The sequence below is a fragment of the Rhea pennata genome, chromosome 1, assembly GCF_028389875.1.
Source record: "Rhea pennata isolate bPtePen1 chromosome 1, bPtePen1.pri, whole genome shotgun sequence".
Classification (NCBI taxonomy): Eukaryota; Metazoa; Chordata; class Aves; order Rheiformes; family Rheidae; genus Rhea; species Rhea pennata.
The window spans coordinates 76,324,443-76,385,390 of NC_084663.1; the positions used below are offsets into that span (position 1 = coordinate 76,324,443).

General features: G+C 38.2%; 2 protein-coding genes and 1 long non-coding RNA gene across 4 annotated transcripts; 2 read left to right on the top strand and 1 right to left on the bottom strand.

Moving 5' to 3' along the window:
• Positions 1 to 18,926: 18,926 nt before the first annotated feature.
• LOC134149320 (1-acylglycerol-3-phosphate O-acyltransferase Pnpla3-like) lies at positions 18,927 to 39,836 on the top strand. Its single transcript, XM_062592331.1, has 9 exons — positions 18,927 to 19,301; positions 24,304 to 24,536; positions 25,410 to 25,475; positions 29,572 to 29,781; positions 30,921 to 30,981; positions 33,102 to 33,314; positions 34,348 to 34,480; positions 35,718 to 35,834; positions 39,112 to 39,836. Exons 1-9 carry the CDS (start codon positions 19,115 to 19,117, stop codon positions 39,401 to 39,403), a joined length of 1,512 nt encoding a protein of 503 aa, XP_062448315.1. The 5' UTR covers positions 18,927 to 19,114; the 3' UTR covers positions 39,404 to 39,836.
• On the bottom strand, positions 35,915 to 42,159 carry LOC134149327 (uncharacterized). The gene is made up of 2 exons (XR_009960399.1): positions 41,983 to 42,159; positions 35,915 to 38,546 (listed from the first exon to the last, which is right to left on the bottom strand). It is a non-coding gene; the product is annotated as an uncharacterized LOC134149327 (long non-coding RNA).
• Positions 42,160 to 42,301: 142 nt separating this feature from the next.
• SAMM50 (SAMM50 sorting and assembly machinery component) lies at positions 42,302 to 60,319 on the top strand. 2 transcript variants are annotated; one of them, XM_062592351.1, is made up of 15 exons: positions 42,302 to 42,424; positions 44,449 to 44,559; positions 45,978 to 46,079; positions 47,174 to 47,261; positions 48,295 to 48,401; positions 50,341 to 50,471; positions 51,017 to 51,104; positions 51,649 to 51,777; positions 52,466 to 52,537; positions 53,624 to 53,710; positions 56,151 to 56,221; positions 56,949 to 57,016; positions 58,124 to 58,270; positions 59,170 to 59,311; positions 60,115 to 60,319. In XM_062592351.1, exons 1-15 carry the CDS (start codon positions 42,404 to 42,406, stop codon positions 60,158 to 60,160), a joined length of 1,410 nt encoding a protein of 469 aa, XP_062448335.1. In that variant the 5' UTR covers positions 42,302 to 42,403; the 3' UTR covers positions 60,161 to 60,319. The 2 variants fall into 2 exon arrangements, with proteins under 2 accessions (XP_062448335.1, XP_062448344.1); XM_062592360.1 differs by lacking the exon at positions 42,302 to 42,424 and adding an exon at positions 42,895 to 43,096.
• Positions 60,320 to 60,948: the final 629 nt, after the last annotated feature.

Here is a 60,948-nt window from a genome sequence, read left to right on the forward strand (position 1 = left end):
CTTGTGCTGACTGGCTTGAATTGCACTGCGTCCTATTGAATATAGTCCAGTTTATAATCAATGAAGAGGCCCCCCTTTTTGTTCAGTTTTATTTTAGTCTACTGCATTTTGGGTCAGTGTTCCTATTTCCTTATAATTTAATGGACTGAGTGATGCTGTACTCTGCAAAGCATTAAACAGGGAGCTTGAAAGCAGGGTTCAGCTGTCACTGAATTTCCTTGCCACTACTTTGAGACAGGTAGTAAAGGAGATTTCTTTGGATGCTTGTTAGAAATCAACATGAAGTGAGCAGAAGGCAGTTCTAAAAAAATGTATGCAGATGAACACTAAGGGCTTCCAGTTATTGTCAGTGCAGCTAAAAGCCTCCTGGACAATTAAACTCCAAGCCAATAATACCAATCAATGAATGATGGATGTTCTACAGGACAGTGACAAGAATAGTTTCACTGTGGAGGCTGTAATGGGTGATTTGAAGAGGTTTATTATTTCTAACTGTGAAAGCAATTCCAAGGGTCTTGCTGTGCCCTTAGGGATCTGTCAGAGCCAAAGAAACAGGAGAATGTGCAATGAGCTTCTCAATCCAAGTTATTCAAGCTAGCTTGCTACGGGGAAATTTGCTTCGTAAGTTGCTAAATACCAAAGCACAGCACTTCAATTTTTAATACTGCAGCTGTGAAGTACACATTGGTATTGGGTAGTGCCGTGCAACTGTCGTTGATGTCCCAAATATCTCACACTTTATGACAGTTCTTAAGCTTCATTTTGAAACAGTCACTAAGAAAAGGAAAACACACAGGGACTCTATATTTTAACAATAGCGAAGTAGCTCAAGTTCTTGCTATTCTATTGCTCATCAATAATCTTCCAAAGTACAACTTCACTGTTTTTTTTTCCTCGGATGTTTAAGCTGAAGGATATATTCTGGATAGCTGCTTTGTAAGGAAGGATGTAAAGGCTTCAGTTATGGTTGTACAACACTGATGAGAAACACTCTGGGTAGGTCCGTTCTGCCTTTCACACACAGGTTCAAGTCCAGTATCAAGTTTAAACTTGCTTCTTATTCATTATGGCAGGCCATATACTCAGACAGTATTAATATTTCTGAAACTATTTAGGTGCATTCACCTTGAAACACAATGAAGCCCTAGGCAACTTGTGCAGATTCTGTAGCACTTCTGTATAATATTTATTACATGCTATGCTGAACAAGTAGCCTGCATTTCTGTTGTCAAATTTAGTTTTCAAAAGAAACTCTGTCCCTAACCAGAATCATGGTCATGTCAGGAATGGGTAAACAACCACCTAAAGAAAGAGCCCTCACTTCCAAATGATGGAAACTTGTCATGGTTTGGGTGGGTATCCCTGCTTCCCCAGCCAAAGGTTCTCCCAGTTGCAATATACACTCACTGTATGAGCGTTCCTCTGATCTGCTTTACTGCTAGGTCATCTAGGCTAGCTCAGTTGCTCTTCTCTAGGAGGTTAAACTAAAATGGGTTACTTTGCACTAAAGCAAGTAGGGTATGTTCTCAGTCCTTTTCACCAACTTTGCTGTGAGAGGAGTGGTCTCCAGGGGTGGAGAAACAAATGAGACACTAAACTGCTCCGTAAATTTACAGAATGAACCTGTGGCCAGGCTCTTAGTTATGCAGTTTAAACAGCAAGTACTTGGTCTTCAATGATTCCAGTGCTTTTGATTTGCTCTGGGATAGTCATTACCAGAGTCAGATCCACTATATTTGAACATTAATATATTTCTGAATGTAAATATCATAAGCATGTATCTACTACTCATATTTCATCTGGTAGTAGTATTTCAAATGGCAGAAAATACATTTAATAGCAATGTAACTCCAGGCAGTTTTAAAAAAATAAATGTCCACAATTTCATACATTGCAATTTCAGACAATGGAATTTGCAGTCACAGACTGACAATGTAGTGACTGCAACTTCAGATCCTTTTCTTTTACTTTCAAGGGGATGGTTTCCAGCTGAAGGTTATAGCTGTGACTACCAGATGCCATCCCTCAACACCAGAGAGATGTATTGAGCATAAACTGTATTGCTTTTCATCTCTTCTCTGTCACAGGGATAAAACAGCTTTGGATTAAATATGGATTTACATGTCTTTTTGTTGAAAGATAATGCCCCATAGCCTAAGTAAATAACCTAAAGGAGGAAAGCAAATAAACAAAAGAAAGGATAGAATTTTAACTGTAATAGTCTTCTCCACACCGGCTTCACATACCACACCTTTGTAACTCTTGTTTAAACTGTCCTTTAATTATACTGTTACATTTTCAAAAGTCAACCCCATGTTGAAGGAGCCATCTTTATGCATTCATCTGGCAAGAAATTGAGCCTGCCAGATTTTGAAGATCTGACCTGAAAGGGAGTGTCCATTCTTATACAACAGCTAAATTCATTTTTAGTTCTCTTGGACCTGTTTTCTTTTCTCTCAGTTGGCATAAATCAGCATTAAGTTACACGTAAATGAAAAAAGAATAAGAAAGAAAAAAAAAATAAGAAAGAAAATTTTGACTTAATGAATCTGTCTTTGGAATTGAGAATCCAGAATGCCAGTGGCCTATGTATGTGCCTTTAGCTACTGAAATTGTAAACTCAGCTTTGGGAGTAGGACTGCATTAATCTGTGCTGCACTGCCTTTCTAGATTCTTTATAATGCTTGTTGGCATTACAAAGGAAAACACTGTAGGATTAAGCAAAACAATAGTTACTTGACCATTTTGTTGGATATTTACTCAAATACTGTAACTCCATTTGCTTTATTTGATCTGATACAATTTATATTAGTTAACTGTTTGGGCAATGTGTTTTCCTCCTGTAAATGTCTACTAATACATCCCCCATCAGAACATAATAAATCTATATTTAAGTGCAAAGCCTCAACAAACAAAGGCTTATTTTATATGTAATTTCTTACGGTCTGCGAGAAGTGATTGCCCAAAAGTAAGTCTCAGATCTGTTCTTTGTTCATTCTCTATAAAGGAGGGTAAAGTGTTAAGAACAGAAAAATGGGAGTTATTTTTTCTGCGCATGATGTTGCACTGTTGAATAATCAGTGATACAGAAATAACATTCTATGGTCCTTTGAATCTGCTATTACATACATAGAGAAATCAAGTTATTAAAATTATAAACATGGAGTAAAAGTCAAACAAAATATCCAGACTGTAATGAATCGTATCAGCTGCAACTAGGATTTTTTTATTATTTCTAAAGGCTTTATTCAAAAATACAATTATATTTTTGCTTTATGACCATGTGGATTGTATTCCCTGATTGCTGTATGCTTGAGATGCATGCCTCAAGGAACTTAAGAAAACAGTATTTATTGCAGTGCAGTGTTCTTCTCTATAATCTCTATAATCTGCTTTTTGATTTTGTTTTTTATTTTAAAAGATGTTTTCAGATTTAAAGGTCATCTTAAATGGTCCTTCTCTGTGCTATACTTTTTTCCGGTTGTCAAATAAGCGTTTGACAGGCTTAGTTGCCTTGACAAGCTGTGCAGTGTTCTAAGGATCTAACTTTGTCATTGTTATTGTTTGCTTAACTCTCCACTTAAAAGATGATCACGTGTGAAAATTAAACTTCTAGAAAATAGGGAACTGCAAATTCATCAGTCACTTGACATCAGGATTTTTTCTTAAACAAAAAAATAAAATCTTTAAATAGAATTAGGCCTGTCTCTTCATAGCTGTATTAACATCGCTAATTTGCCTGCATTAAACTTAATCATTCTTGTCTTGAAGCAAAAACAGCACATGCCCCTAATCACACAAAAAAGCTTAGCATATGAAAGAGCACTTTCAGAGTGCAGTTTCTTGGATCAGTTAATTCTGCACCTCTTCTTTTCCCCATCCTCAGCTGTTTATTCTTGATTGTTTATTGTTGTGCTACCTTCTCAGTTGTGATATTTCAACTGCTCATGAGGCTGCCGTTTCATCTTGCAAAACAGAACCTGAAGAGAGAGTGAGTTCAGTTTCTGTATGAATTCAGAGTTTTTACTGGGAGGAGGAAATGAATCACTATTCAGTTTTTCACCATTCATTCAAGCAGTTACTGACTGTAAGTGTTTAAATGAGAATGGTTTTCAGAGTCAGGCTTCTGACTGGCAGAGTATCAGTGAATGAACGCATCGCTTGTATACAGAATGAGAAATTTTTCTTTACAAGAAAACAAATATGTTTGTATTAAGAACAATACTGCACAAAACTATTTCCTATTGGTACTAGCCTCAGACTGAGGCCCCAGTGTAAGAACTGTTCGGATCTGTGTGCACAAATAGCAGTGGTGCACTGTGCAGCCTGAACTTCAAAAGTAGTAAGAACTACTGGCCATGACTTTTGTTTCCTATATTAATAAACACATCTTAATGTTACAGGATGTTCACTCCACTGACTTAGTAGCTCAGAGCTGAATATGGCCTTCTCTGTATATTCTGCCTGAGGCTCAGGTGGGAAGAGAACATGAATGAGCATTTATTTTAGAAACAGTTCCAAGCAGAGTGATTTTGAAGGGATTTGGTCAGTGCCCATTGGTGGTTACCAATTCAATTCAATTCAGTTCATTCAGTTTTGACAACTCTGTCTCACCTATCAGTGGTGACCTCCATGAAAATATGTTCTATCTGTAAACTTGAATAAACCTCCTAAGGTTGCCTGTTTAGGAAGACATCCATGTTAATTTTTTATTTTCCTTCGTATTTTTAGTTTTCCATGGGACAGACAGTTCCTGGAGTATTGACATTAAGGGTTAGCTTTCATAGTTTACCATTGTCAACAGATATTTTATGTGAAGAAAATAGTTTCCTTGCACCTGACAACAGGAAAATGTCCCATGTTTATCAACATTTCCTCCTGGAAAAGCCTCTTGTCCAGATTAACAGGGACAGAGAACTGCAGCACGTGCTGGAGAAAGGTCTGACTGCTTCATGGTATGATAGCTACACAGCAAGGAGTCTGCTTTCTACAAGGGTAAAAAGACAAAGGCAAGGGGCAGGAAAAAGCCACGTTTAAGGACAGGCGGGAGCACAAATATTAGCAGTTCTAAGGCTTACAAGATGATAGTTCTGGTAACATACGCCCAGCCAGTGTTACTGTCTCTTCTAGGAATTATTTTAATAAGAAAGCAGCTGATGACTCCCCAGCAGGTGCTGCAGCTTTTACAGCCATTGGAGGTCATGAGGAATCAGCTTGGCTTATCTCTTACAACAGGCTTCATAAGCCTAGAGGGGCCTAGAGCAGAGCCGAGTGTCAACAAAACACGCTACTCCTAATACTGGTGTGCTCTTTCTCAGTCTGCTCCACTTCTAGTCTTGTTCTGTCCTTTACCCCATCCCTTGTCTAGCTTTGTCCAGCTAAACATGCCCCTAACCCCGTTTCCTCGTACCTTATATGCAACAAGGTGCTTGACTTTGACTTCCATAGAGCACACAGCTGAGAAATGCCTTTTTAGGAAGGTATCTCTCATTAGGTCTAGATAGCAGCTAGAAGTGGGAACCCTTGCTTCAGTTGCTCTCTGTTAAAATGTTAAGTATAATGTTACTAAGCATACCTCAACCTTAGTAACTATTTGATGAGAAATGCAACTATGAAATGTCTGTCTACAGAAGTTTGGATATGGAAGTACCTGCTGCAGGATGCACTAGTCTTCTATATGCTTGTCTGTATAGCAAAGGTTTCTTGTGGTCAGACAGATTTGCCAAAACTGAATGAACTGTCTGGTAACAATCAATGGGCATAGACTGACACAAATCCTTTTCATCATTGTGACAGCTAATTGGAACTGAATCTTGATGTTTCTAGATGCTGCACCCAACTATCTGAGGTCCAGGATTTGTATGCTAGGAAAATGGAACAGCAGAACTAAAACAGTTATCTTGGCACTCATAAAAAGGCTGAAAAATGTAAACAGACGCTAAGGTTAAAGCATGTGACTAGGTGTATATATGTGTTTGTGTATCTAACATGTTTGTGCTGCTAATCAGCCAAAGCTGTGCAGATCTTCATGCAGATTTTATACAGGTATTTGAATGTTCAGAAGGAATTAATTTGTGACTGACTAACACTTTAACTTATAAAACTATGATGCAATGAAAGATATAAATTTGTATTTCACTACTTAGGCTGTTCTTCTATGGATACCTGTGTTATTTTTGGTGGTACAATGCAGGTACAAAAAGTCATAATGGAAGTCTTCTACAAAAAGCCATAATGGAAGTCTTCTATGTGTAAAGAGATATCAAAATGTGTGCCTTAATTATGCCAGAAAGAGAGGTTACCCTGATGATTTACTAAAAATTCTTGTGTGAAGGATGATTTTTCAGAACTAGCTGAACTTTGAAACAACTCCATGAAATCATGCTAAGCTGCTAGTTCTGCTTGGCAACTTGAATGCAAGATAAAGATGAAAGCTAGCAAGCAGGTTAGGTTTTGTTTTCTGAACATGCTTATGTTGATGTCGGCAACAAATGAGATTTAAAGAGGTCATCTAAAGATAAGATTGCTTATCCCAACTACCTATACTTTTTCTTCCTCCTAGTCTCCCAGTTAATCTTCCCTTGTACTGCTGAGTGGCTGGGAAAAAAAGCAGTGCTGTCTCTTCAGCTGAGTCCAGAATTAGCTCACCCTTTTCACGTAGCATCTGGAAATGAGGGAACAAACAGTTGATGGTGATAGTGCTTTAACAGACAACATTCCTGCAGGGCCAAACCTGTAGTAAAAGTCATTTGTTGTTGTAAGAAAAAAGATGCATGTGTCTTTTCTAGGAGAGTGAATCCTTGCCCTGGCATGTGTTGCTGTTCTTATGAGCTTCCTATGCTCTTACTGTTCCTAAGAATAATCAGCATTATCTTCATTGTGCAATGAGTTATATATTATCTCTTCAAGGTGGCAAAGAAGAGGTTAATCTCCATCTGGTTATCAGGACTGCAGCTTCTTACTCTGAACATTATCTTTTGCTGAGATGAGAAGCAGAGGTCAGCTAGATGTGGAGTAAAGGATTTCTCTGACTGTGTGCTTTTCCTGGGGGTGTGTGTGTGCCTGGGTGGCTGAGTGTAAAGCCAGTGGAAAACAGGCCACCAGGCAGATACGGAAACGCCTGGAAGAGGAGTAGGTAGAAGTAGGGACACACTTTTTTCTAGGGTTGAACAAAGCTATGTTGTGATATTTGATTAAAGACAGGATAGTCATTATATTTACTCCTCTTTTTGGAATAATATCGTTCACTCCACCTGACAAGTCAGATCTAGAGTTATCATAGGGGTAAAGTTGAAGTTAGGAGTTTCTTTGGATGTGCCAACTAGGAATTGAGACCAGAGTATGGTTGTTTCAAACATAATTGACATATCACTCCATGGTCAAATTCCCTTTATTAAGCCAACTCTCAGCAGCTGGGAAGGAAGGGGGGCACAGTGGCCTACATTGTTTAAATTTCAACCATTTTATGTTTTGTATAAAACAGCAATCTTTGCCTTCTTGTGTACCTTAAGTCCTTTTTACATGTACTAGGAAGACATAAAATCCCTTTCCTGCCTTAGTTCATCCAAATTTCCCAAAGTGGTCCACTTCAGCATTCCTCAGAATGCATGCATCTAAGCCCCAGAAGTACATAGGAGAGCATCTATGTACCCGAAGTAAACAGAGGGCAGATTTAGAGGGAGGCAGGGACCAAAGAAACTCCCCCCTCACAAACACTTTGTTGTTTTTGTGGCAGAGACAGAGAAACTGCAAAGGTCTCCTTAGCTTTCAAAAGAATTGAAGGCACGTATAATAGCTGTCTGGTTTACCTGACATGACTTTCTGTGAGGAGGAAGAGGGAGGAGAAGAGGAGGTGAAGGTCACTCATTTGCCATGCCAGACACAGCTATCTAACCTGCTAACCATCTTCAGCTGGCACCGTGCTCGGCCTTCCCCCTCACTTGGCCCAAAGGAGGGAAGGAGGAGGTGTACACAAGTCACAACACTACATTATTATAAATGTGCATCAGCAGAGTCTGCTATCCACAGCCTTGCTGCATTGACCCCTTTCCTAAGGTGAAGTTGTGTTACAGACTGAGCCAAGCTGACAGCTCACTCCTGCCAAGAAGGGAAGACCAGCTCTGGTACTTATCTTTTTTTTTTTTTTTTTTTTTTTTTTTTTTTTTTTCCCTCCCTAACTCATTTCAACATTTCTAACTTGGCAAACTATTTACTATTTACTTTTGTCTGTAACTGAATTTAGCTAACCAAATTGGCCAATATTTCAAGGAAGATTGGATCCTGCACTGAAGCAAAAATTTAGGAGAGCATCAGCACATTATGTGTACTGACACTGCCTGTTTAGGATATCTGGGTTAGTCTTGAGGAATTTAGCCAAAACTATGTTTGGAAAAGGTACATACTCAGAATTTGTCATTCGAGAAATACATCAAAGTAAAATCTGTGTTATAAAATGTGTTTCGCTATAGGCTATTCACTTAACACTAGATGATGAGACTTGAGTATGAATTTAGGGTTGAAATGGCTGACTTGGAAGTAGAAAAACAGTGAATGTACAATCAGAACTCTTATGCAAACTTTTATTAAAAAAATATCTGTAGTGGTTGGCACTTATATATAAAACTAACTCTTACATTAATTCCCTCTAGACAGGAAAAAAAAAAAAAAGAGTTCTGGATCAGGTACATGATTTTTGTTACAAAATGATTTGGTTAACTTAGGAAATGATATATTGGTATTATAGCAGATGTATGTTGGTAAGTTCCATAGTTTATCTAGTTTTGGTTTCAAAATTGTTCTAAATATTTTATTCTATTCCTATGGAGGCTGACAGAAGTTTCTCTAGTGACACAGACTATGCAACCATTGCTTATGCATATTGTCGCTACACAGTTGTTGCATTTTAAAAACATAAAGGTCTGGAGAAGAAATCTGACCATCTTTTAGTTGTTGTCTTGTGTGCTCTCAAATCTCTCTAACTTGTTCTGCAGAGCTACTTATAAGATTGTTATGCAATAGTGAGAGAAGTGATGAGTCTTGATAAATGCTCACTTTCTTAAGATATACTCCTACATTTTGTGTTGTGAAACCTAGGCCTTGATCTTCCAAAGCCTTATGCCCATGCTTAAAGGATGTGCTCCAGGTCCTCTAGTCAAAGGAAAGACTTTCGCTGAGTTCAACTGTTACAATAAGATTGGAGCATTAGATTAAATACTATCTGGAGGAGAAAAGTCCTTTTCGTACAACTGTTTCAATATAGGTAAAGTGTTGTATTGGTTTGAACACAACAGGATCCTAATCATTGACTGGCAACACTGGGCAACTTCTTAGCATTGTGAATTTGGAAGAGAACAACTGATATGACTACATATAATGTATGTGTGTCATTTCTGCTCTCAGTCTTGCCCACCTTCTCTGATCCATTCCTCCTTACTGTTTTCTTTGAGGGAAAATGGAGCCCCTTTCTGTGGGAATATTTTAGTGGGAGAGGAGTGGCAGTAGTCCCTATCCTGTCATTCACCAGCCAGAGTAGCACACTTGCTCAGGATCACAGCTCCCTCCTCACTTGAAATTATACCACAAGTACCTGCAGCCCCTTTTCTAGTTATCTCTGAACACCTCAAGTGAAGTTCTTCAGCAGCCATACCAAACGATCAGTATGTCACTTTTAGGTTAATCGCTGCCTTTTCATTCTGTAAGTATAGAAGAATATTTTGTCCTTCTGGTACAAATTTTACACTATTTTCCTCACTGAAAAGCATCACTGAAGTAAACAGGAGAGTCATTCAAAAAATAAAGGTATTCTCAAGCAGAACAGTTTTATTTCTAAAACTAAATGCAAGTTTACTAGCATCTTTGAAATGTGAATACATTGATTTGCAGCAATTGAATATCTGGGCCTGGCATCTATTTTTAAATGCTAATACCAATAGATAGACAGTTGCTTATTTATAGCAGCACTTACACTACCAGTCACATTGGAAGTCTTGTGTAATATTCTTACTGATTGTGAACTTCCATAGAATTTCATATCAAGCTGCGAGCTTAAGAGTCTCATTTTGTGCTATATACATCATTTGCTCTTTACACAGCTAAACAATTAGATCTCATCTAGTGTCAGCTAGGTGGAAATGAAATGAGAATTAGTCCTACAAAAGGAAGTAGATGTGTTTTATTTGCCATTTCAACAGCTAGCTTAAAAAATGCTTGATCCCCTGGGATAAAATTTACAGCTGTGAGTTAAGGCTAGGCCTGAATTTCCTATGCAGCACTTAGGAAGAATTAGGTATCCTTCAGAATGGGATTCACAATAACCAGGGCACTGCACAATTAGCTGCTTAAAATAACTAATAGCAGAATGCTGAGGATGGATGTTTACTTTAAGCTAATGTGATGCATAGTTTAGATGCCTTCCTCACTGACCTTGAATAACATCCTTCCTCCATAAACAAAATGGAAAAGCCCTGTATTCTTGTCCACACTGAGACTATGGCTGTTTGGCCGTTCAGCAGCAGTATTGCTTATGCTGAGAAACAACCCAGAAGAGAAATAGTTATTTCTCATCAGTATAGTTTCTCCAGCCAGTCCATGGTACACAGATGCTCATAGGATTACAGTGAAGGGTGGCAGAGAGCTGGCAGGGACTGCTTATGCTGGCATTGCTGTCCAGAAGCTCACTATGAATTTTTGCTTTGAAAGAATAAAACCTCCTGAACTCCCTTTGGAAACCTTCTGTGGTGCTTGCAAAGTCTGTTCCTGTTGTGCTGACATGACACGGCGCTCTCAGCCAGCCTGTGGTCTGGTTTAGCTATCTGCTAGGTTCATCTGTCTGGTACTGTGTTCTTTCATTCTTCTCTAACCAGAAAGAAAAAACTCCTAAAATTTCAAATCTATGATATTTAAATAATCATAGGATACAGAACTATCATAAAAGGTGTATATTTATGCACAGTGCATATGTTTGTATCTCACCCACACACTCTGCTGACAGCATCTTCACCTATGTTCAGCTTTCTAATCCTCTCTCTAAAATTTCTTATCACATTCTCAAATGTTAAGAGGGGGCTGTTGCATGCTAAGCAGGTTACTCGTTACTATTTACACAAGCAACAATTTCCCAGGATCAGCTGTTTCTGCAGCCACAATGTCTCTACAGAATGGAAACCTCTCTAAATAGATGAAAATGATAATTTTCATGAATATTTCCTAGTTGATTAATGATTGAGCTGCAACACAAGATTCAAAATGCACCATAACTGTTAGAAAGCATTCTACCTGAGAAGTGTTTCCTTATCTAGATGTCTATCTGTGGAATTATTCCCTGAATTTTACTAATTTTAGACTCGAGAAGAAAAATATTTCTTCTTAGAGCAGTAACAGATTTGAAGTTTTTTCTTAAGCCAAGACCACAGAGGAGACTTTGCCTTACTTGAAAGGCAGAATCTGTCTCAGCAGGACAGTTATTAGGCTTTTTAATGCCAAGATATTAGCTCTATAAGACATAACATTATTTGCTACCCAGCAGTTACTGTATATAGTATTACAGGTTACAGAAATGCCATAGTCTAAATAGAAAACAAATGTTTTAATAGCCTATTATAAACTTGCATCCTGCAAGACAAAATTTGAAAATATATCTCCAGTGGCTAACTGAATTCCTCTTAGTTTCAGTTAGCTATAGAGTGTTTTCTTAGTTTCCTGTCTTAAAGAATTCAGACATTTAAAAGTAATTAATTGAAAAAGCTAAGGTTGCAAAGGGTCTTTTGCAATGAACTGTTGCCACATACATATCATGCCACAGTTATGAAACCAAAAAAGCCATGAAAATGTAGCAGACAAAATGGATCATGTTAATGTGAAATAGTTTTAAGCTATTTCTTCTATGGAATAGTTACAAAATTATGAAGAGTAAAGGCAGCAGTTGTGGTATCAGAACTGAGAAGCAAATTGTAACTCTCAAGACTTATTTATCCAAGAAATAAAAATATAGATCACCACTGAAGAATTCAAGATAAGAAAAATCATTATTTCTCCTACTAGAGCCCGTTAAACTGGTTTCCACCGACCCTCACAAATGAGAATATAAGTGCTAGAGGATTTTACCAATTTTTCAAAAAAACACAACAAGCAAGGCCCTAGTCACAGAAGTCAGTCACTGTTTTGCATTTCTTTAGCGCAAAGGGGTAACTGTATATCTGCCTACAGCCAACTCTCGATTATTGATGAGTAGGTTACAGAGGGTAGATTATATGTGCTACCAATTAACTAGATCCTTGCTTTCCTAGGAGAATGCATAGCGATGCAGAGTGCATGACGTGCAATATATGCCCCTTGCACCACACTCCTGTCTGCCTGCTGTCATTTAAAACTGCTTCTGTTACTAAAAGAGGCCTGTTTACAAAAGTCTGTCAAAGGTGAATGTGCTGAATAAATTTTATAGGTTAGTTAACACGTGTTTTGTATTATCTTTTTTAAGCTCAGATTACCACATCTCTCCTCCCATATCACTTTGAGTAACTGAGGGTTGAGAGTTGGCAGTAGAATTATCATTTCAACAGATAAATTTTAGAATATGGGATATTCTTAGATATGAGGAACTCCTACATATTTAGAGATTCAGCAATAGTTACAAAATAGTTTACAGAATAATAGCCACAGTAACCGAAGGAAGTACTTCCTGATACAGCTTCCAAAATTAAATTCACAACTTTCTGAAAGCATTCAGCACAAAACAGGTTGTAAAGAGATTTTCAAAAGCTGGCCGTACTATCCCTGTGCTTCAGTGATAATATTGAGAAAAGAGGGGTCTACTTCTATAAACAACTTACAGTGTTGGATCCTTACAAAAGGTATTTGAAATGGCTGGTGGGGTTTTTTGTTTGTTCTTGCTGGGTTTTTTTTAAAGATAAGACTGTACTTTTTTCTTTCTTAAAAGAGATTATGACAGAAGCCCAGAGAAAACTCCAAAGCTTGCATTACCTATGTGCTTTTAGGTTTTGTATTGCTCTGAACTTATCCAAATCATTATAATTGATTTCATTTTGCCAAAATGTGCCCACAGTCACAACTAAAACTCAGAAGAAAACAGTCCTCTTTAGCTTGCTTCAGAGCAATCATTACAGTTATCCTGTGAAGTCTAGAAACTGCACTAGAATGACTCAAACTATTGGCCTCTACTCTCTACAAACCATTTTTTTTGAGATCATCCTTTTGCATTCTTACTGTTTCATTAAGCCCTACCATAATCTCTCAGGAATGTAATCACCAAAATATTGCTCAAAGGTTGATAAGATCAGGCCCAAGGGGAAAGCAGGTCAGTATCTTTCATTCAGAAATGACCTACTTTCGTTCTCTTGCCAGTGAAACTTGAGAGTACTTAACTTGAGACCACTGCAAGTTTAATGGGTCATGATATGACATGCGATGCAGAGAAAAAAAATTTCCCACATAAACTGCCTGTGTCATTGGTTAATTCCATTACTGGAAGCCAGTAATGGAATAGGAACAATTTTTGTGCCAATTATAGCTTTACTGTAAAGGTTAATATTGAGTGCAGTGAGGTCATTTGACTTGGAATTCCCAAAGTCTTGCAGTCAGATGGAAAAACTGCAAGAACTCATTTTGGCCAGGAAAGTTTAAATATTCTTTCTCCGTCTCTGCTCCTTAGAAGCCTCATGGCAGAAATAGGTGAAGAGAGAACGGTGCAGTGTGCATGTAGAGTAGCACTGCAAGGAATGAAAAGAGATTCCCTGCCCAGCTCATGATTAGTATTTGTCCTCAGCCTACCTCTCTGTAACCCAACACTTTTACTTCCCTGCCCCGTGGTTCCTCATGCACGTTGAATAGTCAAGGCTTTCATCTTTTGGTGCTGGATCTAGTAGGAATTCTTCTAGTGTGTGCTGAAGTAATACAGGATAATAATAATAAAAGAGCAATATTCATTTCTATTACTGATTATAAAAAAATTTCTCTTCCAAATTGGCATCTTCAGAGGTACATACATGGGAGTAACCTGAATAACAAAGATATCATATTCTTTCTCCACTGATGCCAGTAGTTGTTTATGCATGCGTAGAAACAAGAAGTAAACCTACAGCATCCCACATAAGAGATTTCAAACTGCATGTAACCCATTCCTTGTTTTTGCTCCATGAGTGCTTTTAGGAACATGAAGATGAGGTTTTCTATCGTGAGACAAGGTCGAGTTGTTCACCAAAGGCACCTAAATTGTGTCAACTTTGTGTTTCTTCAGAAAGTTTTCACAATATAGTGTCCCTGGGAAAAAAATGGGCACAGGTAACTTTCAGTTTTATTTGATTTTCTAATTAGTGGGTAGATGATCAGTTGATAAGGCCAGCCAAATCCAATGTCTCCCTCTCCTCATGTATGTGCCCACACGCACACATGACAGACTGTACTAGCAAGTTAAGGGAATTTTGTGAACTCCAGGAATTCTAAAGTACTTTGCCATCCTTTTGGAGAAGTGCTAAGCTATTGATCTGAAATTCCCTACTTTGAAACTGGTCTTGCTGAGTGATAAGGGCAGACTTCACAACTGGGTCCCTTTCTTCCTCTCCCATGAAAATGGATATCATGATATGTCACTTCCTTGTAAAATGCTTTATGAAAAATGCTATGTGAGAGATCAATGATTATTAATGAGTTCCTCAAAGTCAAAGTTATAGAAAATGTTTATTGTTTCCAAGTAGAACTACTCACTTCCCTAAGCTCATGTCCTTCCCTCTCTGGATAGATGATCTCATCAAACCTTCCAAATTGGTGAAGATCTTGGACTTGATCATTTTTTACCTTTTCACTAGTGCTCCTAGTTGCACTCTGTCTTATGTGGTTCCTTTTTGTATGAATTATATGCCTTCATTAAACTTAGTGCTTAAAACATAACTTTCTTCTAAGGAGTTAAGAGCACTTTACAAATGCTGTATTAGTTTCTCCATTCTTTTACAAGATTGGATTTAGATTTAATTTAGGATTTAGATTTAGATTGGATTTAGATTTGATTTAATCAGTATCTTAGGAAAATAACACACCTATATCATAATTAGATGGTAGCTAAATGGAAAGGATTTCAGTGGCTAAATGATGGACAGATGGCACACCTGTATGTGCCAGACATTGAGTTGGGCTGACATCTGTTTACAGAACTTTATAAGATGCATTCAGATTTCCTGGTAGGTTTTATCACAGTCAAGCAACACTTGATTTCCATTACCTGGCCTTTGAGGTTGTCATTTCATTTTCCTGTACTTACTGAGAAATGATTATGCAGTAGATTCAAGAAAAGATCTATAATATGTCCGCAACACAGACTGCAGCATTGTATATGTAGTGATACTTAAATTAGATGATCTTAAAATTGCATATTGTGCAACTGTAGTGGGATTGGTCAGTAGCAGTTGTGATGAGATTGCATTAGCTAACTTAGATGGCTCTTTTTTTAATATCTAGCTCAATGAGCTTTATCCTGAACATTTATGTACTGCGCAGACAAACCTGTAGTTGGAATTAAGTTATAGACATAAAAATGTGAGTTTTTTTAAAAAAGGAAGAGATTACAACAGATTTTGAGAGGAAGGATAATTATCTTCATAAGCCTGGAGATAAAAGGGAGGTGAGATAGATGGTGATTAGCCGAAGGTATAGTGTGTCAAACTAATCTACTTTTTTTGATGAGACAGGTGGTTTTCTAGGCAAGTGAAATGAGATCTATCCTGTCTATTTGTGCCTCGGCTGATGTTCTGCCTGAGAAGCTATTTGCTAAGCTGGGGAAGACAAAGGCGGGGGGGGGGGGGAGGGAGAGGATGTGTACTAGATAAACCCCAAGATCTGTTGGGGAACAGCTTAAGGGGATAAAAACCGATTTTGAGAAAAGAATAGGTATCATGCAGGAAGGGGAGTACAGTGTTGCAGGCAAACCTGTTGTGCGCTGGGGATAATAACATATTAAAAAAAAAAAAAGATGAGGTGGTGAAGAACTTGTTTCTTCTGAGTCATTGGAATTAGTGATTCAGCTTCCCTAGTAAAGATTGTATTTGGCTCTGGTGAAGCCTTTTCTGAAGGACTGGTTACAGTGTTGATCGGGGAATATTTGTAGCACCTTCCTTTTGAGAGGAAATAAATAGCTCAGCTAGCTATCACAGAATTAGGGCTGGCAGGGAATACGGCTGACAGCTCCGAATGTGCTGTGAAACCAAAGAGCTACTAAAGTAAGAGGACAAAGTTAGTACAAGAGCAGATGGATATGAACTGGCCAGATAAAATTTAAGAGTAAAAATGAGAAGATTCTTTCTATTAAGAAAAAAAAAAGAGAGAGAGAGAAAGAGAGAGAGGTTCAGGAACAGCCTTCCAGTGACAGTTTAGCAATAAAAAATATTGTTAAAATGGGATGATCTCTACATGAAAAAATGAAGAGTTTAAATCTGATAAACCAATTTACAGGAAAATGTTGCTAAAATTGCCTGCTCAGCAACTATTTAACTGGCTCTCATTGAAATTTCTGCAGATGTTCAGAACTGTCACTTTCTGAGTGCTTCAGTGTCCCTTTCCCAAGAGTCTTGATTAAGAAATGGCACTTTTCTACTTAAGCTCTAAGAGCAGAGTGTGAGGGGGCACATGGATAGGATGGAGAATACAGTGGAGCTGGCCCTTTTCTTTAGAAGAGAATGGAAAGAAGCTAGTTGCTACACTCACCTTTTTAATGAAATAGGCTTCATCAGGAAGTGTGGGATGCGGCTTCACCACTGTTTTCAGCTCCTTCCTTCCCGAAACTAAACACTTTCCACTTCTGTAAATGACAAGCCGAAGTGACAGGCAGGATTGGGATTAGGACACTGTGCTCTATCTGTTGAAATGGTAGAACTAGGAATGAACACAGGTGCATGGCAAAGCAACAGAAGGGTGGCTAGAGAGCTAAGTTAGCAAAGGAAAAAAATTAAGTATGGCCCAGTGGTCGTAGTGGTCATTTGGAGGAATCCGAAGTCTCTCACGGTACTGTGTGTTTTATTTAAGGATTGTTTGAAATCTTCCTGGATAAAACTAGTGATTGCTCAATGTGGCTTCAAGCCCATTCAAGTTGAAAAAGGGCTTGAATCCTGCCTCTCTATTCCTGGGATTGTGCTCTGTATTAGTAAAAATTGCACAACACAGCCTCTCCCAGCTGTATTTTCAAAGTATAAGCTCCTCTCTGACACTTTTGAGATATTGTTAAATTCCACTGCTGGGATATGATAGTGGATGCAAGGAGCTAAAGAGTTTTTCTGTGGCTCTAAGTGAGGCAATTAAACCCTAAAGGATTTCAGATGTACCATCCTCCATGTTTTTGTAGTCCCGCTCTGGGCAGCTCTCCACTGGGTGAGCTGGTTGTTGTGGATTCCTGTCTGGGGTGCTCCCCCTCTCCAGCACTACAGAGTGAGCCTGCTGGAGTATCTGGGATTCACTGGAGATGGAGACGGGGTTAGGTACCACTGGCAGTTCCTCTCACAGGTTTTGGAGGAAAACAGTACATTTTACAGAGAGTGAGGTCTTGCCTGGAAGTGTTCAGACAGCTTTTGAGAACTTCTGGATGATGTCGGTAGGGAAATGCTTGTGGCATATCTATGGCCTGTGATGCTGCACACTGCAGAAATACCTGAGCTACCTGTGAAAAATACTAGTTAGACTTGAAAGCATGATGGTATGGCTACATGGATGCAGACGAGTCAGTGTTGCTTAACATATACACAACACCACTTTAATAGAGGGATATTATGTAGCCACAGATAGATTGCTGCACAGTGATGTGCTAATAAATGTATGGGCTAACTTAAATGCCATGTGGCACTGCATTGAGCAGTATGAATTCTGTGAAGATGACTGCAAGTGATCAAATTAACCAGCTACTGCCAACGAAGCTGTTAGTGTGCTGACGGATATGTAAAGGTGTTCAGATGCCACTACAAGACCTCCAAAAGTCTGTTGATACCTGGCTTCTGATTTTGCTAAATTAGTCAGTTGGGTACTTTCAAAACTCTATTAAATGCCATTGTATATACTTAGACTTTGCATTTAACTGCTCTGCTTGTTACTTCTGTCTGCAAAATGTTGATTAAACATACCCATTGAACACAGAAATGGTATAAGTTAATGGTTTGAAATACTTAGGAAAAGCATATTATAGAATAATCTTCCTTTTATAAGCATCCTAGTGTCATGAAATTTCTTCTCTTTATGAAGTTTATTACAAGATTACTATTTAAACAGTGCTTGCTCCTAAATCAGGTCACAAAATACAAATGATTATATAAACCTAATTCAATGTATTCCTTTGAGCCTCAGATAATCAGGATAATTGCTAAATCCGCACTTTCCTGTTTTCACAGCATATATGGGCTACATGTGGCAGAGTGTTTTCCAGTCTAAGGTGTTAGTGTAAGCGTCCGGTCACTGCTAAACAAGTAAAACACAGAAGTCATGTTTATGTGCTGCTGCAAGGCTAAAGGATGTATTTTAGTGATATCGCAACAATATTGTCAGAAATTCCTCTAACCGAGTGCACCCCCCGCCCTGCACCGGGGGAGGGGGAGGCAGAGGGGCAGCCCTTGGGGGCGCGCCGGGGCCACGGGGGCGCGCCGGGGCTCTCGGCCAGGGCCCTTCCCCAGAGCTTCCTTCGGAGGTGGGGGCCCCGGAGGCGGCCGGAGCGCGCAGCCGCGCAGCCCCGCGCCCCTGCGGCCGCGCCACCGCTTTGGGCAGCGCCGGCCCGACTGAGCCCCGCGCCTTCCCCGGGGGAAGGGGAAGGGGAAGGGGGGGGTCTCGTTTGCATCTCCCCTTCGATTGGCTGAGGCGCTTTGTGCCGTCACAAGGCGGGAGGGCGCGTGCCCAGCGGCGGCGTGGGATTGGCTCGTTCGCGCGCTCGCGGTGCTGGGCGTGGCCGGCATGTAAGCCGCTGGACGGCCTGCGCCGCTGTCGCGACGTCGGTCGGTCGGTCGGCCGGCAGCGGCTGGCGCGCCTCGCCCGCGACCTGCGGCACCTCTTCTTTTTCCTCTGCCTGTCGGCCCACCCTGCGCCCGCGCGCGGGCGTTTCGCGCCCCACCCCCTCTCCGCTGACCCCCCGCCGGCGACGATGCTGGACCGTGAGCGCGGCTGGAGCGTCTCGTTCGCCGGCTGCGGCTTCTTGGGCGTCTACCACATCGGCGCAGCCACCTGCCTGCAGGAGCACGCCCCGCACATCATCCGCGACGCGCGGCACATCTACGGGGCCTCAGCCGGGGCGCTAGCCGGCGCCGTGCTCGTCGGCGGCGGCTCTCTGGGTAAGCAGCCTCGCCCTCCTCCTCCTCCTCCTCCTCCTCCTCTAAAGGCGTCATGGGGGGGAGGGGGAGCTGCGGACGGCGGCTGCTGCGTGAGGGGAGCGCGGGGCCGGCAGTTACTGCTGCGTAAGGGGAGCGCGAGCACGGGGGGGGGGAGGCGGTGGTTGCTGCGTTACCGCTATGTGAGGGGAGCGCGAGCACGGGGCCTGCGGTTATTGCTGCGTGAGGGAAGAGCGAGCGGGCGGCAGTTGCGGCTGTTACAGCTGCATGAGGGGAGCGCGAGCGCGGAGGGGTCGGCAGTTGCGGCGGTTGCTGGTGCGTGAGGGGAGCGCGAGCGCGGGGGGGCGGCAGTTGCGGCGGTTGCTGCTGCGTGAGGGGAGCGCGAGCGCGGGGGGGCGGCAGTTGCGGCGGTTGCTGCTGCGTGAGGGGAGCGCGAGCGCGGGGGAGCGGCAGTTGCGGCGGTTACAGCTGCGTGAGGGGAGCGCGAGCACGGGGGGGCGGTGGTTGCGGCGGTTGCTGGTGCGTGAGGGGAGCGCGAGCGCGGGGGGGCGGTGGTTGTGGCGATTACTGCTGCGTGAGGGGAGCGTGAGCGCGGGGGGGAGTGGGGGTCGGTAGTTGGGGCCGTTACTGCTGCGTGAGGGGAGTGCGAGGACGGCAGTTGCGACGCTGTTGTGTGTTGGGGGGCTGAAGCGGCTGCAGGGACGACTAGTGTTTTAATTTTTCTTTGCTTTCAAATTAACCTTCGCAAGGGAGAACGTGACTTCTTTTCTGAAAACACTTGAGAGGGTGGCATGGCCTTAGGATCTGCTGGATTATTATTATTTTGCTTATGTCTCATCTTTATCCCATGCCTATCTTACCCTTGAGTAAAACACATGAGTGTTTGCTCAAGGAAGAGGAGGAGACAAATGGTGAAGTTGGTATATCTTGAGTGGATGTTTAGCAACCTTTCAGCCTTCTGTACCTGTGTAGTCAAATGGTCAAATGTTCTGGGTTTACTGCCAGATGCAAAGTTAGATACGTGTGTTGATACTCCGAGCTCTCCTTCCGAGCTCTCCTTCCTCTCTGCTTCAGAATTAGATCGGGTTAATGACAATTGCTCTTCTCTGTATGCGAAGTAGAGGACTCGAAAACTGCAGGGAGAGCAAGAGGTGGCTGAATTTTAACATCCTTCAAAGCAGGCAAACTAACACTCTCAATTTGAGATAGGATGTTTATACTTCATTGAGAAATAATAAATATATCTCTTCTGTAGTCATCTTTGTACATCCAGCCTCAGTTAGCTTTAAGTTGCTCTCTCTAAAGCTTCTCCTTTCTTGAGGTAGGGTTTAGGAAGTTAAAGTGAGAGCTTAGGTTAGCTTTAACATGCTTTTCCTCTTTAATCTGTGCGCAATGTATATTTCTCTATATGCCAACTGGGATTTTTGCTTTTCTGTAAATGATAGATTTACTTTGTGTGATTGCAACCTAAAATACTTTATTTTATGGGTAAATGCTTTCCTCCGCAATCTTGAAGAAATGGAAGGGTGGTAAAACTTGTGAATATTTCTCTGTTAGAAGAGATTTTAAAACTAGCTGCTTTGTAAAACCTGTGAATCATTGTAAAGTCCTCAGACAAAGTAGGTATTCTCATGTTAACTTCGTATCTTTTTATCTGTTTTCTATGATTAAGAAAATTATTTTTGTGAAAGCAGAGGATGATAAATAAGCTCTAAAAAAATTATATGTTATAATAATTTGATATATTTCATTAGTTCCTGGGTAGTGTACAACTCCTTTACATTGATATAATTTAATATGCATTTTTGCTATTAAGTCTGCAGTTGTGGTCATGTGTCTTACCTCATGTTTTTCATGAAAAAAGATTTTAGCTTTTTGTCCCCCACCCAACTGTGCATATGTATATGTGTGTGTATTTATATGTGGAAAATTTTTTTTACTAAAATTCATGTGTGTATTTCCTCTATTCAAGGTTGTAGCTAGATGTTTTAAGTAAAGCACTTCTGTTTTTGTGCTTCCCTTTATATGTTGGATGGGTAAACTGCCTAGAATTTCAAGTTTGACTTTGTGTGAATCTTAGCCATTGAGTAGAAAGAAATTGTATGTTTCTAGACAGAGGAAGAACCTTCCTTCATTCAGTTCAGAGGAAGGTTTTCTTCTGTTTTAAAGTTTTCTTCAATGGAAAACCTAATTGTTTAATGAGAACATTAATTGCTTTATTTCTGTTATATACCAAGAATAAAATAGTTTTGCCAAAATCTGCCTAAACTTTTGCTCTGACTTGAGCTCTAGCCCCCTCTCTCTTTCTGTTGCTATGGAAAGCCAAAATTCCATTTCCAAGTAGACTCCTCTAACAGGTAACCATTTTGGTCCTGTTGAGTGGCAGGGGGAGAAGCAAAGAAAGGTGGAGTACTTTCAATTATTGAATTAATTAAGTTTTAAATTTTCAGTGTTTTAACATCACCTACTCTCAAAGAAACACAACACTTTTTTTTTCTGCCTAAGAATACGTATAATATTTAGAATAAAAATCCAATAAAATATGTAGACTTGAACTTTTTTAAAAAACTTCTCCCCCAAAAGGCTACCTCACATGTAATTCCAAAAAATATTTTTTCTCCTGAGTTTCAGATTTTAGAAGTACAAGAGAGGGAGAGGTAGAAATGCTTGTGTGTGGAACAGATGTGAAATTAGACCTAATTTTGATAGGCAGTTATTTTCTAAAAGGAAGCTAATAGAAGGGGAGTTCAAATCTCAGTTGTTAGAGGTCGTCAGTTTTGCAGCTATTTAATTGGGTAAGTAAAGTGAGCTGATACTTGCCTGACTTTGTTTACAGGGAAATGAATAGCCATGCTACAGGAGTGGTAGAAAACATTGGCCTACTTTATTTCCTTTTGTGTAGGAATAGGACTCAGTGCGGATGAGTGAAGTTGTTAACATGTTTCATACTTAAGCATACCTTACCCTTATATTTCAAAGGACTCTAGCCAGAAAAACAAGATCAAATTTTGGCAGAGAACTGAGACTGTTTGCATTGTTTGTTCAGGTGCCCATGTACCCAGTGTTCCTTGTTCTGTTTTCTAGTGACTGCAGCTTATGTACTTGGTGCAGAAGTTTTCAGAGATACACTTATTTCTGCAAAAAGAAAATACTGTATTTAGTAAGACTGCTGTTCCTGGACAGAGTTCTGGTAATTTAGAAATAAGGCCCATCTCAGAGTTTTCAGGTGTTCAAAACACTATCTTTAGACATTTGAGAGGATTGCTAAATTAGTTTATTAATATTATATATATATATATATATATATATATATGACTTATATCTGAGTGCACAGTAATAAATAGCTAAAATCGTCTGTGTGGCTGCTTTTGAAAATAACATTTTCACTTACTAGAGTGTGACTTTTGCCTTTTTTTCAGCTATACATAAAGGGTGTTTTACTAACATAAGCATATATTTGATCTTCAACAGTGAACTGCATTTAAATTTTTTTTCTGGTTTTTGGGGTGGGATGCAGAATGAGGCCATGATGTCAGAGTAATTATGGCCCAAGACTTCACTCCTGAAGGGTAGAGTGCAAAAAATCCTATATGGTAAAAACAGAGTATATCTGATGCTTTGGTTTTATGTGGAGATACTCTTTTAAACACAGACTGTTGGTTAAGTGAGGGAAGAATAAGAAAATTTAAGATAATACCACTTAACTAAAAGATAACATTGTAGAAAGCTGGTGTTTTGAGAAATTAATCCCAACTCTGAGACTTAAGAAAAGTAATTTCCAGTGCAGTGCTACTAGTTCATGTTTAGTCTGGCAAGTTGGATTCTGTTTATTTAGAAATCAGCTATGTAAGTTAAAATATGCAAGTTCTGAACGTATTTTTGGATGACCTTGCAGCATATCAGTCTGGATAGTGACCTGTTACTTTGACCTTCCTTCCCTCTCCCTGCTCTCCCATCAAGCAGACCTGTTTATCGTGCAATATCCCCAAAGTATGCCCTAGAGAGACAAGATAAAGTAATTTTTAAATATTTAAACAAAGCCTTGCAGGTGGATGAGATGTTATTCTTGTTAACTTTGACTAGATGTGTGCTTGTTAAAGTGGTTTGGGTGTTCCTGAAGAGCAATTAACCCAGTCTTAACAGCCATTTATTCTGTAGTGGTTTGATCTAGCTCCTAAACCTAAGGATGATATAACTGGAGTGAAATTGATTGTTACGTATTGGGGGGGAGGGGGAACTTATGTGAAAACTTGGGTGAGAGGTGTTAGACCTCTTCCCTGCTCATTGCTTAAAAGAAAGGAAAAAATCTCTTCTCTTCCTGACACCTACCCCCAAAAAACCTACAGATTTCCTTCTTAAAGTTCCCTACCATAATGAGTTCCTTTTTATATATCACCACAGTAAAGGAAACAGATAATAATTTAAGATAAGTATCTCCTGCAGTGCCTTGAAAATCTAAGGTTGATTTAAATGCAACAAATGTCACTGGTTGTGACAAACCTAAGTGCTTTGCTTCTTCAGTAGAGATACTGTGGGCCTTAAATCTGTTTATTCTACACTGTAGATTTCTTGGATGTTGCATGTGGAACACATTCATGCACAGATGATTCATGCTTTTGGAAGGTTATTCATCTTGTTCGTTAAAGAACATGCTTCTGGAATTACTGCTTGCTAATAAAAGCATATTATATAGATATTTTACACATACAGTCTACATATATGTATCATAAGCATATGAATATAAGTATCACAGCTTAGCGGCTGGGTCTTCATCAAATGAGTTCCAACTGCTTGAAAATCTAAAGGGCTTTTGTTTCTTAATCTGTTAAAAAGTTTTTGAATTTTCATGCTGGTAATGAGAGAGGAAAACCTGGAGCTCTAGAGATGTTATACTGGAAGTGTGTGTGTGTGTGTGTGTGTGTGTGTGTGTGTGTGTGTGTATTTTTTTTAAGTAATGTTACTCTGAAATATCTTCTCTTCTTAATGATGTGCTTTTTACTTACAGCTGAAGCTTGTGCAGATGTTCTGGCATTAGCTAAAGAAGCTAGAAAGCGAAATCTTGGTCCCCTTCATCCTTCTTTTAATGTGATAAAGATAATAAGGGATGGACTAATGAGAAATCTTCCAGAAAACACACATCAGTTGTCATCAGGCCGGCTGTGTATTTCACTAACCAGAGTCTCAGATGGTAAAAATGCATTGATATCTAATTTTAACTCTAAAGAAGAAGTTGTCCAGGTATGTTTGTTTTCAATAACTGTATATGACAACTTTTTGAAGAATCTGTCATCTTAAGTCTATCTAGTATCATCCATTGGAGTTTCTTTTTAAATATTTTAGAATATTGTGACTTTCGTCATATTTTAAAGATAAGCTTCATTATGCTGAATTTACTTACTAATTTTCCCGGCTAACATACCTCTGTGACTTGTCAGTAAGTAGGTGTGAGTTTTCAGTTTTATGAAGGGTAAACGTGTCCTTTAATGTGCTGTATATGTAATGAAACTATATCTTTATGAATAAAATACTTTTTAAGGTTAATCTTATGAGAACGATGATCAGGAAACAATCAAAAATAGCTTTTTAAATTCTTAGTATCAGTAGAAAAGCTAGTGTGATATGATCCCAGAGTTTCAAGGTTTGTGTCCCCAATTAGTTACTTTAGTTAATCAGAAAATGTATCGCTTGAGGGAATGATTATGAATTACTTCTTTCTAATGACATGGTAATTAGCATTACTTAAAATGGTCTTTTAGTGAGTTTCATATGTTTTTACTCAGATGGAATGTGGTTATATTTTTAAAAATGTGTGGAATAACATTTCTTTTTTTAACTTTCTAATTAAAAAACCACTTGTTTAGGTTTTTATTTGCTTGATCATTTTTTGATAACATCTGAAGATAATACTGTGAAGCAGTAGACTGGAGTACTTCGAGACAGGGAAGAGAGGTGTAAATCTAAAACAATTCCAGAGTTCATTTTTGTATTAATGTTATATTGACAGTATATTTTCTCAAGACCATTAATTTTTAAATGGGGAAGCACAGATAGATGATACTTCCAATAACAGAACAGTTATCCTTTAATTTATATGGTCTCATTTCTTCACAGGCTTTAATCTGCAGTTCATTTGTTCCTATTTATTGTGGCCTAATTCCACCATCATTTAGAGGTGTGGTAAGTCTCTATTCTATTGTTAAGATCTTAAAGTAGCTCTAGCTATTAAACAAATATGGAAAGATGGTGTGCTTGCTTTTGTTTTCCTCGTATAAAATTAATACCTTTATCAGAGCTTTTAGTACTGCAGCTGTATATTACAGCCTTTCAAATGTATAAGGAAACACTGTATGTGTTAGAAATAGAAGATCTGTTCTATATACTTCTTCCCCACACTGAAACAAACACATGTCCCCTTAAATTTCACTCATTTCTGATGCAGTAATTAAAAGAAGGTAGTCTAAACTGGCAAAATAGTGAGAAATTTTAAGGAGGAATGTTTAAATAAGACAGAGATATTGGTGCTTCTTCGCCAGCATAAATTTATAGGAAGAGTACCTTAAATACGTGTTCAATTAAAAAAAAAAAATCTTTTAAGAGATTATATTGCATACTTGTGTATTTTTGCAGTAGATAGGTCTGCCTTAAAACTAGATTAAAGTTTCATATTCAGTTAGATATAAATCAACCTTTTAATGTTTTCTGCTGTTGGCTTTTATATTCAGTGTAAAAAAAGGTGCTTCTTAAAGGCGAAGTATCAATGTGATAGTGTCTTCCATTGCTTAACAGGAATTACTGGTTACAAAACCTCTTAATACTTTATTACTATACTGGGTTTTACCTGATCTCCCATTAAAAGGGCAACATCTGCAGAAAAGTTAAACAGCGTAATTTGTTGCAGGTATTCTGAATAACAGATATGGAAACCCATCTGCATTTCATGTCAAGGCAATAGCATTAATTTTACTTTTGCTTTCTTTCCAACTTTGGTGCTCCTTAGGCAAGAAGGGAAAAGTATTGAAGTAGAATTCAAAAGCATCCTTAATAGTAGTTTATTACAAGCTGTTTTCAGGGCTGATTGGAAGTGCAAAAAGGTCAAGGACAGCCATGAAATACGTATTTTTTCTTCACGCTAAAATTAAACCCAGAAATGATTGAAAATGTATAAAGACGTTTTATTTATTTGTGTTTTTAAATGTTGTAGGCCCCCTTAAACTCTTTCAGATTAAAAGTATTACGAAAACAAGACATTGGACTCAATCCAAGGCTTAGGTGGATCCAGGCTAATCTGCCTATTAAGTTCTTGCCACCAGACGACACTATTTTAAAAGGCTTAGTTCAGACTACAAAAACATCTAAGTGATACTGTGTTGGTTCATGTTTTAAGGAAAGTCACTACATCCATTTGACCTTTGCAATGATTGTCATGTGATTTTAATGTATAGGAGACTGAGAAAATACTGCAGTTTATTTGTGTCATAACTTGATAAGAATAACACACTTGCATATGCTTGGATTGACTTTTGTAGAGCTTAAACACAGCAAAATGTCAGATATTTAAACTTTGCAGTATGGCAACATTTGTTAACTGGCTTGGTACTTCATGAATTCATGCTTTAAACAAAAACGTGAGAGTAACCTAGAATAGTTGTACAATGCTAGTAATATGTAACAACTTAGGGCACTGCTCTTGAGTTGTATGCATTTACTACAAAAAATAAAATTCAGAGTGTTTTTAGAGCAATTTCTTCCTGAGCACATTACACTAACACAATAAATGTAAGTAAAAGCAAAACAGGCATTTTTCTGTCTGAAAATGTTTATCTATCATATAAAACAATTTGTACTTCAATTTTAGGCCACTTATTCTGTAAGCAATTGAGCTAGCAAAGGTTAATTTCCTATGAGTTTAAGGTCTTTCTCCAACATGATAGTTCTTTCTTCTTCCTCTCCCTCTTCTTTTTCCCTCCTGCCTTTGGTAAGAGTTATGTTGTGACATGTCATGGGCTGTATTCCCAGCCTGGCGGCTAGTGTGATATTATCAAGCAGAGTGACTGAGAGCTACCTGTCTTTCCCTTACTAGGTTAAAAAAACAGGGATCAATTGGGGGGGTCTCTCTCCTTTATTTAGCTGCTAATTTTAAAGTTTGTGAATGTTTATTTGCCACTTCAAACATAGCAATAATTTTTGATTCTAAAAGATATTAGAACTGATGGTCAGAAACGGCAAAAGAAGTTTAAACTTCTAACTGTATAGAATACTTACCCATGGCTATGTGCTTCTACCTCCTTATAATTTCAGGAGAGGGCTGCGTGCTATGGCTCCGCCTTTACGTCTTGGCCAAACCTGTTGCGCTGTACTTGCTACTTCACTTCCTCATTGCATATATATGATAGCATAACAGGATTGTTTAGTCTGGAGACAAGAAGGTTCAATGGGCATCTTAGCAATGTGCATAAGTTACTGATGGGATGGTGTAAGGAAGATGGAGCTAGACTTCTAAGTGGTTCCCAGTGACAGGACAAGGAACATGGAAACTTTCAAACATGGAAAGTCCTATCTGAACATAAGAAAACCCTTTTCATTATGACAGTGGTTGAGCAGTGGAATGGGTTACCCAGAGAGACTGTGGCATCTCTGTCCTTGGAGATAATTGAAACTCAACTGGACATGGTTCTGGGCAACCTGATCTAGGTGATGCTGCTTAAGCAGGGTGTTGCATCAGGTCATCTCCAGATGCCCCTTCCAACCTCAACTATTACAGAATCACAGTGTGGTTGAGATTGAAAAGGACCTCTGGAGATCATCTAGTCCAACCCCCCTGCTCAAGCAGGGTCACCTAGAGCATGTTAGACAGGATCATGTCCAGATGGGTTTTGAGTATCTCCAGAGAAGGAGACTCCACAAGCTCTCTGGGCAGCCTGTACCAGTGTTCTGTCATGCTCACAGGAAAGAAGTTATTCCTTTTATGCAGGTAGAACTTCCTCTGTTTCAGTCCTCTTGTCCTGCCACATGGCACCACTGAAAAGAATCTGACCCCAGCCCCTTGACACTTGTCCCTTAAGGTATTTGTAGACATTAATAAGATCTTCTCTCAGTCTTCTCTTCCCCAGGCTGGACAGGCCCAGCTCTCGCAACCTTTCCTCATAAGACAGATAATACTCTGTGTTTCTGTTTCATGTTACATGCCTGTAGTAGGTTTGTCAGCAGCGGCTGCCCAGTGCTGGTCAGAAGAGTGTCCGAGAATGCTGATAGGTCGGAATAGGTTGCTCTGGAAGAGTCTGTTGGATAAATCGCTCTGACCTTTGCTCCTCCTAATTTGTTCCTCATAGTGCTCAAAAAGGAGTAGGTCTCAAGCCAGACAAAATTAATAATCCAGGCTGCTCCTGTTCAAAACATTATTTCATTTCACAAGGGCCTGCAGGTTCTAGTCTGGAATGCCTAATCTGGAAGGAGGAAACTGCAGCCACCTAACAGTAAAGCTGATAATGAGGAGTGGTCTTTTGCCACTGTTGAAACAAACCGACTAAAATGGGTGCCACTGGAGAGTAGTTTCCTGTGAGTTACTGGATCAGTTGTCTTTAGCCATAACAGCTAGATCAGCCGCACCATAGATCTGTTACCCCAATGCAGACTTCTTCAGTCCCTGAATTTTAAAATATCTGAGATGGTGATGCACTGAAATTACGGAAATGGGTTGCTGGACATGAAGGGGATAAAAGCATAACCTGAAACAGCTTCTAAACTTCCACTCAAAGCAAGTTAGATATCCATGACTCTTGTCAGGGATCCTAAAGCATTGTTCCTGTTTAATTGCAATTTCCTTCTGTCCGAATATTTATGATGCTTTTATATCAGAAGTTTTTGAAGAGCAATTCTGAGTAACTCTTATTCTGTCTGAACGGTTTAGTATCAAATAACTTTAACTCAAGTGTAAAACATTTTATTTACTTCTGTTCTCCTTTCTACAGAAGTACTCTGGTAGCCCTTAACTTGTTAGAATGTGTGTTGTATAGGATTATGTTCTTTGAAATGGACTTGTTCTTTCTTAAAAAAAAAAAAAAAAACAGAAAATCCCAAAGAGAGTACTAGGTTTCATATGTTATCTATAGAACTACAGGCAGGAATTTTTTTAACTGTCGTTAGGGACAAACTGTACTACTGTAATGTTTGGCCCAAGAAACTGTTTTATTACATTCTTAAATGCTATTTAATTTTTTAAATGGGAAATCTGTTAGAAATTTTCAGTTCTTTGTACTTCTGCTAATCTTCGTAGCGCTATGTGGATGGAGGAATCAGTGACAACTTGCCTCACTATGAGTCTAAGACTACCATCACAGTTTCACCTTTTGCTGGGGAGTGTGATATCTGTCCAAAAGGGAACTCTGCAAACTTCCATGAAATGAATGTGACCAACACCAGCATTCAGTTTAGTTTGGGGAACCTTTATCGTTTAACACAAGCACTCTTTCCACCAGAACCTAAGGTAACACACTGTCTTCATGTAGTTGATAACTCAGTGTTTCTTCATATAAAAGCTTTGTTTTTGCAGAAAGCTATAGTAATCTACGTATTTCATCTACCATGTGAACTTTCTGCTGACGTTTCCCTTATTTCTATTTTATTCATAGTCTTTTCTCGTTCCCTTTGTTTTTCATGTCTCAGACTAAAAGTACATGTCCTGTTACTGGCTTTCTGTATTTCTTTAGAAATTGGCACAGGATTATATTATAAAACTAACACAGGTAGAATAATGACTGTGTGTTTATAGTCCTTTCATGTCTATCTGCTAACCAGGTGCTTCAGAACTTAGCAGAATTTTTAAAGCTGCAATTTTTTTAAAAAAACCTATCAATTAATACTTGATACAGGCAATTTGCCTTTTAACTTTGTTGAGCACTGTTAATTGCAGAACTGATGAAGAAAATACCATTGAATTGCAGTTGATTAAGCTGAAAAAAAGGAGAACAAATTTTACCAATTGGCTTGGGATATACTACAGAGGAGAAGTAATGTTCCTGACTGCTATAGATGTATTCTTAAAATGAGAATTATTTTGACCACTTGAAGAAAAAATGTTTAAATTTTACTTATGTAAGCTTTATTTATTTATTTATTTATTTTTGTCTAGGGCTTCCATGTACATTATTAAGTGAACTGGTGTTACATCTGGTAAAAGATGTTTTCGTGTGGAAGACATAAATTTGATCTGGAGCGTGAGAATTGCACAGCTGACTTGTTGTAGTTTTGGGAAATGGGAAGGACTAGAAGGAAGAGGGGAACTGGCATATTCCACCAAGCCATTCTGCTTTGTTGTTCCTTCCATCTGACAAAGCAGCTAGTCAGGGAAAGAAAGGGGAGGAAATTCTTGCAAAACTTACACAATTAGAATACTGTCCTTTTAGATAAACAATTCAGTGTATCCTTGATGGTTGAAAGACAAGTTTGCGTATGCATCATCACAGTAGGTGCATAAACTCGGATCTATTTTATTACAGCAATTGTTAATGTAAAATTTTACAAGAGTGGAGGGCAATGGATATGGCTGTTTTCAATTCTGTAAAATGTTGGTTTTTAAGTGGAATTTCATTTTATTTGGCTGACTCATTTATCCTGTGCTTGCAGGTACTAGGAGAGATCTGTGAGCAAGGATACTCAGATGCTCTTAAATTCTTAAGAGAGAATGGTATGTTACGTTTGTGGCTAATTGTTGATGATGTGACCTTAACCTGAGTGTAAAAAAAAAGCGGGGGGGGGGGGGGGGTTGTGTGTGGGTAATAGGGACTAGCATGAAAACATGAAAAGTTAAGCTCTTGTTCTGAATTTGAGTAGATGTAAATAGTTATTACAACTGTATGATTTTTATGAGGTAACTTGTGCTGCCACATTGAAATTGCAGTTAGAGGTGAGGTTTGGGTTTTTGTCACATATATGAAGTGCGTATTAAGGTATTGTTAAGTGAAATTACCAAAGAATTCCAGTTCTAGAGAACTGAAGTTACTAGTTTTTTTGGGGTTAATCCTGAGTAGGAATAGGCTAGTATTTCCCAATTCTGTGTAATCTGTATGTAGCTTACCACATCCTCTTTCATATCATACAAGTGAATTTGTAGGTGAAGACTTACAGTTCAGAATTGGGAGCTTGTTAACAATGGTATTAAATCAGTTATAGACAAATCCTTAGTCTGTATCATAAAAGATTTTACAAGAAGAAGATGTTAGCGGTTGTTGGGACCCAGATAAGTTTAGGAAGAAATATTGAAAGTTGTTCTGATCTGCTTGTGAATCCTAGTAATGTAGTTTGTATCAACATAAATATTATTGTCCTGCTCAATTTTGAGAGAGAGAAACAAAGATGGTAAATTCTTATTGGCATGAAATAAATCATATAGTCAGACATGCCTAGTGCCTGTACCCCTTGGTGCAAAAGCAAACGGGAGATAAAACTATGTCAGATTAGAGGAATGGAATTTTAAGCATGATTTCTGTAGTATTACGGTTAGTATCAGTTGCAGTACTGTAATGCAGCCACAGCTTAATGTGCTCACTGCCGATGCTCTAACTACTCAGCTTGTCTTGTAATAATTTCTTCGCTGTTAAAGGTCACTGTTCTACTTAAGAGTTTGAATTTTTAGTAATGCTATTGAATATTTACTGAAATTATTAAATACTAAATTTTTAATGCTTTAGGTATTGTTAGCAGGTGATTAAAAGCACATTATACAAAGATAAACCAGCCTCTAATTTGGGGTTGTCTGTGCTAAGATGGACTCTTCTGCTGTACTGTACCCACAAGATTCCTGTGTGCACATTCCCATCTGTTTCTGTATCTGAGATTCCTTGCTACATTTCCTTTGTGCTTCCCTCACATCCTGTGCGTATTGTACTGAAATCCTCCTTTTTTTACTACTGATCCTGTGATCACCTTTGTTCTTATTCTGTCATAGGTTTGTCTTGCTTCCAGCTCAGTTGGTGATAACTGTAGCCTTTCCAAATTCATTCATTATGCATCTCCCATCTCATTAACCCGTTTCAACTCTAGGAGGGTGTGTGTTTGTTTTGCATCTAAAACACCGTAGTTCTGCTTAATTCTCTCTGTCTTTCAGGAATACTTGTAAGTAGGAAATAGATCCTGCGGTATGTAGGTGTGGATCCCAGTTAAGTTCTGTAGTCTTTATATAATAGCTTCATATAGATTTTCTGGAAATGGAGTATGAATATCCCTCTTGTATATGTAACTTTGTGCTCATTATCTAGTGCTTGGTTCTAAGCTATAAGTGGTAAATATTAGTGTCTTTTATTAATGAGAGTGTATCAGTTTTGCAAGACAACCTGTGTTGATGTAGATCTGTATTTTATATGGAGCCTAAACCGATATTTCACCATACTCATTTTCCTTTTCCCACCCTATTATGACAGTGCCTCAAAGCACTTACGTAGTGTCTGCCGTTTCAAATTTACCAAACTGGTCTGATGTATGTTGTAGGTGTTTCCTTTCAAATAGGAAATTACTTTTCCTCCTTTTTAAACTATTTTTATTATTGCTAGAAAACAACTTTGGTAACGGTCTGTGTATCCAGTGCAGTTTGTTAATTATTCTTCCCCCCCCCCTTCTTAAGAACTTGTTTTAAATTGAGACCTAGACCTGCAGAAAACTATTCATGAATACAATTAAACATGTGTGGTTACAAGACCAAGTGGTATTTGATATTGGATAGATAATGTTTCCTCAGAACAGGCCTTTCTAAGGTATTCTGCAGCCCTGTGGATCAAGTCTGCCCTAAGTGGAAGTTCTTGACTCTTTCAGGTATTCTGAGTGACTCAATTTATGTCACTTTGTCCTTCACAAAAAGAAGTCCTCAGGAAACTGTGCAGTGTGTTCACCTTACAAACAAGAAAACTAAGTTGGAAAATGGAGCAGAAACTTTGAAAGCTGAAGTAGTTAATAACCAGCTGAGACAAAATCCGTGGCCTTTAGACAAGAGCATATTTGAGAGTCTTCCTCCCAGACTTCGTAAAGGTATGTTCTTCAGGCTATCGTATGATAGCCTCTGAATGACAAATTTTGATTTTTTTCACTTTTTTCTTAGCTTAAAACAAGTAAGCTTTTTCTTTAATCTTGTAACTCCTTGTGAAATTAAGAGACTGGCTGAACCTGTAAAAGTTTTTTTACATATTTATTAGATATGAACATACACATGTTGATTTAGCTACAGAAATAATACAATTGAATCTAGAGAAAGAAGTTGCTTTCAACACCATAGAGCCATAACTTGAATTCTTGATTGATTTTGTGGATATACTTTGTATATATGTAGTATTTTTATATGATACTTTGTTTCATGACAAAGATGAATTTCAAATCCAAACATTGCTTACCTTCATTTTATTAATAAAAAAGGCTTTAGTAGATTTCCAATTGTCTGATTTTTCTGTCCTCTTAAGATGATGTTAATAGACCAGAACACTTACTGATTTTAAAAAAAGAAAAAAAAAAAAAAAAGAAAAGAAAAAAATAGAAAATAAAAAACTTCTAACTAGGTTCTTTGTAGATGCTGACTGGTATTTTCAAGATCTGAAATTGATGATCTCGGTGACCTAGCAGAACAAAATGTTAAGTATGAAGTCTCTGAAAACAATATGTAATGACTGGAATGCATGAAACTCTAGGCTTTTAGCTAACTCCTTTTGAGTTTTGGAGCCTCTGACAAGATCAGGATGCTATCTGAAGTAAATAATTATTTTGGGGGAAGTAAACTTCACATCGTCTCATAATAAGTTACTTCTGAGACTTATTTAAGACTGCTTAAAGGTTCTGTGGAGTGTCTTTTTGTTCTTGTAAGATGAGTCAATACTTCTCATATTTTAAAGTAACTTAGAGAAGGTTTACTATAACAGTACCTTAGGATTATTATTTTTTATTCTCTATTTGATCCTTATTCAGTAACACTTGATAATACCGACTGGACTAACAATCATCAAATCACTTGAAGAAATTACTTGGATTGTTTTCAAATAGTCTAACATCTTTTTGAAAAACGATTATCCTTTAGCACTGCAAGAAGCTTGTAAAGAACAGAGTGGATTCTATGCTCAGTTCTCTAAACTCTTCCCAATGCGGGTCATGTCCTATCTGATGCTGCCATATACGCTACCTGTGGAATCTGCTTATTCTGTTGCTTTACGGTAAGGATCTTTTAGAATTACACTTTTAAGAACTTACCCATTTTTGAGTTTTTTTTCAGTTTTGCAGGCACTCCAGTGCTCTATAGTTCAAATGCTAACTATCCAAAGATCATAATTTCTACCTAGATAATGCATCCTTCTAAAAACCTTTATTGTCTAAGGCTACAAAAATAAATGTATTGAAAAGACTTGTAAAAACTTTACACTTACCTAGAAATAGCTTTCTTTTAACTGCCAGAAAGAAGCACCCTTAGGTGTGTTTTCCAGGAGCAGATTCTTTACAGCTACTATCTTCTTCAGTGATATTTGAACGCCATCCAGGTAGTGCTTGTGTTGTACCTTCTTTTTGAAGTCAGGAGTGAAATGTGGTAATTTATTCACTATGTATATTTTCTTACCCTGTTTGTTCAGGTTGACTCAAAGTAGTACTCTAGAAACTGGAATTAATTTTATCAGGTTTCTAACTGTTGTACAAGACAAATTACACTGTAGCATGAGCCCTAAACTCACTGCTTGCTTAAAAGCATTCCAGTCTATGAATAGCAAATGTCATTAGTATCTATTGAATATATTTGTATATAGTAGTATCTATAGAAAATCCTGGAAAAGCAAAGAAATGTTCTATAAATGGAAACACATAAAACTGCACTAAAATACCTTGTTTCTATGCCACTTCACTTTTTTGGAGGGTGGAGAGAAAGCAAGTTTCAACAGGAGTTTTATATGAGGTTTTTCTCCCTTCTTCCCCTTCAGTGGGGCTGAATTCTCTTAAGAGCATTATGTAAGGGAAAAGAATACATTTGTGACATTGTTCTGTCTTTGCCTTCCTTTTATCCTTCCATCCTGCTGTTCTTCCTTCAACTCCCACATAACTTTAGGCTGACTAACAAGTTCCAGTGTACACAGAGAGAGTTCACAGAGCCGAGGGTTTTTTGCAGGCTTCTTAAAAGTTTTGTGTAAACTGCACATCCTGGTCAGTCATCAGCATGTATGTAGATAGGTGATGCAATATTAGCTTCTGCCATTTTTTCTTCACTTGTAGAAGGGAAATGGGTAGGACAGAGGGAAATTTAGAGGTGTTGGGAGGACCTAGACGCTGTGTCTGTTGAGGGAGTTAACTTTGGGAGGATGAAAACCATGTTACTTTGTTGGAGGTTGGACATGGAAATGTAAGAACATGTTATGTGTGAGCTCTGTTGTTTACAAAGCAGTGTGTGTGTTTTGGTTTTGACTGTAGGTTAGTAAACTGGTTTCCTGACATTCCTGATGATGTTCGATGGATGCAAGAACAGCTTTGTCAGATTGCTGGTGCAGTTTATTCCAGGGCTAAAAGGAAGCTCTTCTGTGCATTCAGGTAAGTTGGTGTGCTGCATGCAAATGATGCATTCTTAGAAGTTTTGACTAAGAGGAAAAAAAATCTCAAGTACTGGTAAGTTTCGCTCTCAAAACAAGATTTAATAGTTTTCTCAAGGATAACACAAAACAGGTTTTGCTGTTTCTAATCCTTAGGGTTTTTTCTTCTCCTAAAGTACATTGTCAGGAGTTTGTTTGTTTTTAATTGATCAGTGACTGCTTGGGGTAGGTGAAGAGCTGTTGCCTCCTAATAGGCTTGTACTTTTTGGGGAAGGTTACAGAACAGCCACTGAATGGAGAACAGAGACCTTGTTTCTGCTCTGCTCCACAGTAGCAGGAGCAATCAGGAAGAAAAGGGAAGAGAAGCTTGCTCCAAATGTTCTAAATCAGATGCGGTGGGTAGGAACTAGAAAACTTTGGGAGAAAGACTACGTTTTTAGAGTCTGGACAGAGAAGGTTATAATAGTAAAAAGTAGATGAAAATGAGCAGGAACGGCAGACTTGTAAGATAGCTGGGAAGAATTAAGAAAAGTAAAAACAAATACTGAAATTTTCAAGAAATTTGTATTTCTGTGGAAGATAAACCCCTAGTGTAACCTGGTTGTAATTAGCTTCATTATTCTTCTCTTATCTCCAAGCCTTTCAGACTTTTTACTTCTGTTAATCTTTCTAGCGCTATGTGGATGGAGGAATTGGTGAGAATTTACACAAGTATGAATACCATCACAGTTTCACCTTATGCTGGGGAGTGTGATATCTGCCCAGAGTGGAACTCTGCAAACTTCCGTGAATTGAATGTGACCAGCACCAGCAGACTTTCTTGTAAAAATAGGCTTTCAGTCTGAAACAGTGAGTTGCATAGCCATATCAAAGTAGTGATACGAGCAAAGAACCATAGACTTTCCCTCTCAGCCTAAAATGCTCATAAATGCAAATTCTCTTAAGATTCGGTTTAGAAACCAGAAATGTATGCTTCAGTAGAGTGGGTCAGGTCTATTTTACAGTAATTTTTCTAATGAGTGATGACTCTCTCCTCTCCTGGAGTTGCTGGAGAGGAGGTAGGAGAAGGGGAAATGGAACTGGCCAGAAAAGTTATTAGAACTGCACAGAATTCTTTAATGCTTCATAAAAGCTTCCCAAAAAGATAGCTGTAGTGCTGGAGACGGCAGGCTGCAGCACTTATTTCAGTGAACCCATTGCTACGTTCTGGATACAGAGGTTTTTTTGTTTTTGTTTGTTTGTTTGTTTTTAAAAAAAAACAGTTTACTGCTATTTGATCCAAATGTTCTTTTGGTTTTGTCTTCCTCCTGTTTACTAATAAAGACAGATGAGGAATATCAAAGATGTTCTTCATTGCCCTGCCAATGCTATATACTGAGTCAGTCAGGAATGCAGATTTGACGCATCTGCCTGAGAAGATCTGTCTGAGATGCATCTGCCTGTTTCTGCTTCCTTGCAAGAAGTTCTGCCAGGTTCTGAATTGGCATCTTGAAAGTTCTGATTCTTAGGCTCCATCCTTTAGAAGTAGAGAGTAGTCAGTCTTGAAGTTTCTGGCTAGAGAAAATCTTCAAACCTTAATGATTTTGAGGCTTGAGATTTCCTTCCCTCTCTGGAAGCATTGAACAATGGCTATAACATTAGGTTGTTAAAATAATTTTTTCACAGTACTGAGTTGTGCAGAGACTTTGGAAGCATCTAATTCCTGTACATGAAGAGCTTCTCCAAAATGAGTTAAAGCTTTTTCTTGTATAATCTTGGTATGCTTTTGAGGCCATCTGTCTGAACAGAAAAGGAGTTTTTAGTATCATCTACTATCATCCTAGTATCACCTCTCCAGTTATTTAATGTCATGTATCATCCTATAACCTTTTTCTTTTTTTCCTTTATTGATGTTTCTGACTCTTTTCACAATATATGTGGGTCTTTTGCTTTTATGCTTATTTAGCAGCTTCACATTGCTTGGATTCCAGCCTTACCAGTCTTGAGATTTTCTTCATCTGGGGGGATGTTCAGAAGAGAACATCACAAAGCTGGCTCAGCTGTAACTTCTCATAGGAGGTTATTCTGTCCTTGGATCTTGGTCAATCAGAATTCTTGTTTCTCTTGTGGAAAGGGCAAGATCTTGGCCATAAAACAGGGCATAGTGGTCATGTGGCTTTGCCAGCATACTTTTATAACTTAAAGGTGATTAACTCCCACTGAGCTGTTTAAATGTTTGGACTTTTAAGTTTTCTGAAGCCTTTCTTGAAGTAGATTCCCTCTTCAGATGGCTAGGTCCTCAGACTTTGTATGTGGAATCCTGCATTGTATTCTATAGATGACTCTTACTTGATGGTTATTGTAATTTGTTTCAGCATCCATCAAGAACTTACTGCTGCTTTTACAGAGAGTAATTTCTCCCTCCCCCCTCTTTTCTTTTTCCCTTCCCCTTATGTCATCAGATCCTGTTTCTTTAGTTGTTTTGGAATCAAATTTCATTAAAAATTGAGCTGTTTACAGTTTAGAAATACTTCTAGGAAACTCAGCCTAGTGGCTGGTATCTTCTAAACTTCAGGTTGGAAACTGTCACTGAAGCATGTGCATGGAGAGTTTGATTTTTTGGTGCGTTTGGTGGGAGGTTGTCTTTTGCAAAAATACTGCAAGAGCAGAGGGAGAACTTTGAAAGAAAAAGCTAGGTATTTTTGGTGATAACTTCAGTTTCCTGTTTTTCAGACTGGAAAAAAAAAAGAAAAACGTGGTGATTAATTTTCTTTTTTTTTCTAGTTTAGAGAGTTCTGTTCAGTCTTTTAGTTGAGATTTAGCTGGTTGTAAAGTGAGAAGCAGAGCCTGCGTTTGGGAAACTGAACAGCTATCTGTACTACTAAACTTGTAAATGTTGAGATTATACTTTTTAATGTTGGGTTATTGCTGTGATTGATAAGTAACCAAATATTCCAAGTGGATAGCTGGGGAAGATCAGTACCATTTAAGAGGTAATGTGCAAACTAAGTCTCCCCTTCTGAACTTACCAGACTAGTGTGGTGACTTTCAGTGCAACTACTCTATACCTGCTTTTGAGGACATCACATAATGGCAAGGGTGCCCTTCCTTTAGGTAGGATCATTTCAAGATCCTGTTCCTGTTGTCCCCGATCCTAACTCACGAAATGCATTAAGAATTAACCATTTTATTGACCATTTTTTCCTCTAGTGTTCCTCCTCATTCAAAGTCTGACATATGAACTGTAATAGAAATGTCACTGAAACACTACTTTTTTTTTGTTCGTTTTTGTTAAACAGGAAAGACAACTATGCATCACTAAGAAAATGTCAAACTGCCCCTTCTACTGTGGAATTTCATTCTTCATACTGTCATCTTAAAACGCCTCACTCTTCTGCAGACCTTGAAACCTGGCTCTGGGACTCTTCATACTTCATGCACTCAACCATGAAACATGCTTCTGTTAACATAAAGCAGCATTCAGACTTGGATTCCTATCCTACTTTTCTCCCAAATTCTGATGAATCTGGGTTGGAAATAGATTTTGACTCTTCCTCAGAGAACAGTTTTCAAACTGTTCCAGAATATTAGTTTGGAAATAGTTTCCACAGCTTTCAAAATTCCAAATTGGCAGATATATTCAAATCCTAAAGGATTAAAGCTCACTTTGTTTATTGCCAATAAGTCTTGGAAAACTCTTTGTTTACAGCTTCATGACAAATCTGCCTTTGGAATTCTACTGTTCTAAGGATTATAAAAACAGTGGTTACTATACTAAGTAACAAACTACACTTTTCTTATGTCACCAGCAGAATGAACCGTAGTAAGACAAACAGTGTCTCTCTGGAAATAAATCCACTTACAGTATAAAAACTCTTTGAACAGCTTGTTAGACAAACATTGATAGCAAATAGTATTTTGAAACTATAATTCTTAACAATATTGTGTTACGATTATTTTTATGGCACTTAAATGAAATTGGACCTGTACTTCATAAAGGGAATTACACAAAAGAGCTTTGTAATGGCCTCCAGTGTCTTTGCCTTATGTTTAAACATATTGCTGCATTTATGGAAAAATTGCCTGCATGAGATACTGTAGGAACAGTATTATTCCAGGTTATTCTGTATATTTCCCAGTTCTTCTGTGGCTCCTCCTGTACTCAAATACTTCAAGGGGACAAAGTAGTAAGAACTGGGACAGATTCTCCTGAAGTGTAAGCAGGTGCAGCTTCAGATATTTCAAAGGACTTTTGTATACTTAACAAGGGCTTAATTCTCAAGTAAGTGTTGAAAGGTAGGTAAAATAGTGGCTGTGATTAGCAAGCAGTATTTGAGAAAGTATCAAGTTTAATGGCATATCTTAGTGTATGGTAAGTGCTGAATGGCATTTTGGTCCTCCTCCTAACTGTTGCTCAGTCATTGTTGATGACTTTCCTTCTAACTTCAGGGCTTTTCTCCCCTTCCCTCACTTCCTGTTGCTTGAAAAGAGGAAAAGGGGTCCCATCTGTTTTGGTAAGATAGAATAGCCCAAATAAAGCTTTTCAGTACTGATTATCAGAAGAATCAAACATGTAAGATTTAAGCTGGAAACAGTAATATGCAGACATGTGCAGAGGTCATAAATCATGGTTGAGAATCAGCCCAATCATGTTTTTACTGAGTCATGAGGATTTTAAACACTTTCAAAGTATTGTATAGTTTTAACAAGGACAATGCATTAGTGTATGAATACACTGGAAAAAGTAAATAACTGTGAAGATTAACTGTTGTCTTAACATCTTGTTATGATGTCTTTTACCTGTACGATTTTTTTTTAAAAGGTAGAGGAAACTATAATGGCTTTAACGAATGTAATAGTTATACACACATGTGTATGTGTTTGGGGGCAAGTGTGTGACATTCGAAGGCTTTTCATGCAGGGATGTGAATTTGGTGCCACTCAGCTACAGCCCAGTGAAAGAGTCTTTATCGAGTCTCTTGTGCTTTATTGAGTATCTTGTAAAAGGAAAAGTGATGGGTATGTGATGCTTAGAAGAGAGAAGAGAAGGATTTTTTTTTTTTTTCCCCTCATGGAGCAGAATGTTGACTTCAAATATCTAGGAGTCTTTCAGATAACAGAAGCTAGCTTTTCTAATTGGACCAACCTTTAAGCAGTTCCTCAGCTGTGATTTCAGTAAACTTGAGGTGCTAAATTTACAACACTAACAAGCTTTTAAAATGTTAAAGGGTGTTGGAGAAGGTGTCTGGTTATCAATTTTCATATTACTGATTGGTGCTATTTAACTGCCAGTTTGTTTGTTTCTTGTTTTGTGTCTTCAAATTTGCATGAACAGTTGAAAATATTACTATACCTACAATTAAAAGATAAAAGATGTTTAATTTGTCTTTATTTGTAACTTTAAACTTTCTGTGATCTCATTTTACCATGTTCTGTTGAAAGTTAGTTTTACCAGTGTCTCTTAGAATTCAAGCATGAATGCCAGGTTTCCTTTCAGTGTACTGGAAAAGTTCTTTTAAATACATGTGAATCAACCTGAACTACTACTACAGTTCTGCACAACAAGCATTTGTTGTATCAAAACAGAATAAAAAGATTAAGGTCTTTTTAAGTTTGCTATGCTCTCCCTCTGATTATTGTACTAGTATTTTTCTCTTCGCTTCTTTCAAACTTACCTTCCCTTTTCTGGAGTATAGGACCTCATACAACCTAAGTCAGAATGTCTTAATTTCACAGAATGGTTAAAGGATTTAATGATAATGACATAGCATTTTAAATAGTAATTTGAGTGGCTGCTTTAAATTTAGAGATGTGTGTTCATCCAACAGCAGGATCTGAAAGTGACAATTTAAATTAAAGCTTACTTTCTTTGCAATATATCAGTTATTTGCAAAACAACTTTTTATGCTTAAAACGACTATCAGGCAAGGATACAGAAATAGGGAAGAAAATGTTCTTTGTGCTTGGAGGGAGAAAAATTAGCTTTCCTATCTTACACTGAATTACTGTTCTAGATAGGCTAACATAGACTACAGACGGTTAAAATAATCAGCCTGACTTACTAAAGCCCCGTGAGCTCTTCTCAGAATTGTGAATGCGCTACTCTGTAACAGCGATTCATTTCTTGCGGCTGGCTCTCAGAAGCTCGGTGCTTCTGTCTCATTACTGACCTGCACTGAGCAGCAGCGTGTGGGCCCTTCGCCTCCTCCGCGAGGAGGCACGTGAAATCCGATCATGCTTTTAGGCGGTAACTTCTGAGCCGCGTTGCCGTGTTCACTACTCCTTAGGGAAGGCCCGAGCGCTGTTGCTCCTCTTCGTCATCCTCCGCAGCAGCAAGCCCCAACGCAGGCCCCGCCCCACCCCCCACGCTGCGCACGCGTGCGTCGCGCCCTGCTCGGGCAGGCCGGGGGGAGGCGGGACACGCTGCCCCCCGCCCCCGACTACATCCGGGGAACGTGTTTCTTCGGCCCGCCTCTTCCCGCTCCTCCGGCCAATGGGGGCCGGGGCGGGGGCTGTCATGGCCGCCTCCGCGCTGCGGCCTTGAACTTCAGCGGCCTTGCTCGCCTCGCTGCCGCGGCGCGCCGCGCCGCCATGGGCACCGTGCACGCCCGGGTAAGGCCGCCCCGCGCCGCGCGTAGGGGCGCCCCTAGGGCGGCCACCGCCTGCCCGAGGCCGGCCCGGGGCCGCGCCCTCGCCTCCCCTGGGCGACCTTGGAGCCTCGCCGCTCACCCCCAGCCTGTCTCAGAGGCGCCGCGCAGGGGCCGGGCGCCCGCCACCCTGGGGCTGCCGCGCCGCTGCCGGGGAGGTGCGCGGGGCCCGGCCCGGCCCGGCCCGGCCCGGCCCGGCCTGGGGCGCCGTTAGCTGCCGGGCCGCCCCTTCCCGCGGCGGCGGGGGAACCGCGTGAGCGCGGCCGGAGCGCGCTCGGGCGCCGGGGAAGGAGGGTGTTCAGCGCGGAAGCGCCGCGCGGAGGCGGCAGGGCCCCCGCGGCTCGGGCGCGCCGCCCTTCGCTGAGCCGCAGGCAGGGAGTCCCCGGCCGGGTAAGGCCGGGAGGTCTGCGGCGCGGGCCGGGGAGCAGAGCAGCTCCGTGAAGGCCGTCCCGGTGAAAGAGCTGGTGAATTTGGCTTAAGCCGCTTTCCATCCAAAGCGAGCGTGGGAAGCCAACCGAGGGATGCTTAAACCTGCAGTATAGTTAATTCACGCGAGAAAAGCGAGTAGGCGGCCTGTTTGGGAGCGAGGAATGGTCTGGATAGTTTCTCAAGCTGCCAGGTGGAATACCTCTTTTCTGTAAGCTTGTTGAAAGCAAGCAGGCTTTTACGCACGGTATGATTAGGCTGTGGAATATATCGCTTCAGGGCGTTGCCAAGTCTCCAGAACATCTATTATCCTGACCAATTTAACTTCCCTTCCATTTTTTTCTCCTCATATTGTTGGGTTTATATCCATTTATGGAATAAATTGATAATAAAGTATTTGGTGGATGCTGATTGCTTCATGTTTTGTTTGGTGCAGGATAGTAAAGCAATACTGACAGGAAAACCATTCACCTTAACAGCTCTTATGAATGAGGTCTCAGGTTCCTGAAAATTATTTGGAGGCGAACTTATTCTTAACAAATTTTTAAAATATCAGTGTGTATAAGTACTTGAAGGGAGGGTGTCGGGGGACAGAGACAAACTCTTTTCAGTTGTCCTGACAGGACAAGAGGCAATGGGCACAAACTGAACCACAGGAAGTTCCGCCTGAACGTGAGGGGGAATTTCTTCACTGTGAGAGTGACGGAGCCCTGGACCAGGTTGCCCAGGGAGGCTGTGGAGTCTCCTTCTCTGGAGATCTTCAAGGCCTGCCTGGATGCAACCCTGTCTAACATGCTGTAGGTGACCCTGCTTGAGCAGGGGGGTTGGACTAGATGATCTCCAGAGGTCCCTTCCAACCGTACTGATTCTATGATAAAAACATATAAATATATATATAAAGTAACATGCTGAAAACCTTTTTTTCTTCAGTGTTTAATATTCACACACCTCTCTCTCCCCAAAACTAACTGGTGACAACTTGATTTTGGGGTTTGTTTATTTGTTCTTTTAAGAAGGTAGGGTTTGTTTTTAACACTATGAGCATGCCTTAAAAATAAGGTTACTTATAAAAGAAGAAACATTTTTTTAAATTAGAATTACCATTATTTTTTTTCAAATTTTAAGGGAAGGTATTTGTTCTACAGAACCAGGTGAATAGCTAAAGAAATGCATGTTCTTTTGGCTTTGAAATATCTTAGGGAGGCAGCCAATTCTTTACACTTTAAGGCTTCATGAAAGTTAGAGAAACATCTTTCAAGATAATTTTGGTGTGTAGTCCACTTTTGAGTATTCAACTTTACAGCCATGCAGACATATGCATGGTATTTTCAAGAAACCACTAAATGTGAAACCTGTTTAGCTTTCACTAAAACTTTCAGCAGGCATGTGAGTTACAAGTGTATTTGTAATTCCCCTGATTTTAAGTCTTCTTTTTTGATTTTTGTTTTTTTCCCTATGATCTGATGGGTACAGTGTCAGAAACATAGTTTTTTTTACTTTGGAAAAGGTAACTTGCAAATCACATAAAAAGAAAGCTGCATTTAGTATGTTATGTACTTGCAGAGTTTGGAGCCTCTTCCAATGAGTGGACCAGACTTTGGTGCCTTGGGAGAGGAAGCTGAACTGGTTGAAGTTGAACCTGAAGCCAAGCAGGAAATTCTTGAAAACAAAGATGTAAGTACCTGAACAATATCTTGGATTTTTCTTAGCAGAAGTGTCTTCACATCTTTGCATGCTTTTTTTTTTTTTTTTTTTTTTTTTTTTTTTTTTTTTTTTTTTTTTTTTTTTTTTTTTTTTTTTTTTTTTTTTTTATGTAAGGGAACTTTGTAAAGGAAGATTTGAGGTGTGAAAGAAGTAAATTTAGTACGGTACATTTAATCTAGTATTTTCTGTTTATTACTCTTTTTTTCCCTTGTGATAAAAGTTATCACTAAAACTCAGCTACGAGCTATTACACTTGTTTCTAGATGCTGCTTTCTGCTCTCATAAGAGATTTCTGTCCCTGTGATAGTGTATAGTTGCAGGCTATGCATCTGTCCCTCACCTACTAGAATGCAGTGTTAGCCAGGTTAGGGTGAACTGCCACCACATGAATTAGATCATTAAGGTAAATAGTAACTTCAAAGAATGGTAATTTCTTAAACTATTTCACATGCAAGAGCATATTTGTCTTGGCCCGTAATATGTTTGACAATGCTAAAGTGGAGAGATGTCATGTGTTGTCTTAGTTTTTTAAGTAATTTTCCTCTCCCTGATACTGTACAGAGTCATCCCAACTAGAAGCTTGGTAATAAAGCTTTTTTGTTGTTTGTTTGTTTTTAATTTCATTTATTATATATGCATGCCAGTGGATTTTTTTAAGCAATTTACTAGCTTGCTCTTATTCTGCTAGTTACAAATATACAAAACATTTGCAGATTTTTTTTGTCAGAGTAATTATCCTAAAGTTATGTTATACTGAGAAGAGTGGAAAAACAAGTGAAATGTTACTACTACAGTGCATTAGTACCAGCTGAACTGATACTCTGCAGCGATATTTAAGATAAAATGATCCTAAGTGATTATGTGAAAAGAGAAATGATTTTAAGAAAATATAAAGCCTCATAATGCTGTTGATTTTGATGTACATGTTCAACTAAAATGTTCCAACAGTAGTAACAATTTTAATAGAGTTTAAATATGTATAGCTTGTGAATTTTCTGTATGTAGCTGGTGTGAAAAGTGGCTAACTACAACTAGTTATATGTGTTACTTTGTGTCTTATGATCTGAATGTGACTTTAGTGGTGACTGTCCGTATAACTTTCTGACTAAAATCCTGACAGCAATGGTCTGTTACAATCTCTTCTGCTATAATGAGTTTTAGATTTGAAATTAGAGTATCTCTTTTTCAGTACTACTTGTGTTAGAGTTTTCCAGAATTGGGGATAGTACTGGTTTCTGATAACATAGACTGATAGTAATTAAAGCAGGGATTCTTAGTGTGTTTACCTTCACTGGGACAGCAATATTTTTTTTTCTGTGCAGGTTATTTTGGCACCTGTCATTAGATAACAAATTCAATATTTATTTTTAAACATTTGTTATGTTCAGGTGGTGGTTCAGCATGTGCACTTTGATGGACTTGGAAGGACCAAAGATGACATTATCATGTATGAAATCTGTGATGTTTTCAAGGCTAAAAATCTCATTGATGTAAGTGCTGTAGTGAATATCAGACTGACTATTTTAAAAATTCAGATTATGATTTTCTCTTTGTCCCTGCTTTGGGCTGCCTTCCTTTTATGTGGGGCAAACTTGCCAATTTTATGATGATTCTAAACTTGTGATATGGAAGTCAAATAAGAAATACTGACGGATATTATATTTTGAGTTATTCAGCTTAAAGCCATTGAGAGATGACAAACAGTACACTGAGGTATTTTTTCCAGCTTTCCTGTTGCCATTTAAAAAGTTCTGATTAGAGTAGGTGATGCTCAATTTCAGTTAATTTGCTTAAAAAAATTTGATGGAATTCAGCCCAGAGGGCCAGTGACAGTTTCTAACAATGGATCAAAGTATAACTTAGTGTTGTGTACTTGCACAGTTAGGTAGTGAGTCCTCTGGAATTTGACTGCTGAGTAATTTGGGCAGCTTTGATTGGTGCTGCCTTTAATGCAACCAGTGCTTGTCTGTTCTGGGATATTGACCATAATAATTGTATTGTTCTGGCTGTGAAGGTCAATTGTACCATGCAGACCAAGACTTTGGTTTTTTTTATTTACAGAGTATGTGTGTTGTCTCATGCTTTCTGTAACCACCCAATTTATTGTATAATTCAGTAGTTTTATCTCCAGTTGGAGTTGAAAAAAAAAAAAAAAAAAAGTGTGTAAGAGTGTTTGGAATGTGTACATACCTGCTTTTTATTTCTGCCTGTTTGTTCTTAGCGTTGTAAGAACTGCGAAGGAGTCATTCTTTGTAAACCTGTAAATTAGTTTAGGTTTAAGCAGAATAGGATTTTTTTTTCCAAAAAGTATGAGCCCTGTAAATAGGTGTATGAGATTTAAGTTCTGTAAGCCCATAATAGGTTTAAGTATTATAACAGATACAGTGCAAGCGAACAAAAATCAGAAATTGAGGTGGATGCTCTGAGTTTAATCCATTTCTTCATTGATCTGTTTTGAAGGTACACAAATATGTCTTTGTATAAAAAATCTGTGCGTATTGTGTAACTTTGCTGCATGTTAACTGTTTTAACCTAACTATTTTTCAGTAAACTGAAACTCTAAGCTTTTTATCTCAACCTGTAGGTAATGAGAAAATCCCATGAAGCTCGTGAAAAGTTGCTTCGTCTAGGAATCTTTAGACAGGTAGAGGTTCTGATTGATACCTGTCAAGGTGTGTATTGTTACATTAATCCTTGCCTTTTCTACACACATGCTGTATTTCTGTGTTGTAGTTGGACACCTTTCTATGTAAATAACTTACATATTTCTCCCATATACCTTTATATAATTTAGTTTTACTTGTTGATGTGCTGTAAATAAAAATGTACGTCTCTGCATCCATAATACGTAGGAAAAATATTTATTGGTATGTATCTGTGTATATGTTTATCTGTAAGTATTACTCGTATACATACAAGAATGAGTGAACTTCTCACACTAGGATAATTACAGTACATGTGCCTTAATACAAGTTTTCAGAGGCAGGACAAGTCTTTACTTGAGGAAAAGCTTGAAAGTATCTCCTGTACTTCTGTGTGTTACACATCATAACAACTGAGATTGTATCAGCAAATACTAGTGATTGTATAAAGTGTTCGTGATTTTTGTTTTTTTTAAAGGGCTATAAGATACATGGAACAGCTGAGTGTGCTCACGTTGCATAATAAGCCTCAGTCAGTATTTTCAAACTGGTGGGTGCTTTTCAGTTGGAGAAAGAAATGCAGTGCAACTCTGCAGGCTGCTGGTGATGGGATGCTGTCCCAGTTGCTTCAAGTAGGATTAAGTGCCCATGATTGCTGTGCTTCGGAAGGACTGAGTTAACTAAAACTCTCAGGAGACCAGGCAGCTTATGTTGCTCTGCACTTTACTGCAGAGTGTTGGACTGACAGCATTTTTCTTGTTCTGTCTGGAGCACTTTAATTTTTACTTCTTTTAACATTAGAATTTGTGTGAACCTTTGCTTTTAGCAGGCAGGTAACAAACAAATGTTACTAGCTTATAATTAAACTAATGTGTTGATGGTTAAAGCCAGCCATGCTTTGATACTCTTCATGCGTATCTAAACAACATCTTTTCTCAAAACATTTTTCTTTGTAATGTAGACTTTTATTATTGTTCGGTTCCAGCAGTTTTCAAGTAATTCATCTTTTGTTAGCATATTTTTCAAATAGATTTCTAGAGATAACATTTATTTATTTATTTAGGAGATGATGCCCTTCCAAATGGTTTAGATGTAACTTTTGAAGTAACAGAATTGAGAAGACTTACTGGAAGCTATAACACTATGGTTGGCAACAATGAAGGCAGTATGGTATGGATGATTTCAAATAATTATGAAAGCTTTTTGATATTCCTGTCATTTTCATATTTTAAACCTGAGAATGAATTTGGTGATTAAATAAGTGAGGACCTGATCAAAGCCAAATTATTTTCTTGATCCAGCTTTTCTAAGGCTTTGTCAGACCTTTGTCTCTAAAGAAACCTTTGTAATAGCCAGTCTTTTATTCATCAAAAACCCATTTTGAAGTAAGGAAGAATGTTAAAGCTTCAAACTCAATACTCAGTTAATCTTCATAATTGTTAAAATTACTTCAGCTAGACTAGTGAACAGTTTGTCATTAACTTCCATCAGACCTATTTAAGTTGTTTTTCTTCTCATATGGAATGCCATATGTTTGACTTAGAATTGTTTTTGTTATTCTTCGGCTGAAAGATATAGGTTTTCCAGAGCCGTACGTGTTGTGGAACTTGCTTCCATTTGATTCACATTTGTATAGCCAAGGACAATTAAAGATATGTCAGGTAAAACCTTGTGTGAAAAGCATTACCAGATGACAGAAAAGGTAGCACACAGACTGTCGTTTGCGTGTCTCAGCAGAAGAGCTAGCTTAAGTAGATCCTACTTCTACCTGCTCATTCCAGTGTCCATTCTGTTTTCTCGTGTGCACAGTGCAGCAGTACTTGGGAGGAGTAGATAAGCCAGATAGACTCATCCTTTTCTTAGGGGTGTTTTTAACCTGGATCAGATACTGCACAACTCAGGTGATGGTGTTGCATGGGTGCATGGAGAACAGGAATGAAGAAAGTGAGTGAGCCCTGCTTATCCAGCTCTGATGCTGTGTGCAGTGTCCAAGGAACTGTGACTTGAATGAAACCAGTGAGAGATTCTACTTGTTGGTTTTAGTGCATTTGTAAACAGTCTTAAAACTACCTAGCTTCTCTATTTTGTACTCCTCTTTCCCTTTATTTGATTTTCATTTCTGACAGAGAAGTAAAACTTTTTGAATAATAAAAAAGCACGACTTGTACATGTACTAGTTTTGGCAGTAGACATTACGTTTCTGTAAGAATTACAAGAGTTAAATAGATTTCATGTTTATTCTAATCCCTTAAATTCATCTGAAATTTGTTGATGTAATGTTTCATACCAGTAGGCTTTTGGATTAGTAGTTTCTGGTTCGTTGGATAATTGCATGGTAGCCATCGTTCCAAAAACAAATACAGTTGGGTGACTGTGCTTCCAAGAGCTGTTAAGAGAAAGACAGTCAGGATCTGGTACATGGGACTGGCTGTACATATTTGGCAGCTTTTTTACATTCTCCTTAAAAAGAACATGCAACAATAGAACAGCTCTGGTAGAAGCTGTAATGGGGAGAAACATGCTCTATCCTTTCTGCCAAATGTTTGGTATTATCAGGAATTTGTGTCTGAACAGGCAGAAAAGTTTAATTGTAGTTTCTGAAGAATTGTAATGATATGTTATACTGCTGTCAAAACTGACTACAAAAGTATCTTTTTCTTCAAAATGGAAGTACGGGGTGGTGTCTCTGGACGGATAAATTTCCACTGGCTTTTGTTTTTGGTTCTGATGAGCTGTGCCTGCAAGGTAGTTTTTCTCAGTGATCAGTTGGAAAGCCTGCAGTTGCTTTATCATGCCGAAGATTGATGCTCCCAGGCTTCCAAACCAGCTGGGAGAATTTGCTTGAAATAATAACAGTAATGATGATACAATAAGAATGCAGATAAAGTCAGCAAACAGCACTAAAAATTGAATGATGATGCTAACTATAATGTGTGTTATTTTGTGTTTTGCTGCCAGTGCAGAGAGTGCTTATGAAAATCATATTTGGTTATGACTATTTTTTTTAGTGCCTTCATTTTCTCATTCTTAGAGTTGATATCCTCATTTTCAGCATACAGTTATCATGCAAGTTAGCAAACAATATGAAATATTTTCCTATTTTTCCTAGGTACTTGGACTTAAGTTTCCAAATCTCTTTGGGCGTGCTGAAAAGGTAACCTTCCAGTTCTCATATGGAACAAAGGAAACATCATATGGCCTATCATTCTTCAAACCACAACCTGGAAAGTTTGAAAGAAAGTAGGAAATGCACTTTTGAATATTTCTTTTTTAATGAAGGAATAGCAATAGTTTAAAGTGTATCTGTTTTTCAAAACATACATACAAATAGCAAAATACAGTTTGTTTGAAATTTAGGCAAATCTTGCTTTATGCCAACATGTGTTGGGCCCACAGGTTGTGTTTTACAGGTACAAGAATATTTATATTTTAAATTCTGCAGGAACTCTATGCACTTTAGGTGCTGATTATTAAACCAGATGCTTGCTGGCTGATGGTTTATTAGTAGAAACTTGAGCTTCAGCCATAGAAATGGAAATGAAAATGTTAGTGAGAATTTTTCTTGGAAGACTGAAATCTGTAAATTACTCATTTTTTTACTTGATGGAGATTTATTCAAAGTAGCTACTTGTTAAATTTTAAATACATGCAGTAATTTATTTCTTTACTGAAGGCATATTAATCTTAAAGTAATGTAACAGAGCTGGTTCTCTAAGTTTATAAATTAATTTAAAGTTCTGCCTATTTAATTGCACTTTCAAATTGTCAGTGGTGTGGTGTTTCAGTTTTTCAGTTAACCTGTATAAAGTAACTGGGCAGTTCCCGTGGAGCTCTCTTCGTGAAACTGACAGAGGAGTATCAACAGAATTTAATGTAAGTAGCACAAGAGTTCACGGAACGCATACTTCATTTACATTTAATTCAGGTCACAGCTGGCTCTTGCAAATATTTGCTTAATTTTTTTATGATTGGAATACTTGTGCATGAGACAAATGTGTTCTTATTTGAAAGAGGTCAATGAATCTAAGATGACAGATATAATACCTCCTGACCTTTTCCTTAGAATTCAATCATAGTTCAACCTAATATAAATACCAGCCTTCCCCCACCCCCAAACTATTAATGCTTGAAGCATAATTTCAGAAAGTCAGCTGGTTGCCTGGCCCACTGCATCAGCCCAATTCAAGGTATTTTTTGTTTGGGGTAGATTAAGTAGTGTGCACCTGTTCAGAGAGTGAAAGTCTTTGACTGGAGCACAATTAACTTTCACTCTGAAATGAGAAACAATTGATCCAAGTGGTTTGGAAAGAAAAAAACATATTCATGTATAAATAAATTTTAAAAACAAACATTTTGAGGAAAATGTTTATTCTGTAGCAAAATTTTCTTCATATCTTACTCAATTCTTCATTTGTAGTTTCCAGTCTGGAAGACCAACCACACACTGAAGTGGGAGGGTGTGTGGAGAGAGCTTGGCTGTCTTGCCAGAACAGCATCCTTTTCTGTTCGAGAAGAAAGTGGACACTCTCTTAAATCTTCTCTCTCTGTAAGGCTTTTTCCTATCTTCTACAGTGTATATGTTCTTTTGACTAATGTAGTTTAAGAATGATACCAAAGCAGCTTTTTGTCTTACTTGCTTAATAGGTCGTGTATTTTGCTGAAATGTCTTTTGCCTTGTTTGGCCACTCATTCAGGAGGTCAAAAAAGAGTATTTTTTCAAAGCAGACTGTTGCGTATTGATTGGTGCATAGGCTGGTTTGTTCTTTCTGCAGGGCTGCATAAAAGATGCTTCTCTTCTTGTCATTTCAGATCTTTCTGCAGCATCATCTTGTTTTGTAGAAGAGAGAGGCGATCACATTCCCCCTCCCACAGAGTTGCTTTTCTCTTGCTAAATAGTATTTCCTGTAGCATATGTTGGTTGCTTGCCATCTTTAATGTTTATGTCATAAATTCTAGGAGACAATATTTGCAGGTTACTTTCACACAATTGGTGATTCATCCTGGGACATTGTTACTTCTCTATTGCTGTGCATACATGGAAAAAATGTGTAACTATATTTGATGTTGCCTCTAAAGTCAAAGCTGAGTTCGCAAATCCATGCAGCTACACTGGCTTTAGCTGGAGCTGCTGTTGTCTTCTACTGCATGCACAGGTTTTGATAGCAAATAATAGTTTTTCTCTGTGATATTCGGCTGGTATAAGAATCTAAAAATAATTGTTTGATTCTTTTCAGCATGCCATGGTAATTGATTCCCGGAACTCTTCTATCTTGCCAAGACGAGGGGCTTTGCTGAAAATTAATCAGGTAGTATTAAATCACTAATACTATTATTGAATGCTACCTGTATATGTGTTTGAGCAAATCTTATTTTTTCTGGTTAATATTCATGTAAAAGATATCTAAACTTAGAAATTAATCTTAAATTGATTAGGTTGACCAGTAGTTACCTGTTATCTTTACAGTGTGTGTCTTTTAAAATCATAAAAACTTTTCTTCTGGAGGTTAATATTTTCATTTCTATACCATCTGTCAACCAGCAAAACCATAGTTTATCTCATCATCAGTGTTATATTATTTGTTAGATGAAATGCATTATCCCTGACAGTATCCACTCCACACTTCATAGTGGATATTTGTCTCCTGTTTTGTTTCACTACACTGTTAAGTTACCAGACTCAGAAGCTTTGTAAGTAACAGGACCAGAGTCCTACGATTAAAATTGAAAGGCTGATAAAAATAACTCCCAAAGGCACATGCATGTTTCAGTTTGGCACAGAAAATGATTTCTACTTGCGTTATGTTTAGAGCTCTTTGAAAAGCTGGCTTTTCTGCTGTACGGATTAATACTTCAGAAGCACGACTTATGCTGTGCTTCGGAAGTAGGTTGCTCTGAAACATCACGGGGACTGGAGGTGCTGCTGCCTGCGCTCTGTTCCTCTAAGTAGCAGTGAAATATTTCCTTTCTGAGGGAGAAGAGTGATTATAATTCAGAGTTTATTTACCATACTGTTTGTTATATGCTGCCTTTAACACTGTCACTTGTAACTTTTAGCTTGCTTTGATTTAATGCAGTTGGCTTCTAGATAAATATAGCGAGAAATTTGATATTGGATCCTGAATATTTCAGTTCTGTTCTGTTGTGCCCTCACTTAAAAAACGGTTCAGAAAGTGACGGTCTTGTTTAATATTTGGTGGAGAGAAATTGTACCTACTACTCTTTGGGGCATGCATGCTGCTTTATTGGTCTGAAATTCAGTTGTCTCTCCATACTGATGTTTCTGTGTTTCTTAACAGAAAAAAAAATGCTAATGATGATGCAGACTTGCTGAATCTTGTGAGGGAAGAAACATGTAATATCTGTTACAGCTTTTGTAATTTCTGTCTATGCAGGAGTTGGCTGGCTATACAGGTGGAGATGTGAGCTTTCTAAAAGAGGATTTTGAATTTCAGTTGAATAAGCAACTTCTGTGGGATTCGGTAATTATTTTAAACAATGTTTTGGTAGTTGTGAGTTAACAAATGAGGTTATCAAAATGTCTATGATGAATTTTCGCTGTGGATTAGAACAAAAAAATCGTGGAAGAGAAGCTGGATAATATAGCTGTCTTGATTTGTTTTTGGAAGTGAGATGGTCTTTTTTTTTTTCTTTTAACTTCCTACTCTGTACAGTTGGTTGAAAAGTGGTTATCTTGGAGAGAAGAACTTGTCTGACACTTAACAATAGGAACTATTTTCCTTTTGGAAGAAGTTAGTCATGTCTGTCTTTTGTGATCTTTCTTAATGTATTTTTGAAAAACTTGCTACATCCTCTGTTATGTTTCTTTCATCTGATTATGAGTATTTTGGCCAACTTGGCTTTAGTTATCTTTTCTTCTATCCTTGTAAATGACCAATATGATTCCTAATTTTCGAATCATACAATATAGTATGTGGAAATGACTACTTGTTGGGAAAGTTGATTTTGCTACAACAATAAGCTTGCACTGCCACACTTCATATTTGTGCACAATTAACAATTTAAGTTCAAATGAGAAAGACTTATAATAGTGTCAGGTTTGCGTGAGGCCACAGAGCATGTTGCAGATTTTATCGTGTATCTATGTTAGCATTTTGATTTTGAGTTGTGCAATTTTGAAGCAAATTCCAGTGTCATCCTCATTTACAAAACGTTGATTTAGTTGGCAGAACAGTTCTGGTGTATGCCAACAAGATTTCTTTCAGAGGAAACAACACTGGAAAACTTCACTCCCAAGTTTGTGCGTATAGTGCTCCAGCTTCTCGTGGAACATGAAGGTCCTAAATTTCAGGCAGCTTTGACAGTACAGATATAGCATAGGTGAAAATAGGTGTCTTCCTGCCTTCATAATAAGAATTTCACTGTGTCCTAGAAATATTTCTGTCTAAATTCAGGAAAAAAATACTTCGTTGTGTAGATACGATGCAGTATGTTCTTGTCCCATAGCTGAATGGGAAGTAAAACACCAACTTCTATTATGAAGGTTTAAAAATTGAAGGTTGCAATTATTTACACCTCAGTATATATATATATGTAAAAAAAAAAAGAGTAAAAGATTCCTCTTGCCAGTTGCCTAAGAGCTAATGGATTAGTGAAGAAATTTTGGGAGACTGGAAGCATGTTAGTGTTATATCAGCAGTACTATTGAAAAAACTTGAAGCTGGTTCTATAGTTCAAGTATTAACTAACTGATTGATGTTGTAAGGATCTGTTGTTCTGCTATTTCTTGGTTGTATTATGGTAACACTTAGTGCAATAAAGTTCCTGGGTTTGATCTGTGAGGCCAACATACAAGGGCGTTTTAGGACCATTTGCTATACTCCTCTCCGATTACATGATTATATTTGCACCTTTCATGCGATGGAAGAAAAGGCATTGCTTGTTAAGTGTACTTCCAGTTGTCTTTATATATATATATTTCCTGAGTTTTAGTTGAGAAAGACAGCACAAATCTCCTATGAAGTAATTTAATGGCTGCACAAAGAGGACACTGTTCCTTTTCCTTCCCATGACAGTTAATGTGGCTACGTTGTGAGTGGAAGTGGAGCATATCTCATCCCATAGCATACATAATTTTATGATCCATTGTTCATGTGCATAGACTTGCACGCAACTGGCTTTTGCATATGTACTGTCGCGTGACCAGATACACATGTACTGCATGATGAACTTGCATCTGATCATGACAGGGGAAGCATCTGGGGACTTTCAGGACAGAGGGTAGCAGGAGCGTGCTGCACACTAGAAAGTTATTCAACATTTTAGCCTAGCTATTAACAATAGATCTTGGCGTTTGACAGCAATACTTCTACTTCATACACAGGCAGCAGGCAAATGATTAAATGTATTTATTACCATGGTTTGCTCCTGAAAATAACCGTATAGCTAAGCAGTAATGATACTTACATTCTTGATATCAGTATAGTGTGTTACAGAACATAGATGTTTTCTTTAAAGTATAAGGCAAATTTACAGACAGATTACAGTTACAATTTTGGTAGCTACTTGCTGTACATAGCTTCCTGGGGGTTTAAAGTTGCCGGTAATAATTTATGTCAGTAGGTTTTGGTTTATTCCAAGTCCTAAATCTGTGAGAAACAAGAAGCTGGATCACTATTCCTTTTAGACACTGTGAAAGTAGCACTAGGTCTAAAAGTGATGTGTTGCCTTTTTCAAGATGCAGCGCTGCATAGTATAGAAAGAGGGCAGCAATGATCAAGAGTTCCCGGAAAATAAAATTACTGAAGTTGTGGTATCTGCATATATACTGTGATCATCTGTAACTTTGTTAGACTAATGGGACTTCTGCCTCTTACTGAGCAATAGAATTTTACTAATACTGTTTTTAGGGAATTTCAGTAATACATATTAGTAAGCAACTCTTCCTTTTTCCCTCCAAAGGTTTTTTCAGTGTCTCTTTGGGGTGGAATGCTGGTTCCTATTGGAGACAAACCATCTAGTATAGCTGATAGGCAAGTAACCTACTTAAATTTTTTGGTTTTGGTGTTTTTAAACAGTTTCTTAATTGTTTTCAGTCAACCCAGGTAATGTACATAGGAAACTCCAGTAGAAGAGAGAAACAGGAGAAGCAGTTCTGTTTTTGAGGAGAAAAAAATAAATATCTAGTTAACTTCAATTCCATATAAATACTTAGGCATGCTTTTGATTTTCAAAGGTATATTTTGCTATGTAGTAGCAGTGCCTTCAAATATATATCATTGTATCTTCAAAATTTCACATCAGGTATAGATAATGCTGTACAGACAGGAAGAGTTTTTAGAAGTAAAGTTGTCTTTTATCTAAGATGAATTTGCTTTTAGCAAATTTTGTACTCTTAATACTTTTGATTAAAGATCACTAGCAGAAAATATGCAGACTTAAATTTATTCACCAAAAATACCAAGTGTTAATTGTGTTAGCCGCACCTGTGATGGCACAAAGGGACTGAGAAACCTTGTAACTTGGTCTTTGTAAGTGAGGTTTACTAATTTTGTGGTTTTAATACTTTACTTTGAAATTTATCTCAATTGCATCAGGATTTAATTTAATGAAATACAACAATTTTTATATAAATGCCCTTTACTAAACTTGTAATGAAGATGCTTGTAATTCTGAAAAGTGATATTGAAGTATTGCTAGATATTTTCAAATACTTTCTTTCAAATAAACCACTAAATTAAATTTGACTGTATTCACTAGGTTTTACCTTGGTGGACCAACAAGTGTGCGTGGATTCAGTATGTACAGCATTGGACCCCAGAGTGAAGGTCTGAAACTTTGATACAAACTAACATTCACAATATTGTTGGAGAAGTGGGATTTAAAAGACTCACATTCTGTGTTTAAGCTTTCTATAGCTTTAAAATAGTTGTTCACTTTCTGCACTTTGAATTGTAGAAGTGTTATCTGTATTTGATCTGTTGCTATATTATTAGTTCACAATGAAATAAAGCCCAGTAGTTCTTAGTTAGGTCCTAAGCTACTTTTGTAAACAAAGCATTTGTTCAGACTTGCATAGCTTACTGTATCTCTATTCATTTTGTATTAATCTTGGACCCTTCATGTATACAAGAATACATATAATTTTCTAATGCCTTTTTAAAAGGAATTTCATGAGTGCATGGCTCTTATTTTAGTAAGTTGAAGGCGAGCCAGAGCTCCTCCTCTTCCAGTAACTCCATTTCTTTTACTTTTTTGAGACTGGAGCTTCTAAAACTACCTTTTTGTCTTCAGATTGGCTTATGATCTTTGACAGGAATGACCAGGTTTCGGACTTCTAGTATGTTACATTGGCTTTTAGTAAACAACCTTCAAGCTTAAAAAGTTCCCCAGAGATGGCTATAGGAACAGTTATATCAAACCTCTTTGATACAGTGTGTGCTCTGTTAGCTTAGGGAAAAAGTAATATGATCTGTAAAGGCAGTTTAAGAGACAGGAGCTTACTTAGTTCTTTTCATTATTACGCTGCTGAAGTTTTCTTTATATGCTGAAGTTCTCATTATTCTGCTGCGGTTACCATGCATGCGGTTACAGTTGCTTAACTGTTATCAATTTCCATTCTTTAAAACTAGGGCAAATGTTCCAAAGGTGTTCAGGAGGTAGTCTCTGATGAACCATCAAGAGGTGCATGCCTCAGATTGTTTAGGTGGAAGGCATCAAGGAAAAGGGGCAAGTCGCTGAGAAGTTGTAAAGAATTGTACAAGTGCTAATTTCTAGTTGATAGTGGTGAGGCTGGAGAGAGCTAGAACAAGAGTTGCAATAGGGTAGCAGTGCAGTGTAAAACAACTTAAGGATTCATTCTTGCATCCTTAACAAGAGATTCTGTTTATATACACCAGAGTAAATGCTTTGCTTCCAACATTTTCCCTAAATAGGCGATTACTTGGGAGGAGAAGCCTACTGGGCTGGAGGCTTGCATCTATACACCCCTCTCCCTTTCCGGCCAGGCCGGGGAGGGTTTGGAGACCTTTTCCGAACGCATTTCTTCCTCAATGCTGGAAACCTCTGCAATCTTAACTATGGTAAGACTCCATAGAATTGTATGCAGCAGGATCTGGTTATCCAAATATAAAAAAGTAAATAGCAGAAGAGAGCTGTTGTGTCTGTTTCCTCTAAATCAATTTCTTTACTACATATATTTCAGTGGCCATTAAAAGGCTGTTGCTGTTAACCTGTCTGTACAGCAGATTGCTGGTTACAGTGGTAATTTTATTAGCTCACTACATAAATTCTAGCACAATATGTAGAAAAGACAGCTAGAATACCAATTGTAGCATCCCTGATGGGGAGTTGTTAACAGAGCATTGTGATAGCTAGTTAAGGCCTGCTATCTTAGACTGTTCTGGAGGACGGCTGTAAGATTCATATGTTTTTTGGGATAGACTAAATAAAAAGCAGGGACATTATAATGTAGATAAGGGTGTAGTAGCTTATGGAATCTTCTTTTTCCATCCCTCAAATTTTTTCTCCAAGATATATTTGAGTATATTAATATTCTATTTTTCAATGTCAGTTTAATCAGTTTTGAGATATAGTGATATTTGATGTCTGCCTTTCTTCATAGAAAGGAGACTGCATCTATATGGAAGGGATATACTTTATACACAATCGAAAAGCAGATGAATCTGCTTTTAAATTTGACTTGCTGAAGGTTTTTAATTATATCTTCAGTATCCGTTTCCAGAATCATGCAAATAGGCACCCCATGGTGGGAAATGAAGATTAACCAGCAATCCAACCAGAGTCTCAGATACTTTGAATTTGAGATACTTGGTATTTGTGGGAGTTGTTGAATAATAAAGTTTCGAATCTTTGCAGTCGATACTCCTAAGTAATGTCTTGTAACTCTAAAAATCTAGTTAGCCTTTGGACACCTTGACAACCTACTTTGATTCCTGTTCTCTTGCTCTTCTGTTTTCAGGTGATGGTCCCAGAGCTCACCTACAGAAGTTGGCGGAGTATATTCGGTGGTCTTACGGTGCCGGAATAGTGCTCCGTCTAGGAAACATTGCTAGATTAGAACTTAATTATTGTTTCCCCATGGGAGTACAGTCTGGTGACAGGTTTGTTTTTTACAGCTGCTTTTTTAATAGTAACTAGTTTTAAAGGTTCCTGCACTTTACTTGCTTTTGGCAGAGAGATCTGCTGTCTCTTAGTTTTGTTTATGCAATGCTAGTTTATTCTTTAAAGACTTTTCAGTACTTGACTGGCCATGTTGGTTTCACAGTGCTGCTTAGTTTAAGACTGTTTATATCTCAGGTTTCAAAGTTCACTGAACTTGAGATCAGCTGTTGAAATGTATGAATAGCTGTGTAGCAGGTTTTTACTTCTTTAGGGGAAATGAACACTCAGCTCATGGGGTTTTCCTAAGCCTTCTAAAAACAAATAATTGGATAAATACCAAGTTTAATGTCTTTGCTTGAAAAAGGCATAGAAGTTGAAGTATAGATAAAGAGGAAAGGAGAATAAATTAAATTGTTAGCAACTAATTAGCCTACACTAAGCAAATAGTATATAATAGAAAAGCTTCTGGAAGCCTGTTTTTGCCTGTGAAGTATTGTAAAAACTGTGTGAGATGCTCTGTATTTTGTACAGGAGTCAGATCCTGTTTCTGCTTGTCATCTATGTGAAATGTGAATGAATAATAGCAATTTGAAAATTAGGGGCTTTATTTTGCAAATGTAAAAAAACCAACTCCATATAGATGACAGATTGGCAGAGCAGTCATTTAACAACGCTTACGTCAGCTGAAAGTTGAATTGTAACTTTCCAGATACTGAAAAACTTGGGGACAGGGAGAGTTAGCTTCAGTTTTATCAGTACCTTGTGTGTCATTAATATTGTCTGCTTTTTTGTTTCTTTTCAGGATATGTGATGGTGTTCAGTTTGGAGCAGGAATCAGATTTCTATAATACAGAGATGTTTTACATCAGTATATGAAACTGAAGTTATGAAATCAAGAATATAATGTAGTTCAATGCAGTCTAAATTTTTTCTTCAAATATAAAGATACATGTGAGTGATTTACCTCAGACTTCACAGGAAACTGCATTAAAGAACTATGCTCCAAAGATGCATTGTACTTCTGATTTTTATTAAAGACATGCGAATGTTCATAGGATTTTAGCTATTTTAACTTTTACTGATTGGTTGTTACTTAAAATGTTAGATAAGTGTATTGGAAATTGGGTCGTGGATACATTTCACAGGATTATAACTGTCATTGGCCTGCAAAGCCTCTGCTCTTCCAACTGCAAGTCTCAAGTGCAGGGATGACTGAGTGTGAGTATGCCTTGAGTAGAAATTAAGAGAGAACTTCTCCATTAACAACTTCTGTGAAGTAATGACCTTGAGAAATTTGCTAGGCATCACAAAGAATTTGATACAAAAGTAATTATTATAACTGAAGGAAATATTCTGATAAAATATATTTACTATTATAAAGTCACCTATATTGGAAGAAAGCTTCTACAAATCTGAATTGCTATTGTAAAAGTTAAGTCCAGCTGTCTAGCACATTAAATACTACAATTAAAGAATACCGTTGAAATTTTCTGGGCTCTCAACTTTGAGACAGTTTTGAATCTTTTAATTGTCTCAGTCAGGCAGTTGATTTGGGTCTTGCCAATTGGATCTTTTTGTAGCAGTTGCAAAAAGTGGTGTCTAGATGTGATCACATGATACTAACTTGTGTGCTTTT

What these genes read in the sequence shown, in the direction of transcription:
- LOC134149320 (XM_062592331.1), top strand. Translation starts at nt 19,115, where the DNA reads ATGCTGGACCGTGAGCGCGGCTGGAGCGTCTCGTTCGCCGGCTGCGGC. An exon ending in CACCATCATTTAGAGGTGTG is followed by an intron (nt 25,476 to 29,571) that starts GTAAGTCTCTAT and finishes TAATCTTCGTAG; the next exon opens with CGCTATGTGGATGGAGGAAT. An exon ending in TAAATTCTTAAGAGAGAATG is followed by an intron (nt 30,982 to 33,101) that starts GTATGTTACGTT and finishes TGACTCTTTCAG; the next exon opens with GTATTCTGAGTGACTCAATT.
- SAMM50 (XM_062592351.1), top strand. Translation starts at nt 42,404, where the DNA reads ATGGGCACCGTGCACGCCCGG. An exon ending in TCTGATTGATACCTGTCAAG is followed by an intron (nt 47,262 to 48,294) that starts GTGTGTATTGTT and finishes TTATTTATTTAG; the next exon opens with GAGATGATGCCCTTCCAAAT. An exon ending in CTCTTAAATCTTCTCTCTCT is followed by an intron (nt 51,778 to 52,465) that starts GTAAGGCTTTTT and finishes GATTCTTTTCAG; the next exon opens with CATGCCATGGTAATTGATTC.